The 71684-nt window shown below is 45.7% G+C and overlaps 3 protein-coding genes and 1 long non-coding RNA gene across 4 annotated transcripts in view; 3 read left to right on the forward strand and 1 right to left on the reverse strand.

Moving 5' to 3' along the window:
* Positions 1 to 3587: 3587 nt before the first annotated feature.
* medag (mesenteric estrogen dependent adipogenesis) lies at positions 3588 to 18656 on the forward strand. The gene is made up of 5 exons (XM_033022858.1): positions 3588 to 3947; positions 8910 to 9019; positions 10687 to 10793; positions 12648 to 12927; positions 18461 to 18656. Exons 1-5 carry the CDS (start codon positions 3700 to 3702, stop codon positions 18607 to 18609), a joined length of 894 nt encoding a protein of 297 aa, XP_032878749.1. The 5' UTR covers positions 3588 to 3699; the 3' UTR covers positions 18610 to 18656.
* Positions 18657 to 22440: 3784 nt separating this feature from the next.
* Positions 22441 to 39595, forward strand: tex26 (testis expressed 26). Its single transcript, XM_033022857.1, has 8 exons — positions 22441 to 22611; positions 24425 to 24617; positions 29774 to 29858; positions 31717 to 31861; positions 34695 to 34851; positions 35523 to 35696; positions 38863 to 39024; positions 39272 to 39595. Exons 1-8 carry the CDS (start codon positions 22555 to 22557, stop codon positions 39316 to 39318), a joined length of 1020 nt encoding a protein of 339 aa, XP_032878748.1. The 5' UTR covers positions 22441 to 22554; the 3' UTR covers positions 39319 to 39595.
* A 4434-nt stretch (positions 39596 to 44029) lies between these two features.
* The window catches only part of LOC116974718, a 117835-nt gene continuing 90180 nt past the window's right edge, over positions 44030 to 71684 (forward strand). Inside the window, exons 1-9 of the mRNA XM_033023437.1 lie at positions 44030 to 44259; positions 46523 to 46799; positions 61514 to 61567; positions 62349 to 62432; positions 65545 to 65610; positions 66742 to 66972; positions 68817 to 68899; positions 69009 to 69101; positions 70861 to 70906. Coding sequence (XP_032879328.1) covers positions 44192 to 44259; positions 46523 to 46799; positions 61514 to 61567; positions 62349 to 62432; positions 65545 to 65610; positions 66742 to 66972; positions 68817 to 68899; positions 69009 to 69101; positions 70861 to 70906 — 1002 coding nt within the window. The 5' untranslated portion in view covers positions 44030 to 44191. The remainder of the gene's footprint in view (positions 44260 to 46522; positions 46800 to 61513; positions 61568 to 62348; positions 62433 to 65544; positions 65611 to 66741; positions 66973 to 68816; positions 68900 to 69008; positions 69102 to 70860; positions 70907 to 71684) is intronic.
* On the reverse strand, positions 58783 to 61220 carry LOC116974438. The gene is made up of 3 exons (XR_004412360.1): positions 61210 to 61220; positions 61044 to 61046; positions 58783 to 58822 (listed from the first exon to the last, which is right to left on the reverse strand). It is a non-coding gene; the product is annotated as an uncharacterized LOC116974438 (long non-coding RNA).

The following is a 71684-nucleotide window of genomic DNA, read 5'->3' on the forward strand; positions in this document are numbered from 1 at the left end:
CTACACACTAGGGACAATTTACAGAGACCAATTAACCTGCAAACCCGCACGTCTTTGGGATGTGGGAGGAAACCACGCGGACACAGGGAGAACGTGCAAACTCCATACAGCCCTAAGTGAAGGGTATTGTCTGGTTGTCCACCCTTGTCCCCCACATTCATTAAAACTGGAAGGTGTTCGACGTAGGAGGTTGAACCTGTGCCAACATCTGCTTCCCATGTTCCTATGGGCGGCACCGTGGCGCAGTGGTAGAGTTGCTGCCTTACAGTGCCAGAGACCCGGGTTCGATCCTGACTGCGATGTTGCCTGTACAGAGTTTGCTCATTCTCCCTGTGACCGCTTGGGTTTTCCCCAGGTGCTCCAGTTACCTCCCACCGTACAGGTTTGTAGGTTAATTGGCTTCCGTAAAATGTGCCTAGTATGCAGGATAGAACTAATGCATGGAGTGATCACTGGTCGCCGTGGACTCGGTGGGCCGAGGGGCCTGTTTCCACGCTGCATCTCTAAACTAAACTCAACCATCTCATTCAACAGCCACTTCCTGCCCCACACCCACTGTCCCTCACCCCCTCCCTCCGTTTCAGGGAGGTATGTGCGAGGGAGGATCCAATCAGTAAACATTTCTTGCATATTTTCATCAGTGACACTGGGATGGAAGTTTGCAGCCTTCACGTGGTCCGCCCTGTTTCGACGAATGCAATCAACCCGGCGTGCACAATCAAATAAGATCAAATAGAACAAGTTGTCCTACAACTGGAGGCTGTGCACACCGTACACAAGTAGAAGAAGAAGATCAGTGACACTTTGTAAAACTACCAAACGCCCCACTGCTATGAAAAGATCTTTGGATTCAAAGCATATGAACTGCACAATGGAATGATTTGGCAGTAAGATGCAGACTAACCTGCCTGGCCTGCAGTTAGAAAGGGTGTTATTGTAATTGGTATACGCCCTGTGAAATGAAAGTTGTTTCCAAGGTTATCATAATAAGTAAACAAAGCAAACATAAATGATTTTTTAATGGTCCTAATACATCTTCTTAAACTAATTTCATTTACACTCAAAACACAAATGAATTTACAACACTTACTGTATCAGCGCAGTCTATGTTTAAGAAAGGACTGCAGATGCTGGAAAAATCGAAGGTAGACAAAATGCTGGAGGAACTCAGCGGGTGAGGCAGCATCTATGATAGATAGAGAGATAGATATCAAAGATCTTAGAGCTGCTCTAAGATCTTTGATAGATACTGCCTCTCCTTCCCCTCCCCCTTCCCAGTGATCCCACAATTCCTACTGTCTCCGCCTACTTCCTTTCTTCCCCCCCCCCCCACATCAGTCTGAAGAAGGGTCTCCACCCGAAACACCGCCTATTCCTTCTCTCCATAGATGCTGCCTCAGCGCAGTCAATGTTGTGATCAGATGGGAATTTGTAATAGTATATAGTCATAGTCACTTAGCATGGAAACAGGCCCTTTGGCCCAACTCAACCATGCTGAACAAAATGCCCCATCTAAACACAACCCATTTTCCAGTATTTGGCTTGTATCACTCTCAAATCTGCCTATCCATGTACCTGTCCAAATGTTTATTCAATTTTGTTATAGTACTGCCTCAACTATGTACCCTGGCGGCTCGTTCCATTTACCCACCACACTGTGTGAAAACGTTGCCCCTCAGGTTCCTATTAAATCTTTCCCTCTTACCTTAAACCAATGTCCTCTGGTTCTTGATTCCCCAACCCGGGGAAAGACTCTGAGTATTGAATATTCACCCAATCTATTCCCTCATGATTTTATTCACCTCTATAAAATCACCCCTCAGCTTCCTGCGCTCAAAATCACAGCATGCTCAATCTCTCCCAATAACTCAGGCCCTCGAGTTTTGGCAACATCCTTGTAAAACTTCTCTGCACTCTTCCTAGCTTGATGGCATCCTTCCTGTAGCAGGGCAAAACTGAACACAACAAGGATCCCCAACCGAAACATTACCGTTTCCTCCAGAGATGCTGCCTGACCCATTGAGTTACTCCACCAGCACTTTGTGTCTATCTTTGGTATAAACCAGCATTGGCAGTTCCTTGTTTCTATAATACCCTGACTGTTCCCTCACCAACGTCTTGAATAATGGTAATATAATCTTTGTGTGTGTTTTGATGTGATCCCTTTTATTATTTTCAAATTCCAGAGAGCTTGGAATCCACTTTGTTTAACATCTCTCAGTCCCTCCCTCTCCCTCTAGAATCAATCCGGGAAAACTTTCATCTATCATGGGTATACCCTTTGTTGATTGAAATATACAGCATGGAAACAGGTCCTTCGACCGATCGAGTCCACGCCGACCATTTATCACCCGTTCACACTAGATCCATGTTCTCCCACTTTCACATCCACTCCCTACACACCAGGGGCAATTTAGAAAGGCTGATTAACCTACAAACCTGTGGAAGGGTCCCAACACAAACTGCTGGAGTAACTCAGAGGCCAGGCAGCAACCCTGGAGAACGTGGATAGGTGACGTTTCGGATCAGGATCCATGTTCTTCACAGATGCTGCCTGACCTGTTGAGTTGCTCCAGCACTATCTGTCCTTTTGTGTAGAACAGCATCAGCACTTTTTTTGGTTCTACATTCTAACCTACAAACCTGTACGACATTTGGATGTTGGTTGAAACCGGTTCACCTGGAGCTCACAGGGAGAATGTGCAAACTCCACACAGACAGCACCTGAGCTCAGGATCGAACCTGGGTCTATGGCATTGTGAGGCGGCAGCTCTACCAGCTGCGTCATTATGCCGCCCCACAGTTCCTGCCCGGTTTTGGGGAAACTGGGGACCTTTAGCATGCTAGGCGATAGAGGTAACCACTACGCGATGGGAACAACTGGGTGGCACACTGGAGCAGTGGTAGAGTTGCTGCCTTACAGCTCCAGAGACCGAGATTCGATCCTGACTGCGAGTGCTGTCTGTGTGGAGTTTATACATTCTCCCTGTGACAGTGTGGGTTTTCTCCAGATGTTCCGGAGTTTTCTCCCACAGTCCAATGACGTACAGTTTTTTGCTTTTGTTCTGGATAGAACTAATGTACGGGCGATCGATGGTCGGCACGGACGCGATGGGCCAATGGGTCTGTTTCCATGCTGTATCTCTAAAACCAGTTTATAGTTTATTTTCACGTGTACCGTGATTTTGTTGCGTGCTAACCAGTCAGCGAAAAGACAATGCATGATTAGAATCGAGCCGTCCACAGTGTACAGATACACGATAAAGTCTATAACATGAATAACATTTAGTGTAAGATAAAGTCCAGTACAGTCCAATTAAAGATAGTCCAAAGGTCTCCAATTAAAACCAAAACTAAAACTGCTCACAGTTGTTGAGGTGGGATGTATAAACCTGCAGCATGGTATTCCAAATGTGGCCTCAAAAAACATTTTGATGTTTCTTCCTGCAGTTAATTTTAGTACCTTGAGGAAGGGATGGGTGACAGAGCAGCCTGTGTGTGTCAGCATGGTTTTAAACCGCTTGGTCTGGTTCCACAGGGAAGGGCTGTTCTAGGGTGGGTCAATGTTTAACATAGAGAGGTGTGGACTAATTCACATTCACAGCTGTCTGCAACGCCTAGTGTTGCAGTGTTATTATTGCGGGAGCCCCGCTCTCTGCTCTCTGCTGCCTGCTCTCCACTTCCCACTCTTCTCTCGCCATGTCCGCGGATCGAGCCGCCTTCTCATCGATGGGTTCAGAGGCCCCTCGAGCCCCTGCCACTGACCCTGACCCCGAGATGGCCCTTCTGCCCATCGAGTTGCTGCTCAGCTTGCACAGGTCACACTTCTGCCTGACGGGGAGGACCCTGGAAATCCGCGGGGGAGTGGAATCCGTATACAACGTGATATCTGACGGACCGGTGGGTGTGGACGGACGGATGTGTAATGTGGTCAACTGTATCCAGAGGTGAGAGTCCACAGCTGGCTTCCCACAGCTGCTCCACACAGCTACATCCCGGCTGGCAAGATCAGGGCCCAAAATGGGAGGGGCCTCTGTCTGGGTTACATTTTAGTTTAGTTTAGTTTACTTTACTTTAGTTCAGTTTAGTTTAGTTTAGTTTAGTTCATTTAGTTTACTTCAGTTTATTATTGTCATGTGTACTGAGGTACAGTGAAAAGCATTTATGTGCGTGCTATCCAGTCAAAGGTAAGACTCTATGCCAGAGACCCAGGTTTGATACCGACCTCGGGTGGAGTTTGTACGTTCTCCCTGTGACCACATAGGCTTTCTCCGGATTCTTTGGTTTCCTCCCACACTCCAAAGACGGGTTTGTAGGTTAATTGGCTTCTGTAAATTGTCACTAGTGTGTAGGATAGAACCAATGTACGGGGGATTAGTGGTCTGCATGGACTCAGTGAAGGGATTGTTTCCACACTGTGTCACTAAATAAAACAAAACCAAACTAAACTAAACTAAACTAAACTATACTGTACATGATTACAATCAAGCAGTCTACAGTGTACAACATGCAGTGTAAGATATAACATACAAATCCATGGCATAGTGGCACAGCAGGTGGAGCTGCTGCCTTAGAGTGCCAGACACAGGTTAGATCCCAAACTCGGGTGCTGTCTGTGTGGAGTTTGCATGTTCTCCCTGTGACCTCCAGGTGCTCCAGTTTACTCCCATATCCTAAAGACGTGCGGGTTTGTAGGTTAATTGACCTTTGTAAATTGTCCCTAGTGTGTAAGGAGTGGATGGGAAAGTGGGATAACATAGAACTAGTGTGAACGGGTGATCGATGATCGGCGTGGACGCAGTGGGCCAAAGGGCCAGTTTCCATGCTGTATTTTTAACTAAACCTAAGTCAGCAAATATGATTTTCCACTGGCAGAGTTTCGGAAATGCTTTGAGCTTCTTCAGAGATTTTTATAAAATTTTTTATAAACCTCTAACAGGTCTCCCCACAACCTCCAGTATTTCAGAAAAAAACAATCCACGTCTATCCAATCTCTCCCTGTAGCTAATACTCTCTAATCCAGGCGGCATCCAGGAAGTGTGTTCTGTTCAATTGCTCAAATTCTTAATTCACTGGTTTCTCATTCCAAGACGGGATTGTTACAGGCTGGTGACCTTTCGCGTCAGGACCATTCTTCAAACTCGACACGAAACGTCGCCTATCCATTCCCTCCAAAGATACTGCCGGACCCACAGAGTTCTTCCACCAAGTTGTGTTTTGCTTCGGATTCCAGCATCTGCAATTCCTTGCATCTCCACTGTAATTGGGTGGGCTGATTGGGGTCGGAATAGCGGTAGAGTTGCTGCCTTATAGTGCCAGAGACCTGGGATCGATCCTGGCCCCAGGTACTGCCTGTACAGAGTTTGTACGTTCTCCCTGTGACCACATGAGCTTTCTTCGGGTGCTCTGGTGTCCTCCCACAGTCCAAAGGCATACAGCTAGTGTAAGGGGATCGCTGGTCGGCGTGGACTCAGTGGGCCGAAGGGCCTTTCCATGCTGTATCTCTATAGTCTGAAGTAAAGTCTAAAGATTGAACTTTGATTTATTGTAGAGCAGCTGCAATATACACTGATGTTCTGGGTATTAACATAATTCGAGTTGTAACAACAATATTATTTCTCCATTAACATAGTCAAACCTCGAGCACTTCACATGAGCTTGTCAAACAAAAGTTGATTGTAAGCTGTTTAGAGATCACAGAGCAGGTGGTAAAAAGGGATTTTAATATTGGGGAACTCAAGAGGCCAGAATTATAGTCATGCAGCATGGAAACAGGCCCATCGTCCCAACCTGCCCATGCCGACCAAGGTGCCCCATCTACGCTAGTCCCACCTGCCCGCATTGTTCCCATATGCCTCTAAAACTTTCCCGTCCATATAACCATATAACAATTACAGCACGGAAACAGGCCATCTCGGCCCTACAAGTCCGTGCCGAACAATTTTTTTCCCTTAGTCCCACCTGCCTGCACTCATACCATAACCCTCCATTCCCTTCTCATCCATATGCCTATCCAATTTATTCTTAAATGATACCAACGAACCTGCCGCCACCACTTCCACTGGAAGCTCATTCCACACCGCTACCACTCTCTGAGTAAAGAAGTTCCCCCTCATGTTACCCCTAAACTTCTGTCCCTTAATTCTGAAGTCATGTCCTCTTGTTTGAATCTTCCCTATTCTCAAAGGGAAAAGCTTGATCACATCAACTCTGTCTATCCCTCTCATCATTTTAAAGACCTCTATCAAGTCCCCCCTTAACCTTCTGCGCTCCAGAGAGGGAAGTAGTCCATGTGTCATTCTTTTAAATGTTCATGACCATAAGATACAGGCGCAGAATAAGGCCATTCGGCCCATCAAGTCTTCTTCGCCATTCACTCATAGCTGATCTATTTTTTCCTCTCAACCCTAGACACCCTTATTAATCAAGAATCTGTCAATCTGTGCCTTACAAATACCCATGACTTGGCCTTCACTACCGTCTGTGGTAATGAATTCCACAGATTCATCACCCTCTGACTAAAGACATTTCTTCTTGTTATAGTACCTGCTTCAACTACCTCCTCTGGCAACACGTTCCATATACCCACCACCCTCAGTGAAAAAGGGTTGTGTCAGAGCGAGTAACCTCAATTGGTCCCTTGATTGCACTGTCACAGGAGTAAGCTCCACCGCCCGCTGTCCTGTTATCCATCGCCCGCTGATCCACTCTTGGGCTGGTCCCCTCACTGTCCGGTCTACATTGAAAGACACGGACCGGTCAGTGAATGCCATTCAGTGTCACCCAGCGCAGCAAGTGAGGCCATGTCCTGTTCCTGGCGGCAGTCGGAATTTACGGATTTGCGGAAAGCGGCTGACATGAGCGAGGCCGGCGAGCGGCAGGAGAGAGGTGTTCAGACGGAGAGCACTGCGGCTGACATGAGTGGCCGGGAGAAGGCGCTGAGGTCCCGGCGGCCGCTCGCAGCCACCCGAACTACTTCCCTCCCCGGCCATAATGTGGTGGCTCCGCGCCCGGAGCGCCGCAGCAGCGGTGAGTGAGTGAGTTGCTGGCATGATCCCCGACCCACTGCTTCTCAATGCTCCTGCCCGCACTGACCCGGGCCAGACTCCTCACACGCTGTGAAAGGAACTCTCCCCCCAATTGGTCCCTTGAACTAGTATTGTCATTCAATAAGATCACAACTGATCCAACTTGTCCTGGTGTGCTCCCGTTTTTCCCACCATCTCTCCACCTGCCGTCACCCTCTACCCCCCACCCATTCAGTAATTCAGAATGGAGGAGATTTGGAAGTCTTGGGTAAATTGAATTGTTACTTTCTATTTATTTATTTAATTATTGTTTTGAGCGTGAGAAATTCTATATCCGGCCAGCCTTTTTTCAAAATTTAGCAACCCAAATTGGGGTGCGTCTTCATTGCCGGGAAATACGGTACTTTATTAAGAGATATGGCTTTTGAAGACAAATTACTTTATAAAAATCAACTGACAGCTTACGGAGAGGAGAACAATCTGTGCATGCCCGGTTTAAGATTTTTTAAAAGCCGACTGACTGCCTATCCTGAGTAATTACTCACGGCACCTGCCTGTCTTAAAACTATGTCCTCTAGTTCTTAATTCCCCAACTCCGGGTAAAAGACTGTGCATTCACCCTATCTAGTCTCCTCTTGATTTTAAACACTTCTGTAAGATCGCCCCTCGGCCTCCATTGGAAGAGTGGAGATGGTACAGGCTGATTGATGTCTTGGAATGTGGAAGAGGCAAAGAAGATTCCAACAATAGGGAGCAACAAGGACATGAAGGAATCAGGTCCAGAGTATGTACCAGCAACAGAACAACGATATCATTACCCACTGTTGTTTTAGAGGGCCAGTAATGCAAAACACATAAATAAACACACAAACATTTGTAATATAATACATTAGTAATCAGTAATACCAGGTAAATCAGACCATAATAATGCAAAAGCAAAGTCCATTGCGCAACCAAAACAAAGTCCAGAGCAGATCATAGTTGCTGAGGTAGGGTTATGTTTAGAGATACAGCGTGGAAACAGACCCTTCAGCCCACTGAGGCCACGCCGACCAGCAATCACCCCATGCACTAACACTATCCTACACACGAGTATACTTTGTATCTGTACACTGCGGACGGCTTGATTGTAAACATGTATAGTCATTTATTTGACTGGATAGCACGCAACAAAAAGCTTTTCACTGTACACATGACAATTAACTAAACTAAACAAAACTAAACTAAACATCTCTCTAAGGAGTCTTCAGTGGAACATCAATATAAAATGTTCACATTGTTTGCAAGAAATTACTTGTATGATGAACTTTATCATAAATTCATCTCATGCCAATTCAGAAATAAAGTGAAACAGCTTTGTTTTGTTAGTTTAGTTTAGAGATACAGCATGGAAACAGGCCCTTCGGCCCACCAAGTCCGCCTATCTCGTTGTTGACCAACGATCACCCTTACACTAGCACTATCCTACACACTAGAGACAATTTACAGAAGCCAATTAACCTATAAAACTAAACTAAATCTGGGCATCTTTGGAGTGTGGGAGGAAACCGGAACACCCGGAGAAAACCCACGCAGTCACAAGGAGAATGTACAAACTCCATACAGACCACACCCAAACCCAGGTCTTTAGCATTGTAAGTTAGCAAATCTACTGCTGCGCAACTGTGCTGCTACTGAGTCATGATGGGAAAGGCCTAGATGGTTTGGCCAAAGAGAGTTTGTTGAAGGGGTCCCAGTGGTGGAGAAAGGGGAGATGGTTTAGTAATAAGCTTCATGTGAGCTTCACCCATTGAGGACTGTGCTGTCAGTGCAATGGCTGGATAGTCACTGAAACAAGCTGAGAAATGTGCTTTGATGAATCCTATTCCTTATGTCGTTCAGTACAGTTACACTGACTTCTCGTAAGGAATACAACGATTTTCAGAAAATGATCTTGAGTAAACTGATGGTCTTTTTCACCTCTGTTGAGGTCACAGAAGGTTCTACAAAAGGTAAGTTGCATTAGTGTTATGTTTAACATCGCTTTTATTACCCCCTTTGTTATATCATAATTATAATCATAATCATCATAATTTATTAGCCCAGTATGTTTTGCAACATGTGAGGAATGTGGCTTGCCATAGTCATACCAAAAATGCAACAAAACACACAACGACATAAACATCCACCACAGCAGCTCCTCCACATTCCCCACTGTGATGGAAGGCAATAAAGTCTTATCTTCCCTCCTCTTTTCCTCCCGCGGTCGGGGGAGTCGAACCATCCACAACCAGCGATCGTGCTCCCGTGTCGGGGCGGTCGAAACTCCTGCGGCTTGGACTAACCAGGAACTGCGAGCTTCACGATGTTAAAGTCTGCAGGCCCCGCAGGTTGCAACATCAAAGGCCGAACCCTGGCAACGGGATCGCCCGCTCCGAGATGTAAAGTCCACAGGCTCCACGGTTTTGGAGCTCTAGAAGTCCCAGCAAGAGGCCGACAACTTCACGATGTTAGGTTGCAGTGCGGACGGGGATATGACACGGAAAAAGTCGCATCTCCGTCAAGGAAAGAGATAAGAAAAGTTTCCCCCACCGGCCCATCCCTCACATAATACAACACTAAAGATAAACTAAAACATACATTTTACAACAAACTAAAAGCACAAAGAAGGAAAAAGACAGACAGACCTTTGAAGAGGCAGCCATCATGCGCCCACCCCCCCCACCCCCCCCCGTGGTCATTTTATGCTACAATTAATACAATACAAAGCATACTGTTGGGTTTTCTGATTTTATTTCTCAGCCACTGCAATGCAGAGCAGATTTATGAGGATGTTACCAGGACTCGAGGGCCTGAGCTATGAGGTAGAGGTTAGGCAGACTAGGACATTATTCCTTGGAGTGCAGGAAGCTGAGGGGTGATCTTATAGAAGAGTATAAAATCACGAGGGGAATCGATAGGGTGAATGCAGGGGAATCATGAACCAGAGGACATGGGATTGAGGTGAAAGGGTAGAGATTTAATAGAAACTTTAGGTGTAACATTTTCACACAGAGGGTATAAGGAACAAGCTGCCAGAGGAGGTGGGGCGTACTGATCTGCATGTGCAAGTTGGGCCAAAGGGCCTGTTTTCACACTGTATGACTCTATGACACTATCAGACATTTTAATTATTATTTCTTTATGAAATTGATTTTTACCTCACAAGGCAAGGAACTGAAGAATACATCTTATCATAATCACAATCATTGTGGAGTGAATAGAATTTTTAGTTTAGATTAGAGAGACAGTGTGGAAACAGGCCCTTCGGCCCACCGAATCTGTGCCTACTCGTGATCCCCATACACTGGCACTATCCTACACACCACGGACAATTTACAATTTTTACAGAAACCAATTAACCTGCAAACCTGTACATCTTTAGAGTGTGGGTGGAAACCGGAGTACCCGGAGAAAACCCACGCGGTCATGGGGAGAACGTACATACTCTGTACAGACAGCACCCGTTGTCAAGATCCAACCCGAGTCACTGGCGCTATAAGGCAGCAACTCTACCGCTGTGCCACCGTGCCTCCCTTCCTTGATCGACTTGTCAGAGACCTTGCACAACAGCACGGTGTCAGTTAAGAACATGATGCCCTAGCGTAACCATTTACTGCATGCCTGCTTCACACCCCAGTTTATGCCGTCATCGTCAACACTCACCATCCCAGAATGAGGCAAGAGATTGAAGATAGTCTGAAGAATGTCACAGCATCAGAAGCGAGTGGGAAATATGTCCTCCAGGTAGGTTTGACTTGCATGAGGATTTACGGTCAGCGGCATTTCTTTTTCATGCTGTCCTAAATACCAAAAACCTTTGTGGTTCTGGATTTTGTTCAGGTTTAGGTTTATTATTGTCACGTGTACCGAGGTGTAGTGAAGAGCTTTGTTTTGCGTGCTGCCCAGATCAGATCAGATGGCATAGGTGGCAGAGCCGCTGTCTCACGGCGCTAGAGGCCTTGGTTCGATCCCGACCTTGGGTGCTGTCTGTACGAAGTTTGCACGTTCTCCCTGCAACCGCCTGGGCTTCCTCGGGGTCCTCCAGTTTCCTCCTACATCTCAAAGACGAGCGTATTTGTAGGTTCATTGCTCCTCTGTAAATTGCCTCTAGTGTGCAGGGTGTGGATGAGAAAGTGGGATAACATAGAAATAGTGTGAACAGGTGATCAATGGTGGTTGTGGACGATGGGCCGAAGGGCCTGTTTCCATGCTGTATCTCTAAACTAAACTAAACACATCCCCCTCCTCTTCCCAGTGTCGTCCCAAACAAATGGAAACACTGTAACACAAAAATGGGGGCGATGACAATGCAGCCTGGCTGGCCGAAGGGTCTATTTTCATATTATAGAATCATACAGCATGGAAACAGGCCCTTCAGCCCAACTCATCCATACTAACCAAGGTGCCTCATCTAAGCTGGCCCCACTTTCCCGCGTTTGTTTTTTTGACACAGATGTTTAGTTAAAACTGATATTTAGTTATTTTAAATTTAAATTTTGTTTCAATTTTTAGACTTTAGACTTTAGAGATACAGCATGGAAACAGGCCCTTTGGCCCACCAAGTCCGTGTCGACCGGCGATCACCATATACACTAGCACGGTCCTACACACTACTCATAGTTTAATTTTTTTACCGAAGCCAATTAACCTACTAACCTGTATGTCTTTGGAGTATGGGAGGAAACCGGAGCACCTGGAGAAAACCCACATCGAGTATGTACAAACTCCGTACAGACAGCCCCCATTGTCAGGATTGAACTCGTGTTTCTAGCGCTGTAAGGCAGCAACTCTACCGCTGCATAACCGTACCGTCCCTGTTTGGATGGAATATTTTGCAGAATTCTGCATGAAAGACACTTCATGTATCTTCTGTAGTTTGAAACTTTCTCAATATCTTTATTTATTGCAGAATGAATAAGTCTATGGCAGCTCTATAGGACTTTGGTCAGACCGCATTTGGAGTACTGCGTGCAGTTCTGGTCGACCCATTACACGGAGGATGTGGTGGTTTTGGAGTGGGTGCAGTGGAGGCTTTCCAGAATAATGCCAGGATTAGAGATTAGGATTAGACACGTTTTTTTACACAGAGGGTGATGGGTACCTGGAAGGTGGTGGTGGAGGCAGATACGATAGTGGTATTTAAGAGGTTTTTAGATAGGCACATAGATATGTAAGGAATGGAGTGATATGGGTCATGTACAGGCAGACGAGATCAGTTTAACTTTCCATCATAGATCGACACAAAATGCTGGAGTAACTTAATGGGTCAGGCAGCATCTCTGGAGTAAATGGATAGGTGGCATTTTGGGTCTGGACCCTTCTTCAGACTGAAGAAGAGTCCCGACCCAAATGTCACCTATCCATTTTCTCCATTGGTGCTGCATCACATGCTGAGTTACTCCAGCATTTTGTGTATATATTTGGTATAAACCAGCATTTGCAGTTCCTTGTTATTAACTTGTCATCATGTTCAGCACAGACATTGTGGGGCAAAGGGCCCAATTCTGGTGTTCCAGGGGAAACAATCCATATCCGTGCTGTATTATTCTGTGGTCTATGTTCTAGGAGTCACTAATGGTAATTTTCCCTCTCTCGTAGTTCTCTTTGCAAAACGCAGTCCGGTCGTGTTGCAGTTTGAAAGATGTACAGGAGCGGGGTTTGGTTTTCACCTGCGTGTATTTGAGTGACCCATCCAACGTCTCCTGCGAGTGTACGACAAAGACAAAGGAACTGAATGGAAAAATGTTAAATCTATCTCCTGTAACAGAAGATGAGAAATGCAAAGTGAAGAAGTTGTTGGACAAGATGAGTGAGCCTATAGTTCAAATGAACACTGGGTTTGTACAGAGCCCTGATGAGGTTTCTTCGTATCAGGCAGGTATGTACTTGTGCAGTGTATCCCTGGTTCAATTAGTATTAAAATTTGATTCTGTTATTGTCTATGTATGGTATTTGCTCCTTCCTTTAAAGCACGTTCTCCCTATCCTCTGGCTCTTTCTCCCAGATATACTTTGTTGCCTCTTCCATCTGTACTACAAGTAAGAATTTCATTGTTCTGTTTGGGACATATGACAATAAACAGTCTTGACTCGTGTATGTAGAGTCATGGAGTCATGCAGCGTGGAAACAGGCCCTTTGGCCCAATTTGACCACGCCGACCAATATGTCCCATCTACACTAGTCCCACCTGCCTGTGTTTGATCCATATCCCTCTAAACCTATCCTATCCATGGACATGCCTAAATCTGTCTTAAATGTTGTGACAATACCAGCCTCAACTACCTTCTCCGGCAGCTCGTTCCATATAGCTACCACCCATGGTGTGAAAAAGTTGCCCCTCAGGTTCCTATTACATCTTTCCCCTCACCTTAAAACTATGTCCATTGGTTCTTGATACCCCACCTCTGTGCATTAACCCTATTTAATCCTCTCACGATCTTCTACACTTCTATAAGATGACCCCCTCATCCTCCTGCGCTCCAAGGAATAAAGTTCTAGCCTGTCCAACCTCTCCCTATAGCTCAGGCCTTCGAGTCCTGGCAACATCCTCCGACCATACTCACATAACATTTAAGAGACATTTGGACAGGTACATGGATAGGATAGATTTAGAGGAATTATGTGCCTAATGCAGGTTGGTGAGACATATGTAGATGGGGCATGTTGGTCACATGTTGGTCGGCGTGGGCTAGTTGGGCCGAAGAGCTTGTTTCCATGCTGTATGACTCAATGACTTCTGTACATATCACTGGTATATGTGATGCTTCTTCAGAGATTCTCACTGTCCAAATTTTGTCCCAAATCGATACTAGGCACATTAGAGGGAATTACCAATGGATTGTTTTCCCTGGAACACCAAAATTTGAAGGGAGGCCTGATAGAAGTATGTATAATTATGAGAGGCATAGATAGGGTAGACAGTCGGACACTTGGAAATGTCAAACTAGAGGCGTAGCTTTAAGGTGAGAAGTGCAAAGTTTAAAGCAGATGTGCGGAGGGGGTTGGGTGCCTGGAACGCTGCTAGAGATGGCTTTACAAATGTCAAAGACAATAGACAATAGACAATAGGTGCAGGAGTAGGCCATTCGGCCTTTCGAGCCAGCACCGCCATTCAATGTGATCATGGCTGATCATCCCCAATCAGTACTCCGTTCCTGCCTTCTCCCCATATCCCCTAACTACGCTATCTTTAAGACCCCTATCTAGCTCTCTCTTGAAAGTATCCAGAGATACCACCGCCCTCTGAGGCAGAGAATTCCACAGACTCACAATTCTCTGTGTGAAGAAGACGAGAGAGCATAGCTTTAAGTTCAGAGAGGCAAAGTTTCAGGGAGGTGTGCAGGGCAAGACTTTTTACATAGAGATTGGCGGGTGCTTGGAGCATGCTGCCAGGGGTGATGGTAGACATAGGTATATGACTGTGGCTTAAAAGATGCTTTTAGATAGGCATATATGCAGGGAATGGAAAGATATGGATAAAAAAGACACAAAGTGTTGGAGTAACTCACCACATCAGGGGGGGAAGCTAGGAGAGAGGAGGGCAGGACAAAGCCTGGCAGGTGAAAGGTCAAAACAGGCGAGGGAGCTTTGATAGGCAGATGATTGATCCACAGATGAAAAAGCTGAAGGTGAGAGACAAAAGGATTGCAGAGTCGCAAATTGCCAGAGGAAGGAATGTGGGGAGAAAGTTTCCACTAGTGGGAGAGTATAGGATCATTTGCTGTTTGAACTGCCTTGGTTGCACATTTATTTTACAAAATAATCCTGGGGACGATTGGATTTACATATGATGAGCATTTGACAGCAAAGGGCCTGAACTCCCTGCAGTTTAGAAGGATGAAGGGGTACCTAATTGAAACTTACTGAATAGTGAAAGGCCTGGATAGAGTGGATGTGGACAGGATTGGAGAGTCTAGCATCAGAGGGCACCGCCTTAGAATAAAAGGATGTACCTTAGGAAAGGAGTTAAGGAGGAATTGTTTTAGTCAGATGGTGGTGAAACTGTGGAATGCATTGCCAAAGTGGAGATGAATAGGTTCTTGATTGGAAAGGATGTTAAAGGGTACGGGGAGAAGGGAGGAGAATGGGGTTGAGAGGGAAAGATGGATCAGCCATGAATGAATGGCGGAGTAGACTTGATGGGCTGAATGGCCTAATTCTACTCCTAAGACTCATAAACTTATAGACTTTGGAGAAACAGGCCCTTCAGTCCACCGAGCCCACACCGACCAATGATCCCCATTCACTAACACTCTCCTATACACTAGGGACAATTTACTATTTACAGAAGTCAATTAACCTTCAAACCTGCATGTCTTTGGAGTGTGGAAGGAAATCGGTGCACCCAGAGAAAACCCATGCAGTTACAGGGAGAACGTACAAACTCCGCACAGACAGCATCCTTAGTCAAGCTCGTACATGGGTCTCTAGCGCTGTAAGGCAGCATCTCTACCATTGCACCGCTGTGCTACCCTTAGTCCAACCTGTCCAAGTCTCTTTTCAATGCAGAAGACTTTGTGCATTGGTTCAGGGTGCAGTCTCCCGGAAAACTCCGGGCAGTGGAAGATCTGCCCTATTACTTTGTGGCCTCCACTGCAGACTGTTCACTGGTAGCCCCATCACATTTGACAGTCTCTTCCCCCTCACTCGCACTTTCTCCCCAAGCTATTTTCACAGTATCACACAAAGGGACAGTCAGCAGCCCATCTAAGTACAAATTAGTGCTGTCTGCCTCATATCTGAATCATGTTTCATGATCCTTGCATTGACTTAGGCGGCACAGTGGCGCAGCAGTAGAGTTGCTGCCTCACAGTGCCAGAGACCCGGGTTCAATCCTGGCTACGAGTGCTGTCTGTACGGAGTTTATATGTTCTCCCTGTGACCGCATGGATTTTCTCCGGGTGCTCTGGTTTCCTCCCACAGTCCAAAGACGTACTGGTTTGTAGGTTAATTGGCATCCGTAAAACTGTAAATTGTCCCTAGCGTGTAGGATAGTGCTAGTGTACGGTGCGATCACTGGTCGGCGCAGACTGGCTGGGCTAAAGGGCCTGTTTCCAGGTGATATCTCTGAAATCTAACGTCTAAACTTTGCTTTCCCTTTGCTTGATACAGTGTTATATGGGTATTAATTTAAGCTGCCTATATTTGCGACTGAAGTCAGAGTGAACAGCGGGACAGTGGAGACTGATAGGAATCTACACAAAGAACCAAATAAAATATTAAACTGAACAGACAAATGCAGTTGAAATTTAATATGTGCTATTACCATCCATTATACAAGAGATGGAAATTAATGACATTAATATCAAATTGAAAACCCTCCTGGGAGTTTTATTGAACACTGCATTTAATATTATATAGATACAATTCATCTACTTATACATCTTTTTGCTCTTATTATAGGATGACAACATTTGGTTTTAGACTCTAGACTTTAAGACTTTAGAGGCACAGCACGGAAACAGACTTTCCGGCCGACCGAATACATGCCGGCCAGCGATTAGCCAATACACTAACGCCATCCTACACACCAGGGGCAATTTACAATTTTACCAAAGCCAATTAACCTACAAACCTGTATGTTCTTTGGAATGTGGGAGGAAACCAGAGCACACGGTCACGGGGAGAATGTACAAACTCCGTACAGCGCACCCGTAGTCAGGATCGAACCCGGGTCTCTGGCGCTGTAAGGCAGTAACTCTACCGCTGGATCAGGTTTTGATCAGGATTTAAGGGTATATTCTGTCAGAATAACAATCTGTATTTGATGACTGGCCAATAGATTTTATTAATGGCATCCATTATCGTGCACAAATATGACAATATTTTCTTTGGTAATTCAATTACAAGCATTCTATTTTTAACAGAGGACATTTTTAAGGAGCCAATTGTCATGGTTCATTTTAATTTAATTAACTAACGCCACTCTTCAGCTGGTAGACCTGCAGCCTCACGACGCCAGACCCAGGTTTGATCCTGACCTCAGGTGCTGTTTGTGCGGAGTTTTCATGGTCTTCCTGTGACTACATGTGTTTTCTCCGGGTGCTCTGGTTTCCTTCCACATCCCAAAGACGTGCAGGTTTGTAGGTTAATTGATTTCTGTAAATTACCCCTAGTGTGCAGGGAGTGGATGTGAAAGTGGAATAACATTAAACTGGTGTGAAGGAGTGATCGATGGTCAGCATGGATGAGTTGGGCCAAAGGGCCTGTTTCTGTGCTTCATAGAGTCATAGAGTCAGGAAGCATGAAGCAACCCAAATGTTATTAATACCTAGTTCCTGTAGTCATTTAAATGTATGCCTCATTACAAACCCACATGGACTTGTTTCTGAACTGCCCTCTGCAATGACCCAGCACGCCACCAACTACAGATAGTACCTTGGGAAAATAGCAAATATTTTGAATTAATGTTAATTTATTTTGAACTAACTTAAGCTTTTCCATGCTAAAATAACTTAAAGGAGATGCGTGGAGCAAGATTTCTATGAAGAGGGTCGTAGGGGCATGGCACGCGTTCTGCCATGGGTGGTGATGGAGGCAGATATGATAGTGGACTTTGGATAGGCATATGGATATGCAGGGTATGTAGGGAGGTGGATCACGGGCAGGTAGGTGCCAAGAACTGCAGATGCTGGTTTACAAAATAAGACACAAAGTGCTGGAGTAACTCAGCAGGTCAAGCAGCATCTCTGGAGAACATGTATAGGTGGCGTTTTGGTTCGGGACCCTTTGTCAGCCTGAATATTTATCTAGTTTAGTCACAAACAGAAATATACTACAGATACAAAACTTTAAAGCATCAGCCACACCAGCCTGAGGAAGGGTCCTGACCCGAAACTTCACCGATCCATGTTCTTCATAGAGGCTGCCTGACCCCGCTGAGTTACTCCAACACTTTGTGTCTTTTAGATAGGCACATGGATATGCAGAGAGTGGAGGGATATGAATCGCGTGCAGGCAGAGGAGATTAATTTAACTTGGCATCATGTTCAGCCCAGATATTGTGGGTCTGATACATGTTTTTATGTTCCTTGATGGAATGCATCACAGCCTGGTTTGGGAACAGCTCCATCCAACCGCAAGTTTGTTCCCAGCTGTTACCAGACAACTAAACTGCCCTATCACCAACTAGAGAGCAGTCTTGGCCTCCCATCTACCTCATTGGAGACCTTCGGACTATCTTTAATCAGACTTTACTGGACTTTATCATTACTAAACGTTATTCCCTTTATCCTGTATCTGTACCCTGTGGACAGCCTGATTGTAATCATGTATAGTCTTTCCACTGACTGGATAGCCGGCAACAAAAAAGTTTCTCACTGTAACTCGGTGCATGCGGCAATAATAATAAAGTAAACAAAACTTTAAAACTTTTACATCCAAAAATTCATAATGTTATCTTTATAAAACAGGCTGTTTGGAGGATAAAGTGTCCAGTTCAACTCAACCGTACGCAAAGAGTTCGTCCATAAAAGACGGATCTTCCTCGCAGTTGACTGCAGTGAATGAGAAATCCTATCTTCTTCAATTCACACAACACTTGCCCAAATACATTGAATGAATGTCTGGATGGAAAAAACCCAAACAAATTAAACCCTTTCAAATCCGTTCCTGATTCAATGGTTCTTTATTATCAGTGACATTGTTTTTTTGCATAGAAGTCAGTAAGATTATTGCCATACATATGGTCAACCCACGATTAGATATTGAATGTATAGAAACAGCCTACTGAGTCCATATACGAGGGTTGCCAGGTTTTGGTGCCATTTTCACAATCCCAGATACAGCCGGCCATAAAGGCCCGTTGCAGCCGTCGCCTCCGTCCGGATCACCCCGCGAACCGTCATCGCTCTCCTCGCCCGGCCACCTTCAGCCTTCGTGCCCCGGGGGAGCCTCCAGCATCCGACCTTGAGGGTGAGGAAGGTATGGCCCTGGTTCTTCTTACTGGCCCTTTGTCCAGCATCCACCGACATTGCCGCCTCCGTCCACCCTCCTCTCTGGTTCTCTGGTCCTCGGGAGCGAGCAGGGGCTGGCGGCTTCTCTCTCCGGGCGGTTTGCCGACTCAGGTTTCCTTCCAAGTTTCAAAGACGTGCAGATTTGTAGTGTAATTGGCTTCCATCAATTGTTCATAAATATGATAGAACTAGTGCATTGGTGATTGATGGTTGGCACGGACTGTGGGCCAAAGAGCCTGTTTCCACACTGTATCTCTAAATTTAACTTAATTAAACTAAAGTGCTAGATAGGGTAGACAGCCAGAACCTTTATCCCAGGGTAGAAATGTAGAAGACCAGGGGGCATAGTATTAAGGTGAGAGGTCAATGTGTAAAGGAGATGTGAAGACAAGTTGTTTACACAGAGGGTGGTGGGTGGCTGGAACGTATGTCAAATACAATATCGTTAAAGTATACTTGAGATGGGTCTCTCACACAGAGTCGTATAGCGCAGAAACAGGCCATTCACCCGACGTCCAGGTGACCAAGATGCCCTATCTACACCAGTCCCAAGTTGCCTTTGTTTGGCCCATATCCTTCTCAACATTTACCAGCCCATTACCTATCCATTACCTGTGCAAGTGTCTTTTAAATGTTGCGACATTACCTGCCTCAAATACCTCCTCCGGCAATTCGCTCCATATACCAGGCACCCTGAATATGAAAAAGTTGCCCCTCAGGTTCCTATTAAATATTTCCCCTCTCACCTTAAACCGATGTTCTCTGTTTCTCAATTCCCCTACTCTGGCCAACAACCAGAGAGCAGTCCTGAACTACTATCTACCTCACTGGAGATGCTCGGACTATATCTTCTCGGAATTTACTGGCTTTATCTTGCACTAAACGTTATTCACATTATTCTCTTTCTCATGTATCTGTAAACAATGGATGGCTTGATTGTAATCATGTATTGTCTTTCCGCTGACAACAACAGGACTAAAGCTTTTCACTGTACCTTGGTACATGTGGCAATAAACTAAACTCAACTCAACCCTATAGCTCAGGCCCTTAAGTCCTGGCAACATCCTCGTAAATCTTCTCTGCACCCCTCTTTCCAGCTTGACAACACTCGTGGTGAAGTCACAATACTATTCTGCCCTAGTCTGTGATGATGCTGATGAAACAATTCAAATGCCATCATATCGTTCACCTACACCCCTGAACCATGAGCCAGAGGAGATTAAAAAGTCATTTACCACATGACAATAAGACTACATTGATTAGAAAACCAATCCAACTGATCATTGCAGAAGGATACCTGCCAATGGGGGAGGCCAGTTCTTTGGTCTTTGATTTCTCTCAATGATAAGGTAATCTGTTTTGTGTTTTGGTAACAAATTCAAGTTTCAGCCAACTTGGTCGTTTGGACAAGATGGGCTGAAGGACCTGTTTCCATGCTGCAGTCACAGAGTTGTTACAGCATGGAATAAATAATAATAAGTAATAATAAAAATTAACTGCAGATGCTGGTTTAAACCGAAGCAAAAAGCTGGAGTAACTCAGCAGGACAGGCGACATCTCTGGAGCGAAGGAATGGGTGACGTTTCGGGTCATTGAGTTACTCCAGCATTTTGTGTCGATCTACAAGTGGGGGGAGTTTGATTGGGAGATGGGTGGAGAAAGTGACAAAGGCTGGAGGTGAACTGGAGAAAATGGAGTGTCAGATAAGGAGTGGAGAGGTGGGGTGAAACGTAAAGGTGGAGGGAGGGTTATGGGTGGGAGGGGATGGATGGGAAAGGGGGAAGATGGCGGGATAGTGTGAGAAATAGGTGTGCACCAATGTAGGGCACAGGGAAGAGAGGATGAAGCAAAGGGGGGTGTGTTCACCTAAAAATGGACAATTCAATGTTCAGACCGTTGGGTTGTAAGCTACACAAGGAGAATATGAGTTGCTGTTCCTTCAGTTTGCGTGTGACCTCTGGAAATGGAGGAGGCCCAGGTCAGGAAGATCGGTGTGGGAATGGGAAGAGGAGTTAAAATGGGTAGACGAGAAAGGAGAAAAAAGGGGATCAAATAATTGATAGATTCTTGATTAGTAAGGGTGTCAGGGGTTATGGGGAGACGGCTGGAGAATGGGGTTGAGAGGGAAAGATGGATTAGCCATGATTGAATGGCAGAGTAGACTCGATGGGCCGAATAGCCCAATTCTGCTCCCATGACACGACCTTATGAAATAAGATTAGTGAAATGTAAAATATAGACTCAAGGAACTGCAGATGGTGTTTTACAAAAGTGAAGACACAAAATCCTGGATGGGTTAGGCAGCATCTCTGGAGAACGTGGCTAGGCGACCTTTCAGGTCAGAAACCTTCTTCAGACTCGAGGAAGGGAGGGATATAATTGGAAGGGGATGGGGGGGGCGGGGGCAGGGGATAGAGGAGAGGGATAAAGAGTACACGTGTTTTGTAGCAAAAGCACAGGCTTTGATTGTAAGCATGTATAGTCTTCCCACTGACTGGATAGCACTCAACAAAAAAGCTTGTCACAATAATAATAAATAAAATAAACTATACTAATTGATCTGGGCATGGGTACAATGTGATTCTAAGACCATAAGATTTAGACTTTAGACTGTAGAGATACAGCGTGGAAACAGGCCCTTCAGCCACCGAGTCCGCGCCGACCAGTGATCCCCGTACAATAAGACTATCCTACACACACGAGGGACAATTTATAATTTTACTGAGGCCATGTGAACAAACCTGTGCATCTTTGGCGTGTGGAAGAAAACAGGAGCACTGGAGAAAACTCACATGGTCATAAGGAAAACGTATAAACTCCGTACAGCCAGCACCCGTAGTCAGGATCGAACCTGGATCTCTGGTGCTGAGGCACTAACTAGAGTCATAGAGTCATACAGCGTGGAAACAGCCCTTTTGACACAACTTGCCCATGCCAACCAACATGCCAACACTAGCTACACCTGCCTGCATTTGGCCCATATCCCTCTAAACCTATCCTATCCATGTACCTGACTAAACCATATAACCATATAACCATATAACAATTACAGCACGGAAACAGGCCATCTCGGCCCTACAAGTCCGTGCCGAACAACTTTTTTCCCTTAGTCCCACCTGCCTGCACTCATACCATAACCCTCCATTCCCTTCTCATCCATATGCCTATCCAATTTATTTTTAAATGATACCAACGAACCTGCCACCACCACTTCCACTGGAAGCTCATTCCACACCGCTACCACTCTGGATGGATTAGGCAGCATCTTGATACATGAATGTTTCTGAAACGTTGCAATTAAACATCGCAACTCTATCGCTGCACCACTTGTAAAATAAACATTTAAAAAATGCTTCAGCTTTAAGGCCATTGATTGAAGTGCAGCACAATACTTTTCTTTTCTCTAATCATGTTTATTGTACACCAGGCAACCACGCTAGGTTGCCCGGCAACAGAGGCCTGCAGCAAGTAATGAGAGCTACAAACAGGTGTCGTCTCGACAAAGCAGTCCAAAGGAATTTGTCGTTGCAAAGCCCCGGTACCCGTGAAAGATGGATCTGTGCCTTGTATCGTATGTGAAGGAAGCCCCGGTTAATAAATGTGACCAGGTAAGCAAAAACTCAACCTGTTCCTTCTCTGTGCATGAGTTGTTCCCATTTAGTTTAGTTTAGTTTATTGTCATATGTAGAGTGTAAAGTTGTTATGTTGCATGCTATCCGGTCAGTGGAAAGACTATATATTATTTATAAGATACTATTGCAATGTCTAAGAAACATTTGGACAGGTACATAGAGAGGACAAGTTTAGAGGGGTAAGGTCCAGACACAGGCAGGTGGGACTCGTGTACTTGGGACACGTTGGCCGGTGTGGGCAAGTTGGGCTGAGGGGCCTGTTTCCACGCTGTAAGACTCTATGACTCAAGTCAGCAGAAAGACAATACATGATTGCAATAGAGCCATCCACGGTGTACATATACATGAAAAAGGGAATAAGGTTTAGTACTGGATAAAGTCCTGTAAAGTCCGATTAAAGAGAGTCCGAGGATCTTCAATGAGGTAGATTGGAGGTAGGGCCGCTTGTAGTTGTTGATAGGATGGTTCGCTTGCCCAATAACAGCTGGAAAGAAACGGGAAAAAAGCTGAAAAGAATGGGGATAGATCTGATAAAGTTTTGATCTTACAGAGGTGTATAAGATCACGAGGGGAATAGATAGGATGAAAGGACAGTCTTTTACCCAGAGTAGGGGAAACAAGAACCAGAGGGCATAGGTTTAAGGTGAGAGGGGAAAGATTGAATAGGACCCTGGGGGGGAGGGCAAGGATGGGCACTGTTGGTATCTGCCATTCCATAATGGACAATATGTTATAGTAAGATGTCATAAAGCTGGAAAGGGTGTAGAGAAGAATTATGAGGATGTTGCCAGGACTCGAGGAGGCTGAGTTATAGGGAGAGGTTGAGCAGGCTAGGATATTATTCCTCAGGATGACGAAGGGTGATCTTATAGAGGTGTATAAGATCATGAGGAGAATAGATAGGGTAAATGCAGAGTCTTTTACCCTGAGTAGGAGAATCAAGAATCAGAGGACACAGGTTTAAGATGAGGGGCAAAGATTTAATAGGCAACTTTTTTAACACAAAGGGCGGTGCCGCTGTGGTAGAGTTGCTGCCTTACAGCGATAGAGACTTGGGTTTGATCCTGACTACATGCTGTCTCTGTGACCGTGTAGGTTTTTTGACTTATGCTCCGGATTCCTCCCAAAGACTGACAGGCTTGTAGCTTAATGGGCTTAATTAAAATTACAAAATTGTCCAATTGTCCCGAGTGTGCAGGATAGTGCTAGTGTACGGGGTAATCGCTGGTTGGCATGGACTCGGTTGACCGATGGGCCTGTTTGCTCGCTGTGTCTCTAAAGTTTAGTTTAGTTTAGAGATACATTGCGGAAACAGGCCCTCCGGCCCACCGGGTCCATGCCAACCAGCGATCTCCGCACATTAACACTATCCTACACCCACTAGAAACAATTTTTTACATTTACCAAACCAATTAGCCTACAAACCTGTACGCCTTTGGAGTGTGGGAGGAAACCGAAGATCTCGGAGAAAACCCACGCAGATCACGGGGAGAATGTACAAACTCCATACAGACAGCACCCGTAGTCAGGATCGAACCCGGGTCTCCGGTGCTGCATTCGCTTTAAGGCAGGAACTCTACCGCTGCGCCACCGTGACTGCGTAAAGCCTAAAGTAAAGTTTAAAGGTACATGGATAGGATACGTGTAGAGGGATATGAACCAAACGCAGTCCGGTGGGACTCATGTAGATGGGGCATGTGGGTTGGCATGGGCAAGTTGGGCCGAAGGGCCTGTTTCCACACCGTATGACTCTAATACTATGTGAATTTGTTCTTCATCTGTTCTTTAGAATGCTGGTGACCAAAATTACTGTAATCCCAAGCTTCTCCAAGGTACTCCGGGAGTATGGAATGAATTAGCGGCAGAGAAGAAAAGCAAGTCACCAAGCAAACTTTGTCCAGTTGAAAATGAAAAGAAGACTAAAAAGTGTAAAAAGAAAAAAAAGGCACACCAGAGAAAAAAGAAGAATGACCCTTGTTTGGGTAAGAGAGCACGGCAAAGATAATAATCTCTCACCATGTTCAACCATTCTTCTGATGTGCCTAAGACACAGGAGCAAAATTAGGCCATTCGGCCCATCAAGTCTACTCCATCATTCAATCATGGCTGATCGATCTTCCCCTCTCAACCTCATTTTCTTGCCTGCTCCCGATAACATTTGACACCCTTACTAATCAAGAACCTATCAATCTCCACGTTAAAAATACCCATTGACTTGGCCTCCACAGAATTCCACAGATTCACCATCCTCTGTCTAAATATATTCCTGCTCACCTCCTTTCTCATTTCATGTCATTTTATTCTGATGCTCTGGTCCTAGACTCCCACTAGTGAAAACATCCTCTCCACATCCACCCTGTCCAGGCCATTCACTATTCGGTATGTTTCAATGAGGCACCCCTTCATCCTTATAAACTCAAGATTGTGTTGTGCTCAAGATTCCATCATCTGCAGTCTCTTGTCTCTCCATGACATTTAATAATGCTGCCTCCATTTCATGAGGACAGAAGTGCCTTTATGGTCGAGGTGTATAGTATAATCTATGCTTCAAATGAAGCAGTGGCCTCTCTACTGCAGTGTCAAAGGATGCATCACAGAATGATCTGTATACCTCCCCTCCCTCTACTTGCTGCCTCCCACCATTTCCTGATTGCTGTCCATTTCCTATCCCCTGCTGTGCAGAATGGGGACAATCCTTCACTGAATTAATTATTGTTGTGGTCATTTTTATCAATAAAATAGGCACAACAATTAGAGTCATAGAGTCATATAGTCATACAGCATGGAAACAGGCTTTTGGTCCAACTCGCCCACACCAACCGAAATGCCCCGTCTACACAAGTCCGACCTGCCTGCATTTGGCCAATATCCCTCTAAATGTATCCTATTCAATACCTGTCTAAATGTTTCTTAAATGTTGTGATTAAACGTTGCAACTCTACCGCTGTGACTCTGCCGCCTTGTAAACGTTGCGATAATCTCTGCCTCAACTACTCCTCCAGCACCTTCTTCCATACATCCGCCACCCTTTGTGTAAAAAGGTTACCCCTCAGATTCCCATTAAATCTTCCCCCCCTCACCTTAAAACTATGTCCTCTGGTTCTCGATTCCCATACTCTGGGCAAAATACTCTGTCTGTTTACCCGATCTATTCCTCTCATGATTTTGTACACCTATATAAGATCACCCCTTATCCACCTGCGCTCATAGGAATAAAGCCCTAGTCTGATCAACGTCTCCCTATAGCTCAGATCCTTGAGTCCTGGCAACATCCTGGTAAATCTTCACTGAACCCTTTCTAGCTTGACAACATCTTTCCTATAACATGGTGACCAAAACTGCACACAATACTCTAAATGTGGCCTCACCAATGTCTTGTAACATGACTTCCCAACTTCTATACTCAATGCTCTGATTAATGAAGGCCAATGTGCCAAAAGCCTTTTTGACCACCCTCTCTAAATGTGACACCACTTTCAAGGAACTATGTGCCTGCACTCCTAGAGAATTTACAATGAACACCCTGATTTGAGGTTGTGCAGAATAAGCAAGGTCAATTTCTGACAGGGCGAGGAAATTGAAGGCTTGTTATCAGATTTCTTTCTTTCCAAATTGAAAAAAGAAAATGATGCAGGCATGTGGCAACATTTATGTGCGAGTATGTATGTTTGTGTGTGTGTGTGATTTGTATATGCATGCATGTGTGTGATATGTGTGTATGCGCATGATGTGCGTGATTATATGTGTGATGTGTATGAGACCCGGGTTCGATCCTGACCTCGGCTACTGTCTGTTTGGAGTATGCATGTTCTCTCTGGGACCGCATGGGTTTTCTCTGGATACGCCGGTTTCTTCCCACCTCCCAAAAGCATGTGGGTTTGTAAGTAAATTGCCTTTAGTGTGGAGGAAGCGGATGAGAAAGTGGGATAACAAAAAACTAGTGTGAACAGGCTGATCGGCGTGGACTCGGTGGGGCCTGTTTCCGTGCTGCATCTTTAAACTAAACTAAAACTTATTGAGGTGTATGAAATAATGAGGGGAACAGGACGGGTGAAGGGACAATGACTTTTACCAGCATCTGCAGTCATTCATCTAATTATCTCTTTGTCCTTCTTTGTAACTATGATAAATCTAACCAACTTAATCGCCAGCATAAAAATGCTCTCTCACTGGTAATCCTTCCCCTGCCAATGGTGTAATGATCCAATGGTTCTTCATTATCACATGTACCAAGGGACAGTGAAAATCTTGTTTTGCATACAGTGCAGAAAGATTATTGCCCTACATGTACAATCCTGATTAAGTACAGAATACACAGAAACAGCCCACTGAGTCCATGTACAAGAGTTGCCAGGTTTGCGTGCCGTTTTCACAGTCCCAGCTACAGCTGGCCATAAAGACCCGTGGCTGCCATCGCCTCTGTCCGGATCATCCAGTGATCCGTCGTCCCTCTCCTTGTCCGGCCTCCTTCAGCCTTCCTGTCCCGGTGATGCCTCCCGCAGCCGACCTTGAGGGTGCGGAAGGTAACACCCTCGGTTCTTCTTACCGGCCCTTTGTCCAGCGTCTGCCGCCATCGCCGACTCCCTGTGTTATTCCCTGAAACTAAATACAGAGCTGCACCCCTCCCTGTTGATAAATATTTGAAACAGAGTAAGGTAGAGAAGGATCAGGAGAAGACTAGCCGGCAAGAACAGGTATGACGTTGCAGGAACGGGAAAGGCAAACATATTTGCTTTACGTCTTGAGACAGAACTCTTAAGATTCTTGTAGATTGGCTATTGCATGTTAGCCAATCAGAATGCTTAGTAATTATAACTCCGCCTAATTGTATGATTTATAGCAAAGATCCTATAGCGGATCTTTGATTTATAGTGTAAGAACTCGCCTGCTGCCTGGCAGTAGCTGCAGTAGACTGAACGTATGATGTACCGCATATGTGATGATGAACTAGTCAATAAAGATGCATATGCTTCAACCCGTGTGAGACTAAGGTATTTACATGGTCATATCTAATAGGTGGCTTGCTAACCCGCTCGGTCCTCGTACGGTATGGGGCAGCCTCATCAACCTTTTCCTCCGAAAAGTTGAGGGCTGGGTTGGGTAAATCCAGGTGTCTGTGTGGAGAGACCGCAGGGGAACCTGGAGTGGACCGCCGCGGGGATCCCAGGATGCCGGTTACAACAGGGGACGTAGGGACAGACCGACGCGGAGAACTGGTATCCCATGCACAGAAAAGTGGCTTTTCAACTTTACCATGTAAATACCTTAGTCTCACACAGGTTGAAGCATAAGCTGTGTGTGTGTGTGTGTGTGTGTGTGGATGTGTGTGTGTCATTTTGCATGTGATACGTATCTCCTCGAAAACCAGACGCAAAAACGCGGAGATTTTTACAATTTCGGTAGGGATTTAACTTATGAGTTCAGAAATCCACTCCTCTCTAGATTTGGTCAATTATTTCCCCAGATTTTGAATTAAATTGTTCACAAAACATCAAAAAAAAATTAAAATCAAACTGCTGCATGAGTCACAGGGTCACCTCACAGATCCAATCACAATGGATCTCATTTACATATATGACATCACAATGGGACAGGGTGGGAGATTGGAACCTCCATGTGGTCCCACTAAAATCAAACTGCTGCATGAGTCACAGTGCCATCTCACAGATGTACAATCACATCACAATGGGACAGGGGTGGGAGATCTCTCCACCTCACTGACATTTAAAAAAATATTATGGTTGCCCAGCTGCTGACCTCACAATGCCTTTGAACCTGGCCCAACTGCCTCATTGCCCCGCCCGGCCCTGCCCCCCCAGCTTGGCCTCATGGCCCCGCCGATGACCACACAATGGCTTTGCACCTGGCCCAACTGCTTCCTGGTCCTCCCCTGAATTCCATAGAGCTGCCGGCAGCTTTCGTGCATGAGATGCGGACGCTTCATTTCCACAACATTCTGAACGTGTGACGCACAGTTGCATTTATTTTATTTAGGGGGGGAAGGGAGGGGGAGGCGCTAGGAGAGAGAGAGAGAGAGAAGTAGAGAGAGAGAGAGAGAGAGAGAGAGAGAGAGAAGAGAGGAGAAGAGAAGAGAGAGAGAGAGAGAGAGGGAAGAGAGAGAGAGAGAAGAAGAGAGAGAGAGAGAGAGAGAAGAGAAGAGAGAGAGAGAGAGAGAGAGAGAGAGAGACGGAGAGGAGAGAGAGAGAGAGAGAGAGAGAGAGAGCGCGAGTAGCGAGATAGAGTAGAGAGAGAGAGAGAAGAGAGAGAGATAGAGCAGAGAGATAGAGAGAGCGATAGAGATAGAGAGAAGAGAGTAGCGAGAGAGAGATGAGCGAGAGAGAGGAGAGGAGACGAGAGCTCTCCCTCTCTCTCTCCCCTCTTTCTACCCTCTCTCTACCCACTCTCTCTCTCTACCCTCACTCTCTCTCTCCCCCACCCCCCCTGCCCTCCCCTCCCCTAACCACCTTCCCCTAAACCCCCTTCCCCCCTCCACCCCACCTATCCCCTACCCCTTCCCTCCACCCAGTCCCAGTGGATAGGGCGGTTATGGGGTAAAAGGATCAAATTAATAATATTAATATGTCAAGTGGGTAGTTAGCGTGTGTGCGGGGGGGGGGGTAGTTAGTGTATGTGACGCCGCATGCCGCCCCCCTCCCCCGTAACCACATGTTGGGGGAACAGACCCAACGGGTCTGCACTTCATTTAGTAAATCATATAATTAGACAGAGTTATAATTACTAAGTATTCTGATTGGCTAACATGCAATAGCCAATCTACAGTGGGTATATGGAACGAGCTGCCAGAGGAGGTAGTTGTGGCCGATACCGTATTAAAACAGCATTTAAAAGACACTTGGACAGGTACATAGATAGGAAAGGTTTGGAGGGATATGGGCCAAATGCAGGCAGGTAGGACGAGGGTAGATGGGGCAGCTTGGTTGGCATGGACAAGTTGGGCCAAAGGGCCTGCTTCTGTGCTGTACGACTATGACTTTGTTGTGTGGAATTCTGGGGTGGACACCAATATTATTTTGATAGATGTAAAATATAATTCAGGATATTTTTATCTCTTTGCAGAAAACTTTTATGTGAATTTGAGTAATGCAATTAATTAATTAAGAATGTTTAATGTCTGTAGAAGGGTCGTCGACCTTTGATCCGTTTGAAACGACGTTCATGCGAGATTTTGCTTATCGCCCGGGCTCGGCTGCTGAACCTATGCGGTGAGTCGGAATAAACTGTGAACATCGACTTAAACAGCTTCTGGGGCATCTGTGAACTTTTATTGTCGGAGATATGAAATAGAGTTGGGAGCATAGCAATTGGGTGGCACAGTGGCGCAGTGGTAGAGCTGCTGCCTCATGGCGCTGGTGCCCAGGGTTCGATCCTGACTATGGATGCTGTCTGTACGGAGTTTGCACATTCTCCCTGTGGGTTTTCTCCAGGTGCTTCGGTTTCCTCCCACACTCCTGTTTGTAGGTTAATTGTTGTCTGTAAATTTGTAAATTGTTCCCAGTGTGCAGGGTTGTGCTAGGGTACGGGGTGATTGCTGGTTGGTGTGGACTCGGTGGGCGGTGGGATCTGTTTTCAGGCTTCTATCTCTAAAGTCTAAAGTCTAACTGTTCTTCACTGATATTATTCATTGATGGGATGCGCAGTGGTGCAGCAGGAAGAGTCACAGTGCCAGAGACCTGGGTTTGATCCCGATCGCGGCTGCTGTTCTGTGCGGTGTTTGTACTTGCTCCCTATGACTGTCACAGCGAGTACGTGGAAACACCGCACAGACAGCGCCCCAAAGTCAGGATTGAATCCAGGTCTATGGTGCTGTGTCTCTTCCCAAATGGATGGGCAACCAGCCAATCCACTTAAAGAATCCTCCTTGACTTAAACCCCTCTGGAGGTTGCACATTCTCCCTGTGACTGCGTGGGTTTTCTCCGGGTGTCCTAGTTTTCTCCCACATCCCAAAGACGTGTGGGTCTAGGGACGAACCACATCATTGGCAATGGATGAGAAAGTGGGATAACATAGACCTAGTTTGAGCAGTCGATTGATGGTAGGCGTGGACCTGACCTCCCATCTCCCATCTGGGGCAAAAGGCCTATTTCCATGCTGTATTTTTCAATCAATCAAAATCCATTAGATTCAACAACTAGAGGACATAGCTTTAAGGTGAGGGAGGATAGATTTAATGGAAACCTAAGGGGTAATTCTTTTCCACAAATGGTAGAAGGTGAGCTGCCAGAGGAGGTAGGTGAGTCAGGTACTAGTACCACAATGTTTAAAAAATATTTGGGCAGGTACATGGATAGGATAGGCTTAGAAGGATATAGGCCAAACACAGGCAGAATTAGTTAGTTTAGTTAGCTTATTGTCACATGTACTGCGGTACAGTGAAAAGCTTTTTGTTGCGTGCTAACCAGTCAGCCATCCACAGTGTACAGATACAGGATAAAGGGAATATTGTAAAGTACAAGGTTATGTCCAGTAAAGTCTCATTTAAGATAGTCTGAGGGTCTCCAATGAGGTAGATGGGAGGTCAGGACCGCTATCTAGTTGGTGATAGGATGGTCCAGTTGCCTGAGATCAGCTGGGGAAAAAACTGTCCCTGAATTTGGAGGTATGCATTTTCACACTTCTATATCTCTTAAATGATGGGAGAGGGGAGAAGAGGGAGTGACTGGGATGAGACTGGTCCTTTTGCAGGTGGCTTTGTTGAGGCAGCGTGAAGTGTAAATGGAGAAATTGGAAGGGAGGTTGGGTTGCCTGATGGTTTGGGCTACATCCTTCAACTCTTTGCAATTTCTTGTGGTCTTGCATGGAGCTGTTCCCAAATCATGCTGTGATGCATCCCGATAAAATGCTTTCTATGGCGCATCTGTCAAAGACTAGCGTAGGATGGGCATGCTGGTCAGTGTGGGCAAATTGGGCTGAGGGGCTTCTTTCCATGCTGCACGACCCTATGACTCTGTGAGATGAAATAAATTGATTCAACCGTGAGTGAGATACTAATGTGGAAACCCTGCTGTTGTCTTCCATTTAGTTAACTTATGTGTGTTTGTTTTCCTCCTGCCTCATTGCAGCCCAAAATCAACCAATGGATACACTTACCCCTATAAGCTCCATGAGCCTATTGGCGGCAGCTCATATACAGATGACTACGCCTGGAAGTTGCTGACCAGTCAACATCACCGGCCCTGCAGGAAACCCGAACCACATCCGTGTGACGTCAGTAACATTGAGCGCACCCTCCAGACATGAAACACCACAGATAAATCATCTTTTAATTATGTTAACCTTTTCACTCAGAGGTTGGTGGGTATATGTATGTAACGAGCTGCCAGGGGAGGTCGTTGAGGTAGGTTCTATAACAGCATATAAAATACATTTGACAGGTACATGGATAGGAAGGCAGATTATTATGTGAATGGTGTCAGGTTAGGAAAAGGGGAGGTGCAACAAGACCTGGGTGACAGGATCAGTCATTGAAAGTAAGCATGCAGGTATAGCAGGCAGTGAAGGAAGCTCATGGCATGTTGACCTTCATTGCGAGAGCATTTCAGTTCATACTCATACTCATAATCATACTTACTTTATTAGCCAGGTATGTTTTGCAACATACGAGGAACTTGATTTGTCATAGTCATAATAATAAAAAGCAACAGAACACACAAAATACATTTTAACATAAACATCCACCACAGTGGCTCCTCCACATTCGTCACTGTGATGGAAGCGGAAAAAAAGTTCAATCTCTTCCTTTCTTTGTTCTCCCGCCGTCGAGGGCCTCGAGCCTTCCGTTGACGGGACGATCTTGACTCCCGTAGCCAGCGGAGGGCCTTCTGCATTGAGGCGATCAAGCTCCTGCTTCTGGGGAATGTCAGTTCCCCGCGCTGGGTGATCGGACCCCGGGTAGGGGCTTGTTCAACGTTGTGCGGTTTTGGAGCTCCCGACTCGGTCTCTCCCGAGGCTGCGAGCCCTTGATGTTAAAGTACCCGGGCCGTGGTTGGAGCATTAATCCCAGGCAAGGAATCGACTCCAATGGGTAAGTCCATGCCCCGCGGTGGGGCTCAAAGTCAGTCCTGAGCAAGGCCTCCAGCTCCACGATGTTAGGCCGCAGAGTGACCAGAGATACGACCCAGAAAACAATCGCATCTCCGGCAAGGTAAGAGATTGAAAAAAAGTTTCTCCTGACACCCCCGCCCACCCCCTACATAAACCAAACCAGAGAACATTAACACAAACTTTTAAAACACACTCGGTCCGACTGCAGTTGTACATGGCCCTGGTGAGACTGCACCTAGAGTACTGTGTGCAATTTTGGTCTCCTAATTTGAGGATAGACATTATTGCTATTGAGGGAGTGCAGCATAGGTTCACCAGGTTAATTCCCGGCATGGCAGGACTGACATATGATGAAAGAATAGGTTGACTGGGCTTGTATTCATGGGAATTTAGATGGATGAGAGGTTATCTTATAGAAACATATAAAATTCTTAAAAGATTGGACTGGCTAGATGCAGGAAAAATGGTCCTGATGTTGGGGCAGTCCAGAACTAAGGGTCACAGTTTGAGAATAAGGGGTAGGTAATTTCGGACTGAGATGAGAAAAAACTTCTTCACCCAGAGAGTTGTGAATCTGTAGAATTCTCTGCTACTGAAGGCCGTGGAGGCCAATTCACTGGATGTTTTCAAGAGAGAGTTCGATTTAGCTCTTAGGGTTAAAGGAATGAAGGGATATGGGGGAAAAGCAGGAACGGGGTACTGATTGTGGGTGATCAGTCATGATGGCTTCCTCCTGCATCTATTTTTCAATGTCTCTATGGCATGAGCTAGTTGGGCTATGGTGCCTGTTTCTGTTCTGTATGACTCTATTACTCTATATGAGCGACCCCTCTCAAGTATACTCTGAGGATATTTCCTGTGTCTACTGCAATAAGAAGGACTAAATGAGCTTTCACCGGCTAGGATGCTTTTTGTCACCGTACGAGCTTTTTTGTGCATGGTTAGAAATGTAGATTTATTTTTCCTTTATAAGCATATTGTGAGTAAAGTGAGCAATTTTTTTACCGACGTTGCAATGGTTTTATGATACAATGGTACTTTATTGTCACATGTACCTAGGTACAGTGAAATTCCTTTTATTACAAACCGTTCAGTAAAAATCTTGCTATACTGTACATAGGCACAATCATACTTCAGTCCAGGGATAGTAGATTCTACTGAGGCAGTTCACAAGAGTCACCATGTTTAAGTTTATATTTAGGTTTATTATTGTCACGTGTACTGAGCTATAGTGAAAATGCTTTGTTTTGCTTGCTATCCAATCGGATCAAATAATACTAAACATAATACAATTGAGTGGGGTGACACAGTGGTGCAGCAGCAGAGTTGCTGCCTTCAAGCACCAGAGATCCTGACTACGGGTGCTGTCTGTAAGGAGTTTGTATGTTCTTCCTGTGATCACATGGGGTTTGTCCGGGTACTCGGGTTTCCTCCCACACTCCAAAGACGTACAGGGTTGTGGGTTAGTGAGCTTCTGTAAATTGCCCCGTGTGTGCAGGATGGAACTAGTGTACGGGCGATCGTTGTTCAGTGCGGACTCAGAAGGCCGAAGGGCCTGTTTCCAACATTGTATCTATAAACAAAATTAAATTAAGCTAAACTAAATTAAACAAAACTAAATTCAAGTCAAATTCAAGTACAATGGATAGAATAAACGGAAAGATACTGAGTGCAGAATATAGTTCTCAGCATTCATTTCCATAGACAAAGACTAATGTCCGCAATGGGATAGAGGTGAATTGGACAATGCTCTTGCTTAACTGCATTTAAAAGACACTTGGACAAGTACATGGGTAGGAAAGGTTTAGAGGGATATGGACCAAACGAGCAAATGAGAAGAGCTAAGATGGGGCATCTTGGTCGGTTTGAACGAGTTGGGGCAAAGGGCTTGTTTCCAAGCTCTATGACTCTGTGACTCTATGTATATAAGTATGCATATGTAGCAACAATGATACTCTCCTGACCTTATCCTCATTTAGAAATTGTATTATTGCAGGTCTTGTGGCTGTGGAAACAACTCAAGAAAAGTCCGGAGACATTCCCAAGAGTCAGCGCTTATTTCTCTCATCCCATGTCCGCTGAAGATATCTGCAGAGTAAAATCACATCAGTATGACACCATATATCGGCAGGATTACCTTGGGCTGCAACAAGGTAGGGCACTGTTGGTATGCATTATTCATTCACGGACACGGGAATCTGCCAGAGAATGAGTACAATGTAAAAATCATAGTGGTGAAAGGTGTTGCGGTAATTGACTTTAGTTTCGTTTATTGTCACGAGTTACCTGTAGATATGTAATCCCCAAGTGTGGCCATTATACACATCCTGAGGAGGGTCATTTCATACTTTGATAAGTTCATGTCATCGGAGCAGAATTAGGCCATTCAGCCCATCGCGCCTACTCTGCCATTCAGTCATGTCTGATCACTTTCCCTCTCAACCCCATTTTCCAGCCTTCTCCCCATAATCTTTGACACCCGTACTAGTCAAGATCCTGTAAATCTCTGCTTTAAAAATACCCGATGACTTGGTCTCCACGGCCACCTGTGGCAATGAATTCCACAGATGCATCAGGACTAAAGAAATTCCTCCTCATCTCCTATGTAAAGGTATATCCTTGTATTCTGAGGCAGTGCCCTCTGGTCCTAGACTCTCCCATCCATTCCACATCCACTCTATCCAGGCCGTTCATTATTCGGTAAGTTTCAATGAGGTCCCCCTCATCCGTCTAAACTCCAGCGAGTACAGGCCCAGTGCCGTCAAATGCTCATCGTACATATATAAATAAAAAGAGTGTTGAGTGTTCAGAGTTTTCTTTGCAGAGTACAAGTTGAAATGCCCGCCCTGTGTGCCCATCCAGAGGAAGGGGGAGCCTTGCCCTCCCCGCACAATCAACCAATACCACGTACCGCAATGGAAACAGCAGCCCGAGTTGGCCATCTGTACGTCGCGATACGGCAGCAATAAGCAATGGGATACAGCCGCAAGAGGAATAGGTGAGATCAATGATTCAATGGTTCAATGGGAACAATACATTTTCTGAGGGCTTTTCACCATGGTGTTGCGTAGTATTGGAAGTTTTCATTTCTGTAAAGAAAATGCATAAAACTTTCTGGCAATGACAGAGTGGAATCTACATTCTAAAAATGTAACAATAAATAAAAATAACATCAACACACTTCCAATTGTAATCATCTCCCAAAGGAATTTAGAGATGCTTTAAAGAGTCAAGTTGTAGACTGGTCAACAAAATGGCACATTTGTGAAAACTAGCAACATTATAGTGGTAGGAAATGGACAGTCCACGTTTAGGGTCAGGGCCATTCTTCAGACTTCTTTAACTTCTTGTATGTTAGTTACTTAAAGTAAAACAAAGCATGTGGATTATTGTGGCACAACATGTGGACATCTATCTACGTGTTCCACAGAGAATTATGCACAGGAATTTGTAACATGTCAGACAATGTCAGACATGTCAGTTTAGATGTATTCAGGCTGCAAGCTTTACTCTTGTTTCCTCTCATCTTTTGGCTTCAAAGGGAGCACCCCAGTACTAGTCCGAATAATTAAGAAAGTTCTCAAGAAACAAATAAATGTTGTAGGATGTTCAAATGCCAACCTGAAGCACCACCAGTCAGGAACAGCTTCCTCCCCTCTGTTATCAGGCCTCTGAACCGTCCTTCCATAGAAACATAGAAAACATAGAAAATAGGTGCAGGAGTAGGCCATTCGGCCCTTCGAGCCTGCACCGCCATTCGATATGATCATGGCTGATCATCCAACTCAGTATCCCATCCCTGCCTTCTCTCCATACTCCATGATCCCTTTAGCCACAAGGGCCACATCTAACTCCCTCTTAAATATAGCCAATGAACTGGCCTCAACTACCTTCTGTGGCAGAGAATTCCACAGATTCACCACTCTCTGTGTAAAAAATGATTTTCTCATCTCGGTCCTAAAAGACTTCCCTCTTATCCTTAAACTGTGACCCCTAGTTCTGGACTTCCCCAACATCGGGAATAATCTTCCTGCATCTAGCCTGTCCAACCCCTTAAGAATTTTGTAAGTTTCTATAAGATCCCCCCTCAATCTTCTAAATTCTAGCGTGTACAAGCCGAGTCTATCCAGTCTTTCTTCATATGAAAGTCCTGCCATCCCAGGAATCAGTCTGGTGAACCTTCTCTGTACTCCCTCTATGGCAAGAATGTCTTTCCTCAGATTAGAGACCAAAACTGTACGCAATACGTAAAGGCCTAGTTCCGACAAACGCTCCATGAGTTTGGATACTGTCCGATTCCATGGTGCTTTATTTGTCCCATGTGCAACTGCACAGTGAAATTCTTTCTGAATATTTATACATGCAGACGCCACCATGTTTTGGCGCCATTTCCAAAGTCCAAAGTCCGGTCCATCTGACATCAGTTCACTGGAGGAGCTCCCGATCCAGGCAAGCCTCAGTCTCCTGCAGGTCCTTCCTCCATTGTCCACGACCGGCTGGGCTCATGAACCGATGTTCCTCTCCTTGCCATCTTTGTGTCCTGGGGAGGGGGATTCCTGCAGCTGACGTTGAAGGCACTGGGGACAGACAATACCCCGGATCGCCCTCCTACCAAGCCGTTCCCTCTCCCACCAGCGGAAACATCCTCTCCACATCCACTCTATCCAAGCCTTTCAATATTCTGTATGTTTCAATGAAGTCCCTCCTCATTCTTATAAACTCCAACGGGTACAGGCCTAGTTCCGGCAAACGCTCATCATGTTCTGGGATCATTCCTGGGATCATTCTTGTAAACCTCCTCTGGACCCTCTCCAGAGCCAGCACATCCTTCCTCAGATATGGTGCCCAAAATTGCTCACAATATTCCAAATGTGGCTTTACCAATGCCTTATAGAGCCTCAACATTACATCCCTGTTTTTGTATACAAGCCCTCTCGAAATAAATGCTAGCATTGAGATTGCTTTCTTTACTACTGATTTGACTTGCAGATTAACGTTTTGGGAATCCTGCGCCAACTCCCCCAAGTCCCTTTGCACCTCCGATTTCTGTATTCTCACCCTATTTAGAAAATAATCTACACTTTTATTCCTACTACCAAAATGCATGACTCCACACTTTATTCCATCTGCTGCTTCTCTGCCCAGCCTGTCAGTCCTTCTGCAGTTCCTGCTTTTTCTACACTACCTGCCCCTCCACCTATTTTCATATCATTCGCAAACTTTGCCACAAAGCCTTCAATCCCCTCATCCAAATCATAAATATACAACGTGAAGAGTAGTGGCCCCAGCACCGAGCCTTGTGGAACTCCAAAGTCACTGGCAGCCGACCAGAAAAAGCCCCCTTTACTTTATTGCCACTCTTTGCCTTCTGCCATCCAGCCAACCTGCTATCCATGCTAGTATCTGCCCTTTGATACGGTGGTCTCTCACCTTCCTTAGCAGCCTAATGTGTGGCACCTTATCAAAGGCTTTCTGAAAATCTAAGTAAACAACATATACTGAGTCTCCTTTGTCTGTCCTGCTATTTACTTCTTCAAAGAATTCCAGCAAATTTGTCAAGCAAGACCTCCCCCTTCACAAAGCCATGCTGACTTCGGCCTATTTTATCATGAACTAAGTACTCCATAACCTTATCCTTTATAATGGACTCTAAAATCTTTCCAACCACCGAAGTCAGACTAACTGGCCTATTATTCCCACTATTCTGCCTTGCTTCCTTTTTGTGTAGCGGGGTAATATTGGCAATTTTCCAATCATCTGGGAAGCATTTTAGTTATAAAGGTTCTATATAGTTTACATATATTGTTTCAGCGCCACAGTGTTGCAGCTGGTATAGCCAATGCCTCACGGCGCCAGAGACCCCGGTTCAATCCCAACCTGCTGTCTGTGTGGAGTTTGCACGTTCTCCCTGTGATTATGTGGGTTTCCTCCGGGTGCTCTGGTTTCCTCCCACATTCCAAAAACGGACAGGTTTGTATATAAATTGGCATGGTAAAATTGTAAATTGTCCCTCGTGTGTGGGATAGTATTAGTGTGCGGGGATTGCTGGTCGGCACGGACTCGGTGGGCCAAAGGGCCTGTTTCCGCGATGTATCTCTAACCTAAACTAAAAAACGAAAACTAAATATGTATTTAAAATGTCTGTGTTGTTGGATTGACTACAGTACCCAGGTTGACACATGCACACATGAAGAACCAGGAGAAAAGCAAGAAGCAGACCACATATGATGACGAATATGGAAACCCTGGTGTGCATTTTACCAACATAATAAAGTCTCTTGAACCAAAAGAAGTTAGAAAATACCTGGAGTCACTTCCAAGGAAAGGTACGAGTCTGTACATGTAAAGCTTTATCAAATATTATATTTAGAATCAGTGAGTCATTTATTAAGTTGCAGCAGTGAGAGAGAGATCTTTTTGTGGCTGTATTAATGACCTCTGCTGTACTTTGCTGAGTATACCGCATTTGGGTAAATAGGCTGAATTTGTCCATGGAACTATGATGTAGACAGATAAGTAGTTCAGCCTTTTTTAAGCAAATAAATTGAATGCTTAATTTTTTTTATTTTGCAGAACGGGACCTATTATTGCATCTATTAAATGATTTGACCAGGAAGTGAAGTCAAGTTAATGGGCCTTCTACCTGCTTATCCAATGCAATGGATCCAAGGTGACTATCTGACCGCCGTCCCTTCAATGGTATGATATTGGAAGTGAAACATAGCACAATGATCTGTGGGAATAAATGTCACAATCTGATAATGTAAAGGCCTGTCCTTCATTATTATCAGCTGCCTGTAAGCCTCGGCGCATGTCATTACCATTTTATTAAATCAAGTATGAAAAATTGTGAAGAATTTGATATTCTGAACTTTGAAAAATATAATAGTAATCAATTTTCTGTGTGGTCTTTAATTCTTGCTTTACCCTGCTGTCATTAAATGTTGCAAGAGATTCCGTAAATCTTTTCTGTTGTCGTATAAAACAGAAAGGAACTGCAGATGCTGGTTTAGAAAAAAAAAGGACACAAAGTAACTCAGCGGGATAGGCAGCATCTCCGGAGAACATGGAGAGGTGACGATTCGGGTCAGGACCCTTCTTCAGATGGCACGGTGTTGCAGCCAGTAGAGCTGCTGCCTCACAACGCCAGAGACCCGGGTTTGATCCTGACCTCGAGTGCTGCCCTTATGGAGTTTGCACGTTTGCCCTGTGACCGCATGGGTTTCCTTCAGGTGTCATGGAGAGAGTTATAGAGTCATACAGTGTGGAAACAGGCCTTTTGGCTCAACTTGCCTACACTAACAAACATATTCCATCTACGCTAGTCCCACCTGCCTGCGTTTGGCTCATATCCTTCTGAACCTATCCTAACCATGTATCTATACAAATGTTTCTTAAACATTGCGATAGTACCTCCCTCAACCACCTCCTCCAGCACCTCGTTGCTTACACCCACCTTATGTAAAAAAGGTGCCTTTCAGGTTCCCATTAAATCTCCCCCCACCTCCCCCCTTCCCCTTAAACCTATGTCCTCTGGTTCTCGATTCCCCTACTCTGCGCAAGAGATTCTGTTTGCCTACCTGATCTATTCCCCTCATGATATAATGCACCTTTATAAGATCATCCCTCATCCTCTTGCGCTCCAAGGAATAGAGTCCTGACAGACAGGAAGCAGCATGTGAGGCTGGGAAAGCACATCTCGGACCCGCAAACGCTCAGCATAGGAGCACCGCTCTCTACACCAACGACTGCACCTCCACAGACACCTCTGTCAAGCTCCTCAAGTTTGTGGACTACACAATCTGATCCAGGATGTGGAGGAATCTGCCTACAGACAGGAAGTGTCACAGCTGGCGTCCTGGTGCCATCGCAACAACCTGGAGCTCAATGCGCTTAAGACAGTGGAATTGACTGTAGACTTTAGGAGAGCTCCCCCTCCCCTCACCCCACTCACCATCAACAACACCACAGTCACATCTGTGGAGTCTTTTAAGTTCCTGAGAACCATCACCTCCAAGGACCTTAACCATCGACTCCACAGTCAAAAAGGCACAGCAGAGGATGTACTTCCTACGGCATCTAAGGAAGCACAATCTGCCACAGGCAATGATGGTCCAATTTTACACGGTCATCGTAGAGTCTGTTCTCACCTTCTCCATCATGGTCTGGTTTGGCTCAGCCACCAAGCACGACACCTGGAGGCTGCAGCGAATCGTCCGATCAGCAGAGAAGGATATTGGCTGCAACCTTCCCTCCATTGATGAACTGTACACTGCAAGGGCCAGGAAGCGAGCGGGCAAGATCATCTCTGACCCCTCTCACCGTGGCCACAAACTCTTTGAATCACTTCCCTCCGGAAGGCGACTCCGGACTGTCAAAGCTGCCACAGCCAGACATAAAAAACAGTTTATATCCATGAGTAGTTGCTCTACTCAACAGCCCAAAATCTGTAGCCTCCCTTTGATCTGGTATGTTGTTGGTTCACATGCTTGATCAATGGTGTTTTATCATTAATGTTGTATTATTATTAATGTTTTCTGAGTAATTCGTAACTGTCACTGTATGTCATGTTGTTACTTGTGAGGTTTGAAAGTGCGCACCACCAGATTCAGGAACAGCTTCTTCCCCTCTGTTATCGGGCTTCTGAACGGTGCTTCCATAAGCTAAGTACTGTCCGAATCACCTCTGCCCCATTACAGACACTGGACCTTGTTTCTGGCACTGGTGCGCTACAATGCTGAGAACTATATTCTGCACTCTGTATCATCCCCTTTGCTCCATCTATTGTAATTGAATTTGACTAGACGTATTTAGGTATAGCATTTGCTTTTCTAATTGATTAGCATGTAAGACAAAACTTTTCACTGCACCTTGGTACACGTGACAATAATAAACTTAGACCTGCTAAACCAAGACTGCAAGAAATTGCAGAGAGTTGTGGATGTAGCCCAGTCCATCACACAGACCAGACTCCCCACTACTCACTCCATCTAAACTTCACACTGCCTCAGAGACGCAGCCAACATAATCAAAGTATTGTCCCATCAGCGGTCATTTCTCCTTCTACCCGCTCTCGTTGGAGGTAAGATACAAAGGTTTGAAAGGGCACACCACCGGACTCAGGAGCAGCTTCTTCCCCTCTGTCAACAGGCATCTGGGGTGGAAGATCTGGGGTGGAAGGTCCGCCCTGTTTCGACGAATGCAATCAACCCCGCGTGCACAATCAAATATGATCAAATAGAACAAGTTGTCCTACAACTTTAGGCTGTGCAAGCCATATGCAAGAAGAAGAAGAGAATAGGCATCTGTATGGTCCTTCCATAAGCTAGGGTACTGAACGATTCTTCAATCCACCTCATTGGAAATTGGACCTTTTCTCTGGAACTGAACACTACAATGCTGAAACGATAGTTGTCATGATGGAAAGAGTACAGAGAAGATTTTACAAGGATGTTGTCAGGACAAAAGCCTGAGCTATCGGAAAAGGTTGGGCATGTTAGTACATTATTCCTTGGAGCACAGGAGGATGAGGGGGTGATCTTGTAGAGGGGTATACATTAATGAGAGGATTAGATGGGGTAAATACACAAAGTCATTTCCCCAGTTTGGGGAATCAAGAACCAAAGGACATGGGTTGAAGGTGAGGGGGGAAAGATTTAATAGGATCCTGAGGGGGCAACTTTTTCACACAGAGGGTGGTAGGTATATGGAACAAGCTGCCAGAGGAGGTAGTTGAGGCAGGTGTTATCAGAACATTTAAATGACACCTGGACAGGTACATGGATCGGACAGGTTTAGACTGAAGAAGGGTTTCGGCCCGAAACGTCGCCTATTTCCTTCGCTCCATAGATGCTGCTGCACCCGCTGAGTTTCCCCAGCAATTTTGTGTACCTTAGACTCTATGACTGTTGTACTTGAGTTTGGCTTGATTATATTCATGTAGGTATTATCTGATTTGATTGGAGAGCATGCAAACAAAAACCTTTCAGTGTATCTCGGTACATGTGACAATAATAAGCCTAAACATAAAGCCAAACTTTGCTGCTACTCCCCAGATTATTACAGACACGGCATCACTTAACAAAGTCTCCAGGGGGCAGCAACTGCCCAGCAGCACAAAATGCAAAATGCAACCGTGTTGTGACATTACTAGTGCTTAGTTTAGTTTAGTTTTGAGATACAGCATGGAAACAGGCCATTCGGCCCCCCGAGTCCATCGCCGACCATCGATCACCCGTTCACACTTGTTGTTTGTTATCTTACATTCGCATTCACCCCCCTCGCATACACACGAAGGGTAATCTACAGAGGCCAATTAAATTACAAACGCGCACGTCTTTGGAATGTGGGTGGAAACTGGAGCTCCCGGATGAAACCGCCGAGGTCACAGGGAGAACGTGCAACCTTTACACAGACTATCTGAGGTCAGGATCGAACCCAGGTCTCTGGCGCTGTGAGGCAGCAGCACTACCAGATGCCCCATTGTGCCGCCAACATTAATATTATTGTTACATTAATTATTAAGTGTTGTGACATTACCAGTGTCCTTATACTAATTCAATACTGATTCAATAATGTAATTACATTAATACAATGGTGTCATTGCACTCATTCAATAACAGTTACACTAATTCAACAGTATCATTACAATAATTCAATAGTGTTAACTACACACACTAGGGACAATTTACAATTCTTACCACAGCCAATTTATCTCAACCCAAAACATTACCCATTCTTTCTATCTAGAGATGCTGCTTGGCCCGCTGAGTTACTCCAGCATTTTGTGTCTACCTTCGGTTTAAACCAACATCTGCAGTTCCTTCCTACAACCTACAAACCTGCACGTCTTTGGATTGTTGGGGGAATCCAGAGCACCTGGAGAGAACCCACGAGGTCACAGCGAGAATGTAGATACTCTGGACAGACAGCACCCATAGTCCGGGTCTCTAGCGCTGTAAGGCAGCAACTCTACTGCTGCACCACTGTGCTGCCCAGATATTATCTGCCATGCGTTGTGAAATGATAATTCCAAAGCAGTGGGTGTAATATAATGTTTAATAGAGTTTAAAAAAATAAAATATTCAAACCTTGGGTTGTGCAGTGGATTCCCAATACTGAGTAAAACACAAGTGAACACGGGGGGTGGGGGGGGGGGGGAGGTCAGGCAGCACTGATTGGATTGGGGTGGGGGGAGGAAGAAAGGTGGGGGCAGGTCAAAGCCGGGTAAGTGATGGGTGGATACAGTTGGGGCCGGGGGAGGGGGTGGGAGGTGTTTGGCAGATGGTTCAGTGCAGAGCTGAACTCCCGCACTTGGGGGGTGATGTCGCTTTAAGAGTGGCCGCAGGTGTGAGTGGTGTCGGGTTACCTGTAGCTTCCTCGCTGGAGAGGAGAGGAGAGGAGAGCAAATAAAAGAAATCCCCCAGCTGCATGCAAGGGCTCAAAGCTTCCTCCATTTCCCAGCTCCGTGCGGGTTAGCAGAAGGAAACAGGCATGCCTTTGGGGAAGAAGGTCCGGCCCAGCACCGCAGTCGGGAGGTTGGAAACTTACAACACCGCCAGGTAGGTGCACAACTCACAAGCAGGACATTGCCGGCAGCGTTATCGTGTTATTCCTTGCAGAAATAAATACTCCAGCAATACAAACGTAGCACAACGCTAAACATTGCAAAGCCACAATGATCTGTATATTTATTTGGGAGCTAGGGAATGTCATTCAGCCATTCACCCGGTGTTGTGTGGATGAGGTTTGCTGTTGTCAGGTAACCAGCGGTTCGAGTCTGACTCCTGGAGACTATAATCTCCCAGCAATGCATTCAACTAAACAACAATGAAACTTCCAATGCACTGAACTGGGATCACACTGTAGCTCGTGGTGGCTTCAAACCAGTGCACAACCCTTACCCGCCTGTAAATGATCCATATACCTCCATTCACTGTATATCCATGTGCTTATCCAAAAGTCTCTTAAATGCCACTCTCGTATCTGCCTTCACCACCACCCCTGGCATTATTCCACGCACCCACCACCATGTAAACAAAAAAGTTGCTCGATACATCTCCCTTAAACTTTGTCTCTCTTGCCTTAAAGTTAGAGAGACAAATATCATGTCCAGTTTGATATTTACATCCCGGGGGGAAAAGTTCTGAGACTGTCTAACCTATCTAAGCCTTACATAATTTTATATACTTCTATTGGATCTTCGAGCCTCTTGCGTTCCAGAGAAAACAATTCATGTTTGTCCAACCTCTCCTGTAGTTAATTACCCCTAATCCAGGCATCATTCTGATAAGCCCCTTCTGCACCCTATCCAAAGCCTCCACATCCTTCCTGTAACAAGGTGACCAGAACTTTACACAATACTCCAAATGTGGCGTAACCAAAGTCTTGTACAGCCGCATCATGACTTCCTGACTTTTATGTAGCTTTGGTCTATCTTTGGTTTAAACCAGCATCTGCAGTTCCCCACAAAACATCTTGTGATTTTATGCTCAATTCCCCGACCTATGATAGCAAGCATAACATATGACTTTTTTGCCACTGTATCTACTTGAGTTGCCACTTTCAGGGAGTTATGGACAGACAGACCCTGAACTCCTTCTGTACATCAATGGTGTAATGTCATCTGTTGAGTGTAAATTCTCCCTTTTGACCTTGCCAGCATTGAACTTGTAACCAAGGCTGGTTATTTTTCAGACTTTTGTTTCTGCGTTAAAAACTGTTTGCCACAACTTATGGGGCAACACAGTGGCATAGCGGTAGAGATGCTGCCTTACAGCGCCAGAGACCCGGATTCAGTCCTGACTACGGGTGCTGTATGAAGCTTGTATGTTCGCCCTGTGACCGTGTGGGTTTTCTCTGGGTGCTCTGGTTTTCTCCCACACTTCAAAGGCCTGTGGGTTTGTAGGTTAATTGGCTCTGGTAAGTTGTAAAATTGTCCCTAGTGTAGGATAGTTTTAGTGTACGGGTAATCGCTGGACGGTACGGACTCATTAGGTCAAAGGGCCTGTTTCCACGTTGTATCTCCAAAGCCTAAACTATCATCAATCCATATTTTCAGACCCACAATTGGGCCAAAATGTAGTGAGTGGTGTTGATCTCCTGCCTTGGCATGGACATCATTCATCCTCCTCGGCCTCTCTTGTGTTTTGGTTGTACCCAATGTTTGGCTTTGAGCAATGTTATCCATATTTCAGCCTCGCCTGCACCAATCTGCATTGCCTATGGAAGAAGAATAAAATACTGAGATTCCTGTAAAACTGAATTAAAATCAGAACATACTCAGGGAAACATCTTTGGAGAAGGAAACTGGGGAAGAGCATAGAAACAAGGAAATGGCTTCTGGAAAAAGACACAACGTGCTGGAGTAACTCTGCATGTTAGGCAGCGTCTCCAGAGGACATGGATCGGTGATGTTTCAGTTTGGGACCCTTCTTCAGACTGTTCGAAATGTTTATGCCCTTGGGTTGGAAGCTACCCAAACAGAATATAAGGTGCTGTTCCTCCAGTTTCTGTGTGGCCTCACTCTGACAATGGAGGAGGACACATACAAATTCTCAAATTCTCCAAAGAAATTGAAGAAGAATGTAGAAACTTGGAACTGCAGATGCTGGTTTACAAAAAAGGCCACAAAGTACTGGAGTAACTCAGCGGGCCAGACGGCATCTCTGGAGTATGTGGATAGGTGGATAGGTGAGGTTTTTGGTTGAGATTTTTCTTCAGACTGATGGTAGGGAGAGGGGGAAGAAAGCTTGATACACGTGCCAATAATAAACCAAAACCTGAGCTTTATAGGTCCGTTAACCTGTTAATATTGTGTTTCAGCATCTTCCATAATGCAGGTCCAGCTAGTGCCAAGTCTCCGACCTCCAGGATCAGCTGTATACAAGCACGTGCAAGGACATCCATTCCAGAGAGCAGAGCAGTGGAGGGCACTAGCCGATGCCCCTCGCAGGCCGAGCAGACAGAGTGGTTGGAGACAGAGACGGAGCCGCTGAAACACTATCCCAGACGCCACTCCGTGGGGCTAGGCCAGAGCGTAGCAACCAATGAAAACATTCAACGGTTCGGGGACACCATTAAAAGCTTGAGGAAGGGCAAGGTAACCGATCGTTTGGACTGGTCACATCCATGTATCCCTTGTTACACGTTCCCCAGCCAACAAAGAGCTATCTGATTTCCAGAGTCCTTCTTGCCTCCAGCTCTGCAACTCACAACTCCCCCTCACCTCTCCCCACCCCCCCCCCCCCCCCACCCTTCCATCCCTTACTTTCAGCCTGAAGGTTTCCGACCCAAAATGTCACCTAAAGAGGTAATAATGGGGGCATTTGGATAGCAGTAAAAGGATTAGTCCAACATGGATTTATGAAAGGTAAATCATGCTTGACTAATCTTCTGGAATTTTTTGAGGATGTGACAAGTAAAATGGTGAAGGGGTGCCAGTGGAAGTAGTGTATCTAGACTTTCAGAAAGTCTTTGATAAGGTCCCGCACGGGAGACTGGCGACTAAAATGAGAGCGCATGGTATTGGGAGTAGGGTGTTAACATGGATAGAAAATTGGTTGGCAGACCGGAAGCAAAGAGTAGGAGTGAACGGGTCCTTTTCAGAATGGCAGGCAGTGGCGAGTGGAGTGCCTCAAGGCTCGGTGTTGGGGCTGCAACTGTTTGCCATATATATTAATGATTTGGAAGAGGGAATTAGGAGCAACACTAGCAAGTTTGCGGATGACACAAAGCTGGGTGGCAGTGTGAACTGTGAAGAGGATGTTAAGAGGTTGCAGGGTGATCTGGACAGGTTGAGTGAGTGGGCAGATACCTGGCAGATGCAGTATAATATAGATAAAGGTGAGGTTATCCACTTAGGCGGCAAAAACAAGGGGGCAGATTATTATCTCAATGGGGTTAGGTTAGGTAAGGGGGAGGTACAGCGAGACCTGGGTGTCCTTGTACACCGGTCACTGAAAGTTGGCTTACAGGTGCAGCAGGCAGTGAAGAAAGCTAATGGAATGTTGGCCTTCATAGCAAGAGGATTTCAGTAGGAGTAGAGAGGTTCTTCTGCAGTTGTATAGGGCTCTGGTGAGACCACATCTGGAGTATTGTGTACAGTTTTGGTCTCCTAATTTGAGGAAGGACATCCTTGTGATTGAGGCAGTGCAGCGTAGGTTCACGAGATTGATCCCTGGGATGGCGAGACTGTCATATGAGGAAAGATTGAAAAGACTAGGCTTGTATTCACTGGAGTTTAGAAGGATGAGGGGGATCATATAGAAACATACACAATTATAAATAGACTGGACAAGCTAGATGCAGGAAAAATGTTCCCTATGTTGGGCGAGTCCAGAACCAGGGGCCACAGTCTTAGAATAAAGGGGAGGTTATTTAAGACTGAGGTGAGAAAAAACTTTTTCTCCCAGAGAGTTGTGAATTCATGGAATTCCCTGCCACAGAGGGCAGTGGAGGCCAAATCACTGGATGGATTTAAGAGAGAGTTAGATAGAGCTCTAGGGGCTAGTGGAGTCGAGGGATATGGGGAGAAGTCAGGCACGGGTTATTGATTGGGGACGATCAGTCATGATCACAATGAATGGCGGTGCTGGCTCGAAGGGCCGAATGGCCTCCTCCTGCACCTATTTTCTATGTTTCTATCTATGTTACTCCTCTTCTCCAGATATGCTGCCTGACCCACTGAGTTACTCCAGCACTTTGTGTCTATCTTTAGTATAACCTGACGTCATGTTCGGCACAGATATTGTGGACCGAAGGACTGTTCCTGCACTGGTCTACATTCTATGTACAATGGTGGGGAGTGGGAGACACTTTGGACTGGTGGATGAAAATCTAAATTGAATTTGTGCAATGTTCCTCATGAGTAATGCATCTTGTGTTGAAGGGTAAAGTGGCCTTATCTGTGAACTGGACAACTGAATGACAAATGCTCAGACAAGTTTTATTGTTTGTTTTCCAATTGAAATGTGAAGCTTACTATGTTGTACTGGCAAATGGACCTGATTGACGTGATTAGTAGGAGGCTATGTTATGTTGCTGGTTTACAAAGTGCTGATAGAAAGAACACTGGTCCAAATTCGGAATTATTTTAAAGAAGCTCGGGTCATCTCGACCTCATTAAGTAACAGTTTTTGAAGGAGTTGACGTTTTAACCATTTTAAATTTCAACTTCCGTACCAGAAGTAGTTTACGTTGACCGCAGAAAGGCTAATAGCAATGAACATAATTCTGGGTGGGCAATGGACATCATTCAGAAGGGTCTCGACCCGAAACGTCACCTATTCCTTCGCTCCATAGATGCTGCCTCAACCGGTGAGTTTCTCCAGCATTTTTGTCTCCCTTTGATTTTTCCAGCATCCGCAGTCCTTTCTTAATCATTCTGGGTGTGATTTCTTTTAAAGAGTCTATTTGCGCTGTGGATATTTGGTCATCATCCTTACAGTATCAAATTCCAGCTATCGCATAAAGATCGGGAAAATTCCTTTGGAATGTTTTGGAGAAACTTTAGGTTTATTATAATCATGAGTACCGAGGTATAGTGAAAGGTCTTGATTTCGTGAAGAAGTTTTTTCTCATCTCAGTCCTAAATGGCCTAACCCTTATTCTTAAACTTTTTCAGCCAGAGAGTTGTGAATCTGTGGAATTCTGCCACAGAAGGCAGTGGAGGCCAATTCACTGGATATATTCAAGAGAGAGTGAGAGATAGCTCTGAGGGCTAATGGAATGGGGGAAATGGGAAGAAAGCAGGAACAGGGCTTACTGATTCTGGATGATCAGCCATGATCATATTGAATGGTGATGCTGGCTCGAAAGGGCCGAATGGCCTACTCCTGCACCTACTTTCTATGTCTATGTTTCTAGATCAGAAAATACTATATACTAAAACCAATCTAGTCAAAATCAATTTCAATCGGTAGAGCAAAGGGGAAGGTACAGAGAGCAGAATATAGTTCTCAGCATTATAGCGGAATCGGTTCCACAGACAAACTCCAATGTCCGCAATGGGGTAGAGGTGAATCGGACAGAACCGTAGCTTATGGAAGGACCGTTCAGAAGCCTGATAACTGTTCCTGTTTGATGGTGTGCACTTTCAAACCTCTGTACCCTGAAGTTGCACCCTGGCTGCACCCTCTTCTCCCTTTTCCCATCCGGCAAATGGTATAGAAATATGAAAACGTACACCTCCATATTCAGACGGTTTCTTCCCAGCTGTTATCTGGCAACTGAACCAGATCCTTGGACTAATTTTGATTGGACTTTACTGGACTTTATCTTGCACTAAAAGTAATTCCCTTTATCATGTGCCTGTACACTGTGGATGGCTTGATTGTAATCATGTATTGTCTTTCTGCTAATTGGTTAACTTGCAACAAAAACTTTTCATTGTACCTTGGTACACATAACAATAAACTAAACTTAAACCTTCAGCCGGTCGGGACCATAGAGAAGATGGAATGACCTGGTCTTTGATTATGTTCATTGAAGGCGCACTCATTTGGAAAAAAATGACTAAATGGGCTTGGTTTATTATTGTTTCTTATCGACAAAAGTACATGGTCAATACATCTGCCAAAGTCTTACTCTTGAAAGGAACGTCTTTTCTATACTGGGGTAGAACTGAACAAGCAGCCATTGGCCCTGGGTCAAGTAAGGATGTGTTTAGACTAAAGCCAAGACCACTTGGGCCAGTTGTGCTTGGGAGAATGGCATGTGAACCTTTGGATCTGGTGAATTCCATAGGTCCTGCTAACGTGCATCTTTGGGGGATTGTACAACGTATTTTTCTTTGGATGCAAGCCTGCTGTTTGTACACCTCTATATATAATCTCCCCTCATCCTCCTGCGCTCCGTGGAATAGAGATCCAGCCTACTCAACCTCTCCCTATAGCTCACACCCTCTAGTCCTGGCAACATCCTCTTAAATCTTTTCTGAACCCTTTCAAGCTTGACAATATCTTTCCTATAACATGGTGCCCAGATCTGAACACAATATTCTAAATGCGGCCTCACCAACGGTAGGTTAGTTTAGAGATACAGCGTAGAAACAGGCTGTTCAGCCCACCATGCCAAGTCCATGTGTGGGAGGAAATGGAGCACCCAAAGGAAATGCACACGATCACTGGGAGAACGTACGAACTCCGTACAGACAGCACCCAGAGTCAGGATTCAGCCCGGGTCTCTGGCGCTGTGAGGCAGCAACTCTACCTCAGCGCCACTGTCCTGTGTAGTTGACTGATACTCTAACCAATGACAGTAAAATGCTCCGTAAAACCCCGGCATTAGGCACTGAGTTATGTAATTAGTGATTGACTGCAGGTCGAGCTGCTGTGTTAGTTTCCATGGCTGCCGAATTTCTAAACAAGCACTCCAACCGACAACTTGCTCTGACTTCCTCTTGCGACAGGAAGGAGGTGGTGTATAGAACATTTGCAACACTTAACTAAAGCTGTTCAGACACTACTAACCTATGATATTCTTGGGCCATGATTTCTTAGACCTGATAGTACATAGAATAGTACAGCACAGGAATAGGCCCTTCGGCCCACGATGTCCATGCTGAACATGAAGCAAAGTCCAACCTATTTTCAAATTATCCATATCCCTCCATTCCCTGCATATCCATGTGGCCATCCAAGTCTCTTAATCACCACTATTGTATCTCCCTCCACCACATGGGTGCCTGAAACGCATGGTGCATTCCAGGCACCCACTACCCTCTGTAAATAGATTAAAAAAGTCCACAAACTAACTCCTCCTACATATTTCCTTTTAAACTTTGCTCCTCTCATCTTAAAGCTATGCTCTCTAGACTTTGATATTTACACCCTGGGCAATAGGTTCTGACTGTCTACCCTATCTATGCCTCTCATGATTTTATATTCTTCTATCAGGTCTCTCTTCAACCTCTGATGCTCCAGAGAAAACAAGCTAACTTTATCTAACCACTCCTTATGTTTAATACCCTCTAATCCAGGAACATTCTAGTAAAAATGTCGGCATAGGCAAGTTGGGCCGAAGTTGTAGATATAGCCCAGTCTATGACACAGACCAGACCCCCCACCATTGAACAGCGCTGCTACACTTCACATTGCCTTGGGAAAGCAGCCAACATAATCAAAGACGTGTCCCTGTCCCACCCTGGTCATTCCTCTTCCTCCCCGCCCTCGTCCACCAGAAGATCGAAAGCACCAGGCACGTGCCGTCAGGGTGGGCAAGGTAGGCACTGCCCACCCTGACTAAAATTATAAAACGGTAATAACTAAATATAAATAGTAAAGGCATGGGAGAATTATGCCTATCTAAGAGATCGATCTCTTAGGTAGGCATAATTCTCCATGTCTTTCAACCGTAGCGCTTGTAACCCTTGAAGGTCTGTGCAGCCCACGTGCCGTCAGCGCTGCTGGAAGATGTCAATTTCAACCGGGGCTGAAGGCAGCAGAAATTCTGCCTTTGCAGCACTGGGCAGGTGCAGCAATCTACTGCACATGCGCAGCGCTAGTTTCTTGTCGGGTTTTTCAAATATGGATTGGCATTATTTTAAGTGTATCTTAGGAAATAAAGAGAGAAGAATGGAGTTCATGTACCAATAATGTGGTAAGTACATTTCTTGGTGCTTTATGTTTTTAAATACCGTATTTCCCGGGGTGTGGGGGTGTGGGGAGAGTTCCTTTCACAGCGTTTGGGGAGTCTGGCCCGGGTTAAAGTTGCGTGGAGGGCAGGAGTGTTGTGAAGGAGGGGGTCGGGATCATGCCACTTGCGACGCTCCTTGCACGGAGCTACCGCATTGAGGCCGGGGGGGAGAAGCAGCTCGGGTGGCTGCGAGTGGACGCCGGGCCGGACAGCGGAACCGGCCGCCACCTCGGCGCCTACTGCCGGCCCACGCTCACCTCTGGCAACTCTCCGTCTAAAAATCTCTCTCCTGCTGCTCACTGGCCTCACTCATGTCAGCCGCTTCCCGCAAATCCTTAAATTCCGACAGCGCGATTGAGGTTACTCCGCTGTGGGAATTTAAGGATTTGCGGGAAGCGGCTGACATGAGCGAAGCCGGCGTGCGGCAGGTGAGAGGTGTTCAGACGGAGAGCACTGCCAGAGGTGAGCGGGCCGGCAGAAGGCACTGAAGTGGCGGCCAGTTCTGCTGTCGGGTCCCGGCGGCCGCTCGCAGCCACCCGAGCTGCTTCTACCCCCGGCTACAATGCGGTGGCTCCGCGTCGGAGCGCCGCAGCAGCGGTGAGTGAGTTACTGGCATTATCCCCGACCACCTCCCTCTCAACACTCCTGCCCTCCCCGCAACTTTACCCCTGGCCAGACTCCCCACACGCTGTGAAAGGAACTCTTCCCCCCCAATTGGTCCCTTGAACAAGTGTTGCCATTCAATAAGATGACAACTGATTCAACTTTTCCCTCTACTCCCGTTTTTCCCACCATCTCTCCACCTGCCATCACCCTTCACCCCCCACCCATTCAGTAATTCTGGATAAAGGAGACTAGGAAACCTTGGGCAAATTGAATTGTTACTGTTTTTATTTTTATTTTTACGGAGATAACAATCTGTGCATGCGCGGTTTAATTTGTTTTAAAAAGCCGACTGCCTGCCTACCTTGAGTAATTACTCACGGCACGTGCCTGGAAAGCACATACCACCAGACTTAGGAACAGCTTCTTCTCCTCTGTTATTTGGCTTCTGAATGGGCCTTCCATAAGCTAGGATACTGCCAGACTCACCTTTACCCCATTGAGGGACAAAGAGCAATAAAGCAAGTCTGTCAACGACTCGCTTTCATAAGATCATTGAGGGGATTCGGTTTGTCGTAGAATACTACAATTTTCTACAAGTCTGTGGTTGGGAGCACACGGACTGGTTGTATCATGGCCTGGTTCAGTAACTCAAATAAATGCCTTGGAACAAAGGAAGCTGCAGAAAGTGGTGAACACTGCCTGGTCCATCAGGGATATTGACCTCCCCACCACATACTGCCCGGTCTATCACAGGTACTGACCTCCCTACCACACATTGCCTGGTCCATCACGGGTGCTGACCTCCCCATCGTCGAAGGAATCTACGGAATCAAAAAGGCAGCTAATATCATCAAAGATCCACACCACACTGGCCACGTTCTCATCTCGCTGCTACCTCAGCGCCGAACCACGACAACATTTCCACTATCGTGGTTGCTTTACGCACTTTGGTTTTTGCAATATCATAGTCTGGTTTACTTCGAATAACTGATAATTTATTGCATATTTATTGTTGTGGTGTTAATGTACCTGTAAAGCTGCAGCAAATAACAATGTCATTGTTCCCATTCACATCCGTGCATATGTCAAACAAACACACTTGATCTCTTGATCTTGATCTTAATGTAATATGTATTGAATTGCATGGTTTGTATTTATGCCTCCTAGTTATATATTTGGTAGTAAATCAATTTTTCCACGCAGCTTTGAACAAAAGAGGTGGCATGGTGGCGCAGTGATAGAGTGTCTACCTTACAGCGCCAGAGACACAGGTTCATTCCTTACTATGGGTGCCATCTGTACAGAGTTTGTATGTTGTTTGCATAGGTGCGTGGTTTTCTCCGGGTGCTCCTGTTTCCTCCCACATTCCAAAGTCGTACAGGTTTGTAGGTTAATTTGGCTTCAGTAAAAATTATAAATTGTCACTAGTGTGTAGGATAGTGCTAGTGTACGGGGATTGCTGGCCTGTTTTCACACTGTATCTCTGAACTAAAACTAATAAGCTTGACTCTCCACTTATTTCTGTGCTAAATTTAATATAATACGGAAGCCGGTGTTGAACTGTGTTTAGTAAGAAAGTAGACACAAAATGCTGGATTAACATCTCTGGAGAAAAGGAATAGGTGATGTTTTGGGTTGAGACCCTTCTTCAGACTAAGAATCAGGGGAAAGGGAAACGAGAGAAATAAAAAGTAAGTAGAACAAATGTATGAAAGATATGCAAAAAGCAATGATGATCTAGAAGAGGTGGAGCCTACTATGGTCCATTGTTGGCTGTGGAGGAGGTGATAACGAGTGATACAAACAGTGAAACTCAGCAGGACTACAATGAAACTAGTTGGTCGACTGGGCTGGGGGAGGGACGGAGAGGGAGAGAGGATGCAAGGGTCACGAAGTTGGAGAAATCAATATCCTAACCATGGGTTGCTGCTTTTTGTGTCTATCTTTGGTGTAAAGCAGCATCTGCAGTTCATTCCTCCACATTGGTAGGAAAGCGTTCCCTTTCCTGCTGTGTGGATGTACAGCTGAATCTGATGCCTGATGAAGAGCACATGATACATCTCTATAAATGATGCTGCCTGACCCTCTGATCTCTCCCAACACTTTCTGTTTGGCACAAAATCCAGGTTGATATAGGATTTGCTCCAATATCATACTTCAATAACCTGTATTTATTACATTAGGAAAGCACATTGTTCAAGCCATTGTTCTATCCAGCACAGTGGCACAGCTGGTAGAGCCGCTGCCTCACGGTGCCAGAGACCTCTGTTCAATCCTGCCCTCGGGTGCCCTCGAGTGCTACCTGTGCAGAGTTTGCACATTCTCCCTGTGGCCGCATGGATTTCCTCTGGGTGCTCCGGTTTCCTTCCACATCCCAACGACGTGAAGGCTTATAGGTTAATTTACCCTCTGTAAATTGCCCCAAGTGTGTAGGGAGTAGATGAGAAAGTGGGATAACATAGAGCTAATGTGAATGGGAAATCGATGGTCGGCATGGACTCAGTGGGTCGAAACGCCAGTTTCCATAAGACCATAAGACAGAGGAGTACCATTAGGCCATTCAGCCCATTGAGTCCACTCTGCCATTTGATCATGGCTGATCTATTTTCCCCTTCAATCCCATTCTCCTGCCTTCTCCCCATAACCTTTGGCACCCTATCTGATCAGGAAAATTGTATAGATTAAGGAATATACAAAAATATACACTCTCTGCAGAATTACTACATTATTCATACAGCATGGAAACAGGCCCTTCAGCCCAACTCATCCATGCTGACCAAGATGCCCTATCTAAGCTAGTCCCCTTTGCCTGCATTTGGCCGATATCCCTCTAAACCTAGATCGAGGCTGTATTTCTTAACTAAAAATAAGTAAGATTTCATTGTTCCATTGTCGATGTGTATGACTCTCGAGTAATTCAAAACTGCCTATGGAAATGTTAGTAGTAAACTAGCAGTGTGGTAAATGTTTTTAACCTCTAATCAATATATTATAATTATTGTAAGCACAGAAACCATGTAAAATATATGGTCGTATAACTCAATGTCAGTCCGTGTGGGTAGTGGTGGAGATGGTGTCACTCGAGTTGTGTTGGTTTCCAATGTATAATTTATGACCAGCAGCAATATAATGGGTTTGGAGTCAGTCGGATGAATTAAGAGCTTCAAGGCAGACAGATTAATTCCATTCTCAAAGAACCTTTACCGGCATGGAGGTAAGCAAATGTAAGCGTGTTAAGTATTTTTACCGTAATAATTAAGATATAACTGCAATGAGTCCATGTTGAAAATTATGAAGTATCAGTTTGCTTAGCTGGGAAAGGCTTTTAAATGTATTCCTAACCGGAAAGTGAGGAATACAATTGAATAAATAATGAATACATTGAGTGGATGGACTTTTTTTTAAATAGTGATCTTTCCAAAGCGAGAAAAGTGATAAAGAAGCTTTGGATTTGCTGAGTTAGAATTCTCCGGTGTCTACTAGAGTGAGCTAGCAAGCGCAGTAAGTGAATCGTACCGGTCTGTTATTGTTCTCTGTTTCCATGCCCCATTTGTTTATCTCACATTGATAGTTACCTAACCACATAATAGTTAACCATCAACGCTTCAAATATATCAAACGTGACTGCCCCCATTAATATCTCGCCGTTCCTCATCACTGGGTTGTACAGAGAGTTGCCAAACAAGATTGTTTCTCTATCAACACGAGGGACGTAATCAACCTGTCAGTTTTCCAAATGGTGTTTGTTCAAGTTCACAATGTATCTTGCCAATCTTGCTTTTTAGGAATAAATTGCATTAATTAAAAGCACCACTTTTTACCCACCCTCCCACACTGGGGACATTTTACAGAGGCCAATTAACAAACTACAAACTTGCACGTCTTTGGGATGTTGGAGGAAACCCGAGCACCAGGAGGAAAGTAATGCTGTCATAGGGAGAACGTGCAAACTTCACAAAGACAGCACCCGAGGGCAGGATTGAACCTGTGTCTCTGGTGCTCTGGGGGAGCCATTCTTTTCGCTGCCCCGCTGTGCCGCTCTTCTGCTGACTGTAGGAATTGATAGTGACTGAGGTTAGTGGAATGGAGAGTCTTGAACAAAGTGCTGAGCTGCAGATGCTGGTTTACACAAAAAAAGACAGTGGGTCAGGCGGTATATCTGAAGAACATATATAGGCAACGTTTTTGGTTGATACCATTCTTCAGGCTGATTGTGGTGGGGGTTGGGGAGAAAGCTGGATGAGAGGAGAGGCAGGGAAATGCCTGTTGAGCCATAGGTGGATAATCATAGGGAGAGATTGAGTGAGAGAGCATCACACTGAACTACCTTCGGGGCGAGGAGGAGAACTACTCCTGCAAAGTAGGCATACCTTGAGAGGATTTCGCAGTGGAACAGTCTGAAGAAGGGTGCGAACCCGAAATGTTACCTATCCATGTTCTCCAGAGATGCTGCCTGACCTGCTGAGGCTGCCTATAGATCAGGTTATCTGCTGATCATAGTTATGTGGCAGATGTGATGAATGTTCTTGGCTGCAGATGCTTGCGACATCTGTCATCATTCAGATAACTCACCGCAGATTAGGTATTTATGAATTTGCTGCACCAATAAGGACATCATTATGTATCAGTCAATGGGAGAAACATGACCTTAGATCTTGGTCATAGCAACCAGCATCAACGCACAGACCAGATAGAAGTATCTCAAATGATGAGAGTCATGGATAGGGTAGACTCTCAGAACCTTTTTTTCCAGGGTGTAAGGCCACCAGCATAATCAAAGACCATTCTTACTCTGGTCACTCCCTCTTCTACCCTCTCCCATCAGGCAAGAAGGTAAGAAGTGTGAAAATGCACACCTCCAGATTCAGGGACAGTTTCTTCACAGCTGTTATCAGGCAACTGAACCACCCTACCACCAACTAGAGAGCGGTCCTGACTTACCATCTACCCCATTGGAGACCCTCGGACTATCTTTAATCAGGCTTCATTGGATTTTTATTTTGCACTAAACGTTATTCCCTTTATCCTGTATCTGTACACTGTGGATGGCTCGATTGTAATCGTGTATAGTCTATCCGCTGCTGGAAAGCACGCAACAAAAAAAAAGCTTTTCGTTGGACGTTGAAACATGTGACAATAAACTAAACTAAAGGAAAAATCAAATACCAGAGGGCATAGCATTATGGTTTAATTTAGAGATACAGTGTGAAAACATGCCCTTCGGCCCACTGAGTCCATGCTGACTAGCGACCAGCTGGTTCTATCCTACACACTAGGGGCAATTTATAGGGGCCATTTATCCTACAAACCTGTACACCTTTGGAGTGTGGGAGTAAACTGGTGCACCCGGAGAAAACCCACGCGGTCACATGGAGAACGTAGAAACTCCGTACAAACACCATCCGTAGTCAAGATCGAACCTGGGTCTCTGGTGCTGTAAGGCAGCATCTCTACTGTTGCACCACTGTGCAACCTTTAGTCCAACCTGTCCAAGTTTATTTTCAATGCAGAAGACTTTGTGCATTGCTTCAGGGTGCAGTTTCCCGGAAAACTCCGGTCTGTGGAAGATCTACCCTTTAACTTTGTGGCCTCCACTGCAGACTGTTCACTGGTAGCTCATTCACATTTGACAGTCTCTTCCCCTTCACAGCACCCGTAGTTCCATCGACCTGCACAACACCATCCACAACCCTATCTCAGCACCGAACCACGATAGACTTTCCCCTATCATGGTTGCTTTATGCACTTCGGTTTTTGCAATCTCATAGTCTGGCTTACTTAGAATACTGCTAATTTTCTGCATATTTGTTGTTCTGGTGGTGTTAAAGCTGCAGCTTCTGCTTCTTCTGCTTGCTACTGCACAACCGCCAACAGCTGGGCTATCTCATGCAGGTTTCGCTCGCATGGGCACTGGTTGCAAAAGGGTTATTTAGATTTTTATGTGGGAAAGTTTGATGAGATGATCCATGTCCAAGTTGTCGAACTGTGACTTGAAGAGTGCAAGGTTGGTGCACATCTGGTGAGGTCAAGAAGGATGTTCCACTCTAGGATGGTCCATGGATATAGTGACTGAAGATAGCTATCTTTATTTGCTCTAATTATAGTATAAATAAAGTGACCTGAGGACTGTCTGGGTATTGGATTGAATGTGAGATATGTTACTGGGGATGATGCCATGAGTCTCCCTGTAAACAGTACATAAGCGGGCTTTGGTGCGCCTTGACTCTAGCGACTCCCAGCCAAGGCTATTTAACATCTCGGAAACACTTGCCTGTCTTGAGTAGTCATTATAGACAAACCGGACTGCACGCCTCTCAACCTTGTCAAGGGTGTCAAATAAGAATTTCATTGTTCCCGTTCATATCTGTGCATATGTCAAACAAACACTCTTGATCTTGATCGTAATGTAATAATGTGTATTGAATTGCATGGTTTGTATTTCTACATCCAGTTATATACTGGTAGCAAATCATTTTTTCCACACATTGTTGAATAAAAATTTGACTTCCACTTATTTCTGTGGTGCATTTATTATAATATGGATGCCAGCTTTATTGAAATATGATTTGTAGGGGAGTACAAGAAGTACAGAGATTTTAGGTACAGGAGGATGAAAACCGTGACCTCCAGGTACACGAATGGGTACTTTCCAACAACCATCAGGCTCTTGAATGCTCCAAACACCAACTAAACTATGAACTGGGAACTGGCTTGGTTGTACCAGGGAATTATGGCTTTTGTTTTGTTTTGTACAATTTTTGTACAAAGTTTTTATTTAATGAACTTTTTTGTTATTCTTTAAACTTTGGAGATACGGCATGGAAACAGGTCCTTCGGCCCATCAAGTCCGCTCTGACCAACGATCATCCCTAAAGGGCCTGTCCCACTTGGCCGTCATTCGCGTGCCATTTATGCGGCCTGCTAGCGTGTGGGTAGCATGTGAGTAGCGCGGGATGGGCACATGGAGTGGTATGGAGGAGTGTGGAATGGCGTGGAGGAGTGTGCACAAAATCTTCGCTCACCACCGGCCTGTCGCGTAACTGAAGGCCAAAGTGGGACAGGCCCAAGACCCTGGTGTGGCGCAACGTCTCACCTCCAACAGCAGCAGAAGCAGGCAAACGATCGCCGAGCTTGGCCTGGGGATCACGGCCGTTGCGGATCCGGATCCGCCCCTACTCCCAGAACAGGGCCCAAGACGATTGAAGAGAGACACAAAATGCTGGAGAAACTCAGCAGGACCGGCAGCATCTCTGGAGCGAAGCAATGGGTGACGTTTCGGGTCGAGACCCTTCTTCAGACTGAAGAAGAGTCTCGACCCGAAACATCATCCATTCCTTTTGGAGACCATTTTGGTCTCTTCCTTCGGGGGGATGCGACTTCTCTTGTCGTATCCCCCATCTCCATCTCCGCCTGCGCCGAGGCCTAATAGCGGTCCGACTCCGGAGCTGTGGTGTTCCGACAGTAGCGGCGACCCGGCCTCGGAGCTGGGGCAGTGGCGACCCGCCCTCGGAGCTGGACAGTGTTCCGGCGGCAGCGGCCACCCGACCCGACCGCGGGCCCAGCGGACGACATCGTCGGGAGCTCACAGTCACAGGTTGGTGACCTGTTCTCCGGAGCTCCCCCAACAACAGCTGAGTCCGCTGGACTGGAGGGCCGCAGCTTCGGCAGCTTCCACCACCCCGGGCCGCAGCTTCCACCACCCCGGGCCGCGGAGTTGAAACGGCCCGTTCGCGGAGCTCGGATTCAGCCGCGGGACTGACATTACTTACCATCGCCCGGCGGGGTCACAACATCTGAAGCCTGGATCGCCTCGGCGCAGAGGGAGAATAAGAAGGGAAGAGACAAAGACTTAAGACTTTTGCCTTCCATCACAGTGAGGAGGTGCCTGGTGAACTCACTGTGGTGGATGTTAATTTGTGTTTATTGTGTGTTTTTGTCATTTTTACTATATGTAGGACTGCAAGGCAACAAAATTTTGTTCAGACCGCAAGATCTGAATGACAATAAAGGCTACTTTGACTTTGACTTTGACTTTCTCTCCAGAGATGCTGCCGGTCCCGCTGAGTTACTCCAGCATTTTGTGTCTATCTTCAAATGACGTCACGTGCTCCAGATGGCTATGCGGACCCATGATGAAGTGTGTAACTGTCGCGCATCAGTCACTACCGGCCTGTCGTGTAAATAACAGCCAAGTGGGACAGGCCCTTTACACTAACACTTTCCTACACACTAGGAACAATTCACAATTTTAGTGAAGCTAATTAACCTACAATCCTGTATGTATGCTGGAATGTGTGAGGAAACCGGAGCGACTGGAGGAAACCCATGTGGTCACAGGGGGAACGTACAAGCTCCATACAGACAGCACCTGTAGTCAACATTGAACCCAGGTCTCTGGCACTGTAAGGCAGCAACTCTGCCGCTGCACCACTGTGCTGCCCAATGCTATCTAAAGAGTACTGTGATTACAGATCTGTTGCGCTGTTGCCAGCAAGAATTTCATTGTTCTGTTTTAGTGCATATGACAATTAAACATTCTCTATTTTTAAATAATCACTGCCATTTTACTTTCAGATTGAACAGCATGTCTCCTTGACACATCTGAAAAGCATCCAGGCTGCATTTGAAGTGAGTTTACGTCATTTGCTATCAAAGATACAAATTAAATTCAAAGATGTCCCTGGAGAAAGAAACAACATTAAATTAAATGTGCAAGAAAGAACTGCTGATGCTGGTTTAAATCAAAGGTAGATTAAATGTTTAGAGTCATAGTCACACAGCATGAAAACAGGCCCTTTGGGCCTTCACAATGCCGACCAACATGTCCCATCCACACCAGTCCCACCTGCCGGCATTTGGCCCATATCCCTCTAAACCTATCCTATCCATGTAGCTGTCCAAATAGTTTTTCAACATTATGGTAGTCCCTGCCTCAACTACCTCCTCTGGCAGCTCGTGCCATACACCCACCACCCTCTGTATGAAAAGGTTGTCCCTCAGGTTCCTATTAAATCCTTCCCTAAATCTAACTCTCTCTTGAAAACATCCCATGAATTGGCCTCCACCACCTTCTGTGGCAGAGAATTCCACAGATTCACAACGTTATGCTTTCTCCTTCCCGTCCTCTCTTCCAGCTTTCTTCCCACCCGACCTGAAACTTCATCTATCCATAGTTTAAAAAGTACAAAAAGTGCTGGAGTAACTCAGCGACTCAGGCAGCATCTCTGGAGAACGTGGAGAGGGACCTCTGATCTGAAACATCATCTATCCATGTTCTCCAGAGATGCTGACTGAGTCGCTGAGTTACTCCAGCACTTTGTGTCATTCTAGTAAACCTTCTTGTAAGTGGGCGACCTGAATTGCATGCAATACTCCAAATAAGAAATCTGTCTTTGCTTCTGTCTTTCAGGAATCTAGAAACAATGGTAGGACACCGTTGGATGTGGAAGATTTTAAGATGATAATGAAGAAATGCATGGGATATCATGCCATAGTAAGTATTGGAGGATGAGCTTGTATTCACTTATGTACCATGTTAATTTTCCCTATCGTGAGAAGGTTTCACTATCAGTGGGGTGTTTTCCTAGGTCTTCCTCCCAACTAGCAGCAGCTGAACACCCACAACTCAAACAAGCCCTCCACAGAAAGAGTGTAAAATAACCTATTTATACAACACAACCACAGATCAGTAATACGATAAATTGTCAGCAACACTGGGTAACCAGACCACAGGTGACCAGTCTACAGGAACCAGTTATAAGCCACAAATGCTGGAGTAACTCAGTGGGACAGGCAGCATGTCTGGAGAGAAGGAATGGGTGACGTTTCGGGTCGAGACCCTTCTTCAGACTGGTGAAGGGTCTCGACTGGAAACGTCACCCATTCATTCTCTCCAGAGATGCTGCCTGTCCCACTGAGTTACTCCAGCATTTTTTGTCTATCTTTGTTTAAACCAGCATCTGCAGTTCCTTCCTACACAGGTAACCAGTTTGCAGGTAACCGGCCCAGAACTATATGTGTAATTTATGTAGAATTAGACTAAGTGGCACCCGTTGGGTCCCTGTCACACAGGAGGCTTGGTCCCCCAACGCAATATTCCACCACTCACCCATAGCCCCCAACTGCACAGGCGCAGCTCATTTCCCCTCATCCTTAGCATTCTCTCCCCCTCTTCTTCACACTCCCCTCCTCCCCCCACCCCAATCCCTCCCTCACCTCTCTCTCTCCCTCTCCTTTCCCCTACCCTCAGTCACTCCCTCCCTCCCTCCATAGCTCCTCTCCCCTCCCTACCCCCCTCCTATCCCTCTATCCCCCACTCCTCACCTTCCCTATCCCACCACTATCCCTCCTCACCTCCCCCACTGCCCTCTCCCTCTATTCTCCACTCCCTACCTTCCCCTCCCCCCCCTCCACTACTCCACCTCTCCTCTTTATTCCCCCTCCTCTCCCACTGTCCCTCCTCACCTCCCTCTTCCTTTCCCTCTCCTCCTACCCTCCAATCCCTCCCTCCCTCTCCTTTCCCCTACCCTCAGTCACTCCCTCCCTCCCTCCATAACTCCTCTCCCCTCCCTACTCCCTCCTCTCCCTCTACCCCCTCTCCTCCTCCACTCTCCGTCCCCAGGATCTCGAGGTTTCCGCTCCTCTCCCTTCTTGCGAGCATTGGCCATCAGCGTGGATCCTCGGCTCGGCCCAGAAGCACCAGAAGCTATGGCTGCGCCTGAGTGGGGGGGGGGGGGGGGGAGAGAGCGAGGAGAGCGAGGAGAAAAGACGGGGGAAGAGCGAAGGGGGAGCGGGGGGTATCACGGGGGAGGGGGACAGGAGCTGGCGAGGGGGACCAGAGGGGACGGGGCTGGAGCTGCGAGGCATTGTGATGTCAGTGTGTTAGTAACTCACAGCGGGCGCTGAACGCTCTCCTCCGCCGGGATTAGATTCCCCGCTTTCCGTTTGGCAATATATCTCAAGCGCCGGGTCGCTTCCGGTCCCTCCGAAAATTGTGTCCGTTGGAGACTTCCACCGGCCATCCATAGTGTCCCTCAGCTCCAGTAAAGACACGATTGCGCAGGAAGGGGCGGACCATCCCGCAGAGTGACAGGGAATCTGCGCGGAGCTGACTGGCAGGAGAGATCGATCTGCGCACACGCATTTATAAAGATTTTTAAATCTCGCTAACTTTTACAATATGCCACCGATCGGAACAAAACTTGTTGCACTTGCAGCATGGGAGGGCTGGTGAAAAATCGTAGCTGTACCTTACTGTACTTTTGCATTTAGTATAGGTTATTATTGTCACATGTACCGAGGTACAATGAAACGATTTTTAGTTGCATGCTAAGTCATCTATCCATGTTCTCCAGAGATGCTGCCTGACCTGCTGAGTTATTCCAGTTTAGTTTAGTTTATTATCACATGTACTGAGGTACAGTGAAAAGCTTTTGTTGGTTGCTGTCCAGTCAGCGAAAAAGTCTATACATGATTGCAATCAAGCGTCCAATGTGTACAGATACAGGATACAAGGTTTAGCACAAGGTAAAGTCTAATAAAATCTGATTAAAGATGGGCCCAATAGGGAGGGCAGATGGGAAGTCATGACCGCACTCCAGCTGATGAGAGGATGTTCAGTTGCCTGATGACAGCTGGGAAGAAACTGTTCCTGAATCTGGAGGTGTGTGTTTTCGCACTTCTGTACCTCTTGCCTGATGGGAGAAGGGAAAAGATGGAGTGAGCGGGGTGAGACTCATCCTTGATTATGCTGGTGGCCTTGCCGAGGCAGCGTGAAGTGGCAGCACAATGGCGCAGTGATAGAGCTGATACCTTACAGCACCAGAGACCCGGGTTCGATCCTGACTATGGGTGCTGTCTGTGCGGAGTTTGTAAGGTTTCTCCATGACTGCGTGGGTTTTCTCCGGGTGCTCCAGTTTGCTCCCATAATCTAAAGACATGCAGGTTTGTACATTAATCAGCTTCTATAAATTGTAAATTCTCCCTCGTGTGTAGGATGGTGCTAGTGTTCGGGGTGATCACTGGGTTCGGGATGCTCGGTGGGCCAAAGGTCCTGTTTCTGCGCTGTATCTCTGCCATCTAAAGTAAAGACCAGTTCATCACGCAAACCAACCTCCTTTCCAATTACTCCATTTACACTTTAGGCTTTAATTTAGATTTTTTTGTCTCAAAACTTAAAAACTAAAATGTAGTCTAAATTGTAAATGTAGTAAATGGAAGGGAAATTGGTTTGCGTGATGGTCTGGCCACGTCCACAACTCTCTGCAAATTCTTGTGGTCTTGGATGGAGTTGTTTCCAAACCATGCTGTGATGCATCTCAATAAAATGCTTTCTATGGCGCATCTGTGAAGTTAGCAATAAGTGTAGGAAGGAACTGCAGATGCTGGTTTATCGAAGATAGACACAAAGTGCTGGACTAACTCAGTGGGTCAGGCAGCATCTCTGGAGAAAAGGAATAGTTTACATTTCGGGTCAGAATCCTTCAGAAGTTGGCAATAAACTTAAGCTTGAAGTTTCACCTGATTGCATGACTGTGAAGACCTAATTTGAAAATGCCAGTGTTAACCGTTTCTAGTTTAATCAGTTTTACTGTTCTTCGTTCTAGCATGATGACCAAATAGAGGAACTGTTCAGGAAGATTGATTATTCTGCAGATGGTCAGATTGAATGGGTATGTATAACGGCATAACTGCAGAACTGGGCAACTTGGTTATAATAAGTTAATAAATCATAAGAGCAGAATTAGGCCATTTGGCCATCTGGTCTACTCTGCCTTCCAATCATGGCTGATCTATTTTAGGATTCTACACAATGTTGTGATTAAGTGGCGCAGTGGTAGAGTTGCTGCCTTACAGCACCCGAGACCCAGGTTCGATCCTGACTTCAGGTACTGTCTGTACAGAGTTTGTACGTTCTCCCCATGACCACATGGGGTTTCCCCGGGTGCTCCGGTTTCCACCCACACTCCAAAGACGTGCAGATTTGTAGGTTAATTGGCTTTGGCACAGATTATAAATTGTCCGTAGTGTGTAAGATAGCGTTAGTGTGGAGGGATCGCTGGTCAGCGCACACTCGGTGGGCCGAAGGGCCTGTTTCATGCTGTATCTCTAAACTAAACTAGAGACTAATATTATAAATCATTACTTTGACCTCAAAGCCATCCTACTGTAAGTTAATCTAGAATTTATCAGGAATAGTGTTATGCAACTCAGATGACAGGATCTGAACACTGTAGCACAGGAATAAATAGATCATCACAATGTATTTTTAAAAGTTGCAGAGTCAGTAAATCATTTCTGATCATCTTCTCCAGTTACAGTCATACAGCACAGAAACCAACCCTTGGGCCCAACTTGCCCATTCTGACCAAGATGCTCCATTTACACGAGTCCCACCTGCCCGCATTTGGCCCATATCCCTCTAAACCATTCTTATCCGTATACCTGTCGAAATGTATTTTAAATGTTGTCATAGCGTGCGGCACTATCTCCTCTGGCAGCTTATTTACTTTAGTTTAGAGTAACAGTGTGGAAACAGGCGGACCGAGCCCACGCTGACCATCGATCTCCCGAACACTAGTTCTGTCTTACACATGGGCCAATTTATTGAATCCAATTAACCTACAAACCTGCACGCCTCTGGAATATGGGAAGAAACCGGAGCACCAAGAGAAAACCCATGTGATCACAAGAAGAACGTGCAAACTCCATACAGACAGCACCTGGGGGGGGGGGGGGGGATTCTTTTTGATTATGTTTTCGGTGTGCTGGAATAATCCCTTTCCATACCTTTTGTTTGACAGGATGAATTCTGTACATACATGCAACTGAAGTACAAGAGGATTGAGGAGTCTTACGTGCGATCAAAACATGTCTCGTTCTCCCTTCCAGCCACGTTCAGGGAGCTCTCTCATGCTGAGCTGATCCTACGCATTTACTTCACTCCTGACCAGAGCTTCATCATGATGAGAGAAGATGGAACCATCTCCTTCTGGTCAGCCCAGCTCAAACTGAAGCGGAGCAAGAGACTCTTCGTACGTACATTTGGAGCCATGGGGTCATGGAAACAAGTCCATAGTCACGGAAACAGGCCCTTTAGCCAAACCTACCCACGCCAACCAAGATGCCCCATCTACACTAGTCAGTGTCATACAGCATGGAAACGGGCCCTTCGGCCAAACCCGTCCATGCAGACAACATGCCCCATCTACACTAGTCAGTGAGTCATTGTTATATAGCATGGAAACAGGCCCATCGGCCCAAGCTGCCCATGCCGACTAAGATACCCCGTCTACACTGGTTATAGAGTCATAAATTCATACAGCACGGAAACAGGCCCTGCTCAAGCGGCCCATGTTGACCAAGATATCCCATCTACACAAGATGCCCCATCTAAATCTGCTCACCTTTATCCCACATCCCTCTAAACCTTTCCTATCCATGTACCTGTTCAAATGTCTTTTAAATGTTGTTATAGTACCTGTCTCAACTACCTCCTCTGGCAGCTCGTTCCATATACCCACCACCCTCTGTGTGAAATAGGTGCCCCTCAGTTTCCTATTAAATCTTTCTCCCTCTCATCTTAAACCTGTGTCCATAGTTTTAGGTTTATTATTGTCACATGTACCAAGGTACAGTGTAAAGATTTGTTTGTAGGGAGTGGAGAGAATGTGGGATAATATAGAACTAGTGTGAACAGGCGATCAATGGTCAGCATTGCCTCAGTGGGCTATGGGCCTATTTCCTTGCTGTATCTCTAAACTAAACAAGATACTGTGTTTCCCTCCACCTCCAAGCAAATTAAATACCCCCCCGTCTCTTTTCCCCCCCCTCTCCTGTACCCCACCTGATGCACACCCATTTCCCACACATTCTTCCTTCTCCCCGCTCTCGGCTGGCAGAAGGTACAGAAGCTTGAAATCGCACACCACCAAACTCAGGAACAGCTTCTCCTCCTCTGTTATCAGGTTTATGAATGGTCCATCTATAAGCTAGGGTATTGTCGAATTCACCACTATCCCATTGCAGACATTGGAGTTTGTCTATGGAATTGAAGCATTACAATGCTGAGATATTCTGCACTCAGTATCTTCCCCTTTGCTCTACCTATTCCACTTTTTGTTTGAATCCTTGGTCTATCTTTAATTGGACTTTATGTTCCACTAAATGTTGTTCCCTTTATCCTGTATCTGTACACCGTGGACGGGTCGATTGTATTCATGTATATTCTTTCTGCTGACTGGATAGCACACAACAAAAAGCTTTTCACTCTACCTCGGTACACATGACAATAAACTAAACTAAACTAAAGGGCCTGTCCCACGAGCATTCGACTCCATGCGGCAAGCGCGACCTAACGTGGTCGCTTGAGCCGTACGGCCTTGCGGGGCTGGTCCCACTTCGATCGCCGGAGCCGTATGGAATTGTGCGGAGCTGGTCCCGACATCGCGCGGGGCTCCGAAAAACTGACCGTGTTCAAAAATTCCGCGTGGCAATGGCCTGCCAGCCCGCAGCCGCCTCGACGCCGTACGCACCGCCTCGACGGGCGTGCGCAGCGTCTTGAAGCCGTACGCAGCGTCTTGACGCCATACGTCACACGCGAACTTTCCGCGGACTTCGCTCGAACTTCACGTCACTCACTCGACCTCCGCGCGACCCCGCTTACCGGTTTGGTCGCGCTTGCCGCATCCAGGTCGCATGCTCGTGGGACAGGCCCTTAATCGTATCTATGTATGGTATATCTGATCTGTTGGGATAGCATGCAAAACAAAGCTTTTCACCGTACCTCGATATACATGACAATAATAAACCTTAAAACCTAACAGTAAAAGTCGCTGCAATACATCACGACAAAATAAAACATTATTTTACTTTACAGGAGAAGCCTTTTCACCGAAAGCCAAAATGGGTGACTGACTTCACCACCATGTATCAATATAACAAGTTTATTCTCAGCACTGGGTATGGCTTCTCTCTCAGTTTAACCTTAATATGAATTTAATAATTCTGACAATTAATTAATCAAGATGAGGTATTTCACAATCCTATTTTGCATTTCTTTTCAATGTAGAGATCGGGAGATTCAGATCTATGAGCTTTCCACCTTTGAACCGTATTGTCAAATTGCTGGATTGGAAACATGCCCTTTGCAGCTTGACTATTGGTGAGATAAGTTCATAGGTTCTAGGAGCAGGACTAGGCCATTCGGCCCATCAAGTCTTCCTCACCATTCAATCATGGCTGATCTATCTTTCCTTCTCAACCCCATTCTCCTGCCTTCGCCCCATAACCCCTGATACCCTCCTGTGTGTTACAGATATGCTAATGGCTGAGTTACTCCTCAGAACTTGGAGCATAGAACAGTACAGCACCGGATCACGCTCTTTGGCCCACAATGTCAGTGGCGAACATGACACTATTAAACTAATCTCCTCTGCCTGCACGTGATCCATATCTCTCCATTCCCTGCAAATCTACATTCCCGTCTAAAAGTCTCTTGAACACCACCATTGTATCAGCTCCACTACCACCCCGAGCAGCACATTCCAGACCCCCACCAATCTCTGTGTTTAAAAATAAATGACCCCACACATCTACTTTAAACTTTGCCCCTCTCACCTTGAAGCTATTCCCTTAAGTATTTGACATTTGCACCCTTGGAAAAAGATTCTGACCGTCTACCATTTCAGTGCCTCTCATAATTAATGGTAATAGTAATGGCACTCTATTTGTCACATGTGCCAAGGTACAGTGAAATTCATTTTTGTATACAGTTCAGTACGTATCACTATACATAAGCGCATAGATACATCCTAGACAAGCACCTCAGGTACAGTACAAGTGTTCAGCAGTAGTACACTGCGACAGTATACAGAGTCGCCAGTTTGGTGCCATTTTCAAGTCCCAGTTTGTAAGTGCAGGTTTCTTGACTTGACCATGAAGGCCCGTCGTCCTGGCAGCGTTGTCATGGTATCATCCACCGGTGTAAGCCACGTGCGGTCCACGCGCTGGGCCTCTTGGAGCGGTGCCTGATCCAGCCAAGTCTTTATTTGATTTGAGTATAGGAGCAGGGAGGTTCTACTGCAGTTGTACAGGGTCTTGGTGAGACCACACCTGGAGTATTGCGTACAGTTTTGGTCTCCAAATCTGAGGAAGGACATTATTGCCATAGAGGGAGTGCAGAGAAGGTTCACCAGACTGATTCCTGGGATGTCATGACTGTCTTATGAAGAAAGACTGGATAGATTTGGTTTATACTCTAGAATTTAGGAGATTGAGAGGGGATCTTATAGAAACTTACAAAATTCTTAAGGGGTTGGACAGGCTAGATTCAGGAAGATTGCTCCCGATGTTGGGGAAGTCCAGGACAAGGGGTCACAGCTTACGGATAAGGGGGAAATCCTTTAAAACCGAGATTAGAAGAACTTTTTTCACACAGAGAGTGGTGAATCTCTGGAACTCTCTGCCACAGAGGGTAGTCGAGGCCAGTTCATTGGCTATATTTAAGAGGGAGTTAGATGTGGCCCTTGTGGCTAAGGGGATCAGAGGGTGTGGAGAGAAGGCAGGTACGGGATACTGAGTTGGATGATCAGCCATGATCATATTGAATGGCGGTGCAGGCTCGAAGGGCCGAATGGCCTACTCCTGCACCTAATTTCTATGTTTCTATGTTTATATACTTACTATCAGTTTTTGGCCTGTTCTTGTGCTGTGCTGTTGAATATTTTTCTTTAGCTTATAAAATTAGCCTTCCATAATGTAAAGCACTAATATTTCACAGAACTTGTACTTTAAATAAAATGACTGCAGCAAAGCCTTAGGGTTGACGGTTTTATTATGTCAGAATAACACGGTGAGATCTATCTTGCTGTGTGATGCCTTTGAATGTCAGATGCTAAGATTTAATTTGTTTTATTTTCCAGTTCTACAGGGGCTGATGACTGCATGATCTTGTACGGAGATGACCAGGTGAATGTTTAACACTGCATTTAGTAAAGGGTTCTGTGCTGTTGGTAGTTCTAAACACCCCACCCACTGCAAGCAGAGTAACTCTTGTGCCCACAGTAACATTGAGATCTTGCCTAGTAGACCAGTCCACAGCCGACCACTGTTACTCGCTCAATTTATTTTACAGACAAAATTCCACATACATTTCTGCAAGTGAATCACAAACATATGGGCATAGATCACTTAAAATACCTGGGCAGTATTAAACAGGGCCACTGCAAATTAAAATAACATTCAAAAGACATTTGGACAGATATATAGATAGTATAGTTTAGTTTATTGTCACATGTACCGAGGTAAAGTGAAAAGCTTTTTGTTGCGTGCAATCCAGTCAGCGGAAAGACTACGTATGATTAAAATCAAGCCGTCCACAGTGCACAGATACAGGATAAAGGGAATAACGTTTAGTGCAAGATAAAGTCCGATTAAAGATAGTCCGTGGCTCCCCAATGAGGTAGATGGTAGGTCAGGATCACTCTCTAGTTGATGATCAGTTGCGTGATAACAGCTGGGAAGAAACTTTCCTTGAATCTGGAGGTATGCATTTTCACACCTTGCCTGATGGGAGAGGGGAGGAAGGAGTGGCGGGGTGAGACTGGTCCTTGATTATGCTGGTGGCCTTGCCGAGGCAGCATGAAGTGTAGATGGTGGTCAATGGAAGGCAGGTTGGTTTACGTGATGGTCTGGGCTACGACTCAGTGACTTTGTGTATTAAACTGATCTCTGAACAAGTGAAATC

Source organism: Amblyraja radiata, chromosome 6, assembly GCF_010909765.2.
Source record: "Amblyraja radiata isolate CabotCenter1 chromosome 6, sAmbRad1.1.pri, whole genome shotgun sequence".
NCBI lineage: Eukaryota > Metazoa > Chordata > Chondrichthyes > Rajiformes > Rajidae > Amblyraja > Amblyraja radiata.

What these genes read in the sequence shown, in the direction of transcription:
- medag (XM_033022858.1), top strand. Translation starts at nt 3,700, where the DNA reads ATGTCCGCGGATCGAGCCGCCTTCTCATCGATGGGTTCAGAGGCCCCT. An exon ending in GTGGGAAATATGTCCTCCAG is followed by an intron (nt 10,794 to 12,647) that starts GTAGGTTTGACT and finishes CCTCTCTCGTAG; the next exon opens with TTCTCTTTGCAAAACGCAGT. An exon ending in GGTTTCTTCGTATCAGGCAG is followed by an intron (nt 12,928 to 18,460) that starts GTATGTACTTGT and finishes TTTATAAAACAG; the next exon opens with GCTGTTTGGAGGATAAAGTG.
- tex26 (XM_033022857.1), top strand. Translation starts at nt 22,555, where the DNA reads ATGGATCTGTGCCTTGTATCGTATGTGAAGGAAGCCCCGGTTAATAAA. An exon ending in CGGTTAATAAATGTGACCAG is followed by an intron (nt 22,612 to 24,424) that starts GTAAGCAAAAAC and finishes TCTGTTCTTTAG; the next exon opens with AATGCTGGTGACCAAAATTA. An exon ending in TCGGCTGCTGAACCTATGCG is followed by an intron (nt 29,859 to 31,716) that starts GTGAGTCGGAAT and finishes GCCTCATTGCAG; the next exon opens with CCCAAAATCAACCAATGGAT.